Source organism: Schistocerca americana, chromosome 4, assembly GCF_021461395.2.
Source record: "Schistocerca americana isolate TAMUIC-IGC-003095 chromosome 4, iqSchAmer2.1, whole genome shotgun sequence".
Taxonomy (NCBI): domain Eukaryota; kingdom Metazoa; phylum Arthropoda; class Insecta; order Orthoptera; family Acrididae; genus Schistocerca; species Schistocerca americana.
In genome coordinates this window covers 367,407,187-367,479,275 of record NC_060122.1, presented here as the reverse complement: position 1 = coordinate 367,479,275, position 72,089 = coordinate 367,407,187, and positions in this window count along the sequence as shown.

Genomic DNA, 72,089 nt, shown 5'->3' with positions numbered 1-72,089 from the left:
TTTAATAGATTCTAATAATTCTCTACGAACAGTTTCTGTTTGCATAGAAAATTCGTCTCGTAACTTATCGTTATTTTTCTCTATTTCATTGACAACTAAGACATTGACATTATCTAGTCTCTTGGTTAAGTCAGTAATATCATTTCGCATGCGAGCTTTTTCCTCACACGATTCCTGGACATATTCTTCTAACTATTTACAATTATCATCAATCTTATTACTAAGTCCTACTAGTTATTCCTGCATTTCAACTTTAGAAGCCTCTATTTTATCACTTAATTCTCGACTGGTTTCATTAAGATGTTCCTGTAACCTGTCTGTAGATTTTGTTAGCTCTCCTTTAAGTTCCTCTTTTAATCTAGCCGTAGATTCTTCGTTGGATTGTTTTAATTCATGTTTTAGTTCCTCTTTAATCTAGCAGTAGATTCTTCGTTAGACTGTTTTAATTCCTGTTTTAGTTCCTCTGTTAATCTAGCAGTAGATTCTTCTTTAGATTGTTCTAATTAAGCTAAAAAATCCCCGTTACATTGTTTTAATTTAGCGATCGCCCTAAAAAGGGATCTCATGCTCCAATCGGACACAGGTTGCTCATCGTCTGACATTTCACTTCCCGACATTATTGTAAGATATTAACTAGTTACACACGCAGACTTGTAATCAAGAATCCTATTAAAAGCACACTCCCTATGTAAAACACTCCACTTCCAACTTAAAACAGACTCACCGGACACTAATATTGTAGTTTGTAGTTCTCGGTGATCAGTGTGCTGCTATGGGCTGCAGAAGTAACAGCTGTCGATGCAGCCGTTGAGATGCTGCGATCCCGCTTCCGCAACCGGCAGGACGCTGAGTCGAACACCGGAGACGTCACTGGCTGCAACCACGCCCGGCCGCACCGTAGACCGGCGAAGCCCTCAGCAACACCTCTAATACCAGCCGGAGGAACGCCCCCCAGCTGACGTTGGGCCTGTTAGTTTAGGGAGAAAAATGTTGTCGGGGTTTGCAGCGTTCAGCTGCAGCCCAACAGATGCGCCTTCACGTGGAATAACTGCGTGATCGTACTGCATGGCTCTGCTCCGTCAGATGCCCACAACCGCGAAGTCGCCGCTGGCTGGTGAAGGCTCCACGAAGACTCGCGTTGACTTCCGAAGGACTCTTGATGTTTTGTTTCGTACCTGTGTGTCTTAGTTGCACACAAGTCCTGTTTAGAAGGTCGCCACGGTGTAGTGTAACGACGTAAGTTTTGTATAAATGATTTTCTTTTGACATATGACCATGTGCAGACTTCGTCACCAACGTCAGTTACAAAACACTTCAATTATTTAAACTCTTTTTAAAGTTGTCGCTGAATGGTTCTTGAACGAAACTGTAATTAAAACATCGTCATTTGAGTCTAATGCGCAGAATTACGTCACTCAGTCCAATTGGTTTGCGCAAACTTTTTTCAATTTAGATGTCGTTTGTTTCTTCTCAGAAATTATATTAATGCAAGTTATCTGCTTTAATAAATATTGAAACCACATTGAATAAACTTTCAAGATTCAAACTCGCGATGAACGTTGTCAAAAATTAATAATCTTGTCAAATAAATTAGTAATACTTCTTCCTTAACATAAATCTTCATAAATAAATTCTCGGAACACGTATTTAAACTTTTGTAGTATACACTAGTTTAGGGTCTAGTGCAGCAGGGGATACAACCCGTCGGCTTTGAACAATGACGTCATTCCTTAGTCATAGATCGTAATGTCTTCACTTCGAGGCATAGATAATAAAGCAGTTCTGTGTTCTAATAAGCACTATCATTAAAATAATTAAAATAATTGAATGTAAATCTAAAAGCGATCGCTTGATATTGGGTGCATCATTAAACGTGTGACTTAATTAACTTAATTATTTGTTTTTTATTCGGCCGCTACTTAATATTTTTCGTAATGATATTAAGGTGATGTGGATTATTAATTTTTTGTTATAGAAAATTTGTAGTGTCTTATTTTCGTTTATAGGAATGGATTTGTCTACCGCTATGAATATGGACGATTTAAGGGAAGTTATGGGCCAAGATATGTTGACCACAATTTGCTTTTGCTTTTGCTGTTATGTTTCAGTTTCGTTTCTTTACTGATTGCCTAATGAAGTAGTATCAGTTTATTCTATCTCGTGAGATTTTTTTTAAAAAAGAGCCAAAAAACTCTTATTACGTACTGAAGGGAGCTAGAACACTAAGAAGAATCGCTTCTCGGCTTTTGACAAGATATTGCTTAATAAAGTAGGATCAGTTTATTCTATCTCGTGAGATTTTTTTTTTAAAGACAAAAAACTCTTATTACGTACTGAAGGGAGCTAGAACACTAAGAAGAATCGCTTCTCGGCTTTTGACAAGATATTGCTTAATAAAGTAGGATCAGTTTATTCTATCTAGTGAGATTTTTTTTTTTAAGTCAAAAAACACTTATTACGTACTGAAGGGAGCTAGAACATTAACAACAATCGCTTCTCGGCTTTTGACAAGATATTGCTTAATAAAGTAGGATCAGTTTATTCTATCTCGTGAGATTTTTTTTTTAAAAAGTCAAAAAACACTTATGCTTTTGACAAGATCAATGTTTATCTCTCTCGCACTCCTTTGTTTCTCAACATTCTCCTCAGCTCTTTCATCTCTGTAATACATGCTTTCTGCCGACTTGTGACGTCATTGTTCAAAGCCGACGGGTTGTATCCTCTGCTGCACTAGTCCCCTAGTTTATTATCATCCTATATACTACATATAGACGTGAACCTGAGCCTTGACAAGATAGGAGTGAACATTTACAACATGATTAAACTTTCTATGACGTCATTGTTGTAGAAACATTACAAATTCTTATTTTTTCAGTTTTTAGAAGCACGACGCAAAAACTCGGTTTCGGATCTTCTGTTGCTCTTTGGCTGTCGAGCCGTGACGTATAGTGGCCAGCAATTTTCTCTCTGGTCCCGGGAGTGAAGATGCTGTCTCCGTTCGTTGCGCCGCCCTCTCCGTACATGAAACATAAAAATAAATACAAAATTTAGATAAATCACAACCACAACAAATATTACAAAATACATAAACAAAACACTAAATTAAACTTATATTCACCAGCAAACTGGGCTGACACTGGTGGATGGGTGACGCTTCAATTTCGCGTCCCACTACAGTGTCCAACAGTATATACCGGGTGATCAAAAAGTCGGTATAAATTTGAAAACTTAATAAAACACGGAATAATGTAGATAGACAGGTAAAAATTGACACACATGCTTGTAATGATGTGGGGTTTTATTAGAACATAAAAAGTATTGCTAGACGCGTGAAAGATCTCTTGCGCGTGTCGTTTGGTGATGATCGTGTGCTCAGCCGCCACTTTCTTCATGCTTGGCCTCCCAGGTCCCCAGACCTCAGTCTTTGCGATTATTGGCTTTGGGGTTACCTGAAGTCGCAAGTGTATCATCATCGACCGACATCTCTAGGGATGCTGAAAGACAACATCCGACGCCAGTGCCTCACCATAACTTCGGACATACTTAACAGTGCTCTCCACAACATCATTCTTCGACTACAGCTATTGTTGAGGTATGATGGTGGACATATTGAGCATTTCCTGTAAAGAAGATCATCTTTGCTTTGTCTTACTTTGTTACGCTAATTATTGCTATTCTGATCAGATGAGGCGCCATCTGTCGGACATTTTTTGAACTTTTGTATTTTTTTGGTTTTAATAAAACCCCATGTCATTCCAAGCATGTGTGCCAATTTGTACCTCTCTATCTACATTATTCCGTGATTTATTCAGATTTCAAATTTATACTGACTTTTCGATCACAAGGTATATCAACACCTTTATTTGAGTGACGCATGGTTTCCATAAATTTCTCAAGGGCAATTGTATTGTTTTCAAACACTGTTAATACACGATGGGCAGGCACCTCTACAAACATCTGACCTAACTAAGAAACAGATACGTGCTATCCACAACTACAGAATTATTAATTATTATCATGTAAAGATCATCCAGCTTGCAAAGGGAATGGTTCAAATGGCTCCGAGGACTATTGGACTTAACATCAGAGGTCATGAGTCCCCTAGAACTTAGAACTACTTAAACCTAACTAACCTAAGGACATCACACACATCCATGCCGGAGGCAGGATTCGAACCTGCGACCGCAGCGGTCGCGCGGTTCCAGACAGAAGTGCCTAGAACCGCTCGGCCACACCGTCCGGCACAAAGAGAATGGTGGCACAGTGTGGCTTGGTATTATTATAATATTTTCTGTTGATCTTTGGCTGCAATTCCAGTCGTATCCCAGCAGTGCCCACTGTAATATAATGCTAGTGAATTTCCACGATATTTTCCTAAATCTAATATCGACTGCAATGACTCGATCCATTTCTAGTTGATTGTTCCAGGAGGAAGGCCATTTCCTCAGCTTCTCCTTACCTTCCCTGATCTTTCCCCCATATTTTCATCTATTGTCAATTAATATGTTTTAGTTCTGATGGCACATCAGAAACACTACAAACTAATACATGGAAGAAACTAATAATGCAATCAAATGTATTGCCGCCTTACGCTTTGTAGAAAACATCTCCAAAAATAAATACCAAACCTAGTTTGGACACGTAAAGTCAAAGTAGCGTTCGCTGCAGTTAACCAATTACAATAGGAATTAGTACACTTTACTCTATAAATAAGATTAATTCTCTGATTCAGGAATATGCAACATAACACGTTAAGTTGCTCAAGTACCTGCACAGGACAGCGCTTTCAGTCTAGACACAATGAACACATCGTCTGCTACACACATACTCAGTTCACGAAGCAGTTGAAGCAAAATGTATAAAGGACACTCTACACCCATTCAAAAAGATAGAAGCACTTAAGATAAACCATCACTCCGAGACGTCATATACATTTGATGCTAATAAGGAGGGTGTAAATTTTTTAACATAACAAAAACTTAGACTTTGTGCACAATGGATGGCGGTATCTGTAAGAAAAAACTAAAAATTACAATGCTCTAGCATTAACTTGTAAAAAATCACAAGATTTGAATTTCCTTATTTCCGATTTAAGTAAAATCCTAAGAAGTGCTCTGCAGCGCAACAGAAATACAAAAGCACACACGCAGGCATAACAAAAAACACCAAAATGAATAGTTACCTGTGATAATGGAATTAAATTCCTGAAACGTGTTGTGCTGTAAACCATAAAAAAGATCAAATGTGTCTGTATTTTAATATTACATTTTTAATAACACATCTACAGTTTTCTAAAAACATCCATTAAATTGAAAGAAATTAGGTCCTTAAAGTTCGCTGCATTATGATGAAACACAGAATGTTAGTAGTCACTGCAGTACAAAACCCATTCCCATATCCAGGTCGTAAGTCTTGTCTTTGAACAGAAGTCATTTAGGGACACGGTGTATATACTTGGAAGAGCCTGAAAATTGAAAGTAATAAGATAATAAAATGTAAGTGTAGGTGTTGCCAGTTACACCCACTATCATTATAATAACTAATGTAATTCATTTCCATCCTTAACTAATTTCCATAACCCCTTTACTGAATAAACTATTTTGTGAATAAATTGGAAAGAGGGTAGAAGTACCAATTTGCCCGAATGTGACACGAGTGGCACACGAAGTATTGTGTTCGGTGCTCATATTTACCTTCCTCATGGAAGATGATAACGTAAACGCTGTTTGGTGAGCTGTGAAATTTATGATACAATAATGGATTTAGTACCTTAAGTGAACAAGTATTACTGTCTGTTTCCAATGCATCTAGCTTCTTTACGTAAGCATCTCATTTGCTCCCTTTTTCCAAAGATGGTTGTAAATCATGGAAGGTAAGCTACAAGATGATTCCTAGCTGAATGTTCTCGAAGCTAAGTTTCTAATGACTATACTTTAATATTACAAGTTAAGGAACTGGCGTAAACTAAGGAAAATATATCATAGAAATTCTTAAATCTGTGGGAGTTAAGAACACTAGCAGCTAGATAACAACTTAGATTTGGAAATTCTGTGCATATTTTTAGTAGAATCAAGGGGAGAAAAATGGTCAGAGTAGCCATTAAAAGGCATTCTTGTATGACATTATCCTAAGAAGTTCTGACTAGGGATATCATGTCTTAATACAAGTTACAGACTATGTTACGATAGAAGAGCAACGTTTTAGAAAACGAGATAAGATGTATTTGCTCCTATCCCACATGTACCTTTACAAAGATCGCACACATCGATGGCATGACAGACGTATGCTTCTGTGAGAGTCTATGACGTTTGGAGTCATTTGATGTAAGCTGACACCGGTTGAGAGGCTTAAAATGGGAACTATTTGTGCCAAAGTAGCTGACTACCAATTCAGTTGCCCAACGGGGTTGATGATTCCGTATTTAGCCGGGTTAATGTTAGCGAGAAGCCTGTAGATAAGACAGGTGAACTAATTACGTTTATTAAGCAGCGCTGCCGAGTCCGTCGGGTAATTAATTAGTTGCAGCTTCTGTGACGTGAGCCAGAGGTGGGACATCCACTACAGGTCACGAATGGGCCTGTCACAGAGCTTCCAGGCAGCCTAATAAAAAACAGCTTCTCTTTCAAGGCACCACCATCCGGGCACTTCGCTGCATGTTCTCGACGGGTCTGTAATTAATGTGAAAACTTTCTGCGCAACAAAGTACTTTGTTAAAATGCTCGGGAAAGTTTCCTTACATGGAATTCATGGACTGCCGCAGTTCCGTTGTCGTTTTGTACAGTAACGAAGGAAATAATGTGTCGTCTTGACTGTCGCAATAACAATTCACCTTCCTGGCAAAAAAAAATCCTGCTCGTTGCATCGTCTCGCAGGGTCTGTATTTTTATTTTTTTCAATTTTTCTCTGTGAATAATTCATGACAGATGAATTAAGTCTATAGAATACCTTCAGATAAATTACCGACGCAAAACTAACGTCAAATCTGCTGTCTTCTCACCAAAGCTACGTTTTTTCGACAATGACGTTACATGAGATGAATGTACTTCGAAAAGCTGCCTTGACAGTGAACCATAAAGTTATCTTCCTGTTTAATCTATCTTTTCACCAAATTTGATCGTCTGACGAAGTCAGTTTTGCATTTAGTATTGTCACGAGAGGCTTCCTAGCCCTCCTCAGCTCATTATTCAGAGCGAGAGTGACTCTCAATCAGGATCAATTTATCAATCCAAGTTGTATCAGCGGAATTGAATAAACCATGAATTCATCATCCAACTGGTGGTCTTCCACCATGCAAGGTGTTACTGTGGTTAAGACAATACACTCACAGCAGACAGGACTATGGCTCTTATCATAAAGGTTTTCCATGCTTTATCTTTTACCTTGAAAAGGACATGGCTGGCATCCACCTCCCCCCCCCCCCCCCCCTCCCCCGATTTTTCAGTTGGAAATCGTGCTCTATCCCTGATGATCTAAACGAAAACGCGACATAAAACACTAATTTTCCAAATCTCTTGTCCGTTGATTTACTCAACAATAATGCCTTCAATATCATCAAACCCTCTTTACAACTCTGCATTAATTAACTGTTCTACATAAAGTTTTTTCACAGGTATTGTCAACAGATATACAAGACAATAATTAGTACAATAAACAACCATATGTGTAAGATACAACATATATCCGCGTTAGGTGTCAGTTTGATACTAAAACCTCCTTTTGACGTCGTTGGTCTAAACCTTCACACACGAAACGATGCAAAATCTGATTGTTCCACACAATGACTCTTATTAAGTAAGAGATAAGGGTAATGGCGAGCAGTAATCTCTGAAAATAAGGTACATATATATGATGTGTACTGTCTGTCTTGCGGATCTGTGTACGTATATTGAAAACAAAAAGAAAAAGAAAAATTGCACAAGGAAGGAGCTATATTGGTTACATATTGATATTGATACACATTATCGACGGAATATGCAAAACAGTAAACATCAGTGGCCGATGGATGAATGTTTGAAGCTGCAGCGCCGTTTCACAGCGCAACTGGCAAGGATAGTGAACTGGGAACATGTAGATAGTGGGACTTAGATTTTTGTGAATTTCATTCCTTGTACTCAGTTGCACAGTAGTTATGCCTCGTAGACAGGCGTGTGAACAATACACGCAGATGTCAGCCTTTCAGAGAGATCGTGTAGTTGAACTCAAAGAAGCCAGTTGCAGTATCGGCGAACAGCTCGCCATTTGAATGGGGGTGACGCCACTGTTTGACGATGTTAGCAGGAATGGGTACCACGGCCAAACACAGAACCGAGAAAGAAGCTGTCGACGTAGAGAGACGACAGAACATGAGAACCAAACAATCGTCAGAGAGGCACCCAGAGCCCTGGATTCACCCACCACCTATCCTAATTGCAATTGGTGCTTCAATGAACACATGGCCCATTAATAAGCATCTCAGAGAAGGGGGCTGAGCTCATAGACCCTGATTTCTGTACACCAACAAGCCTGTTTACAGTGGTGTCTGCCTCGAATTTCATTGACTGACGTACAATTGTCTTCAGTGATTCGAATTGAGACCCTGCGACCCTACGACGTCTGGAGACGCCCCAGACAGTAGCGGAGAGTAGTAAGGAGTTGGGGTTATGAGGACGCTTTTGATATCAAATTCATATGTAAATTAATTAAATTGATCATTTAACTACACCTGCCTCAGCCCACACCCACCCACACCCGACCACCCTCGCCCCCAACCATGCCCTCCCCTGCCCCCAGATGACATCACGTGTCTTCTCAGCTTCATGTGTGCACAAGCCTCTCCTCCCCCTCCCTCCCCCACCCTCTCACCACAACCTACCCTATTGGAGGGAATTTCCAATTTTGGCGGGAATTTAGAATTCTGGTTGCAATTTTTTGCCCTAAGGTTGCACTCACATCACATCCCACCCTGCCACCCGGGAATCGACAGGAAATTAAAATTGGCGGTATCCTCTCTGGGACTCGAACTCTGTTTCTCCTGGGCAGAAATCCCAAGTGTACCCCCCCTAACACAACTAAATCTCCAGAGGTGCTTGGAATTGACGGGAAATCAAAACTGGTAGTACCCTTTCCTGGACTCTAACCCTGATTCTACTGAATGGGAAGTGCAAGTACACCCCCAACACATGGAAACTGTTCAGATGCGTGAGAGGAAGGTTATGTTAATGTACTTAATTTATTTTGGTCAGAAAACTGATGCAAATATCAATCCTAATTACGTAATTAGTCACGAAGGTCGGGCCTAATTACGGAGCTATACGCATAGCGCTACACAAGGACCGCATAAAATCGCAATACAGCTCAGAAATGATGATACCATACAACTGGTGTTATGCTGCTAGGAAAAAATTTCGCAATACCATTCGAAGGTAGCGACAGACATGCTCAGATCTTACCCTACACCTACAAGCTGTCAGAGGAAAAGGCAGAAGTGTAAGCTACTACCTTTATCCTTGGTTGGAAATGCGTTCAACTGAAGAGATGGTGGTGATGGACAGAGAGGAGCTGAAGAAGAGTATTACCTGCAAGCATCTATCGCTGTTTGACTACAAAGTTCACTACAGATGTCTGCTCAAAAACCATCCTGAAGCCCAATACACGCTACCACAACTGAAGGAAAAGAAATGCGTAACATTTCTAATTACACTACGAAATTGTCGTGACAAACCCAGCAACTTCAATGAACAGGTCATGTACTGGGGAAAATCGTTGTCCTGAAAGACTGCACAGGACGTGCGTTGTCCTCGATTGGCGTCAACAAACTGCCGGAAATCGAGGCCCCATTCCTCTCTCGCTTCACCTCTCCCTTCCTCCATCCACCTACGGAAGGGGGGGGGGGATATACGCGCTCCTTCAAATCGCCAGCTGCTCCGCTGACCACCTTGTGGCATTGGCAGGCCGCTGTCCACCCTTTGCTGCAGCCGTCTGCGGCCCCTCCCCATACTCCACTTTCCACCATCTGGCTGCCGCCTTAAGGCGGTGGTCCTAGACAACACAAAAGGGAATTTAAGTAGCATAACCCCACCCATCCGTAGAATGGTCCAAATCAGCACTCGGCTATCCACCATCTGGCCGCCACCTAAGGCGACGCTCCTATGCCAACACAGTAGCGTGTATAGTCAACTAAACAATAGGAGATAAAAGGACGGCCTCCTCAAGTGCAACTTATTCATCTATAATATACTGGCAGAGCGCCCACACGCCACTCTTGCTCCCCCCGTCCCCCTGTAGATGGAGAGCGGCTGTGGCCGGCGACCACCACAGCAGACATCGCCTTCCACCCCTCGCCCACAGCAGCCTGCTGTTCGGTGATGGAGAACAATTGTACTTAATGTCAACGCATCTATGATCAAGAATCTATTGATGAAAGCAAAATACTTGCGACCACAATAAGTGTCCTCTTTCCACAGAAATAGGTAAAGTCCATTTTCTTTTAGTTGTATGAGCAAAATAGGTATAGTTTTTATATTCGACCGCAGTCGCATCGCATTATTTTGTGACGTCCAGTGAAGTGTACCACCACCGATCCCAAATTATCAGCAGAGACATGCCCACTCTGCGTAAAATCAGAAAAAAACATCTTCGACTATTTTGATGCGAGAACTACTGATCACTGCAGCATGTCCTCATTATTTCGTATCCATCATCAGAGTAAAGGAAAAGTGAGAATTTTAACTCCAAAGGAAGAAAATCTATGTTCACTAATGTCTTCCTGCTTGTTGAACAAATTACGCGACCTGAGAGTATTTCTCACACTCAGCGTATGTAAATAAATTGTCATGCACGTGTGTATTACCAACATTTCTGACAATCCTTCACGCCATTGGCATACATGTGGAAAAAAAACCACTTTCATTTTAGGTTTTACAGTAAGAAGCTATAATTCAAGAGGACGTAGCTGTTTTCTATGCTATGCCAGGGTTCCTTTTACCAGTGTGATGCTATATCATACTAGCATTTACAAAACAAATTGTGAGAGCCTGTCTCACCCTGTGTAGGTGGGAGACTGAAATTTCGTTAAAAGATACGGCCAACACGAAAAAAAAAGAAACACTTGTCAATAATCATTCCACTGTGTCCTAGCCATCTCTTCCACCCACCAGGCGGCACGTAATTGATATCAGTTTGATAGGCTAATTACTTAAATTGATCATGAGAGACGCTCTGAAAGGCGAATAATTTTTATATTTTTCAGCAGTCGAATTACACTCACCAGCTAGGACAACTGGAAATACATAGAGGAAACACGATGCTCCTTTCGAGGAACACTATTGAGAAATCTACCTTCTAGGGATCCCATACATCAAGAGCTCCAGCGCTATTTTTAGACGGTCCCTCTGCATCCTGTAACTGCTCCTAAGTCTCTGACCCTCCCTCCCTCCAGTTTAGTCCATGTGGTCGTCCCAGTTTAAGTCTGACCTGTTGGGAAGTCGAAGGTCACTGTATCTAAGACTTTCTGCATCCTGTGGGGAAACAGGACGAGCAGAGCTACGGCGACAGGAGCGTGTTTTGACCACTCAGTGGAAATCGGAAAATGGTATGTTCAAATGTATGTGAAATCTGGCTAGACGTAGACCTCTACATTCCAAATTTCGTCTAGCAACAGTGTGAACCGAGGATGTAACTGCTGTCTCGCACTCATCCGTGAGCAAAGGATATCTCAGGATACGTGAATTTCGAGATTAGAACCGGATTTCGGTGTACAGTAGATATGAAACTGTTGAGATGAGATAACAGACGGTTAAGAACAAGGAACGGGTGGTTTTTATGTGTGATGGAGTTCCAGGCGGACAGAGTTTGCTGCGTTTTACATAAATCAACTGCACTATCACTACAAAAGTATTGTGCTAGTGACAGGGGTCATTACCAAGTAGGGACTGGTAAGAGAGAACATAAGCACATGCTCTCCTAAGGCTACAATGTTCTGCACTTAAGGCACCCTATAATTGTAGATCATTGCTGTCTCCGACCTATTAGTCATATGGAATGCAGCACTGTCATTATCCCAATGTAAGAAACTTATTTCCAGCGAATGACATACATTCTACTTGCAGGTTTCTCTACAATAAACTATGACGATAAACTGCCATAGAAAAGTTACTTCCATAAAACATACATTCCTTGTGATACACGTACAATATAGCTTTCCAGAGGTGTATATCTCCCCACTATTCACATTCAATGATGATTCGGGAATTATACTATGCTTGCACCAGACCTATATGAAATGATCTTTAATGACGGAGAATGTCTCTTGCAAGGCAAGAGACAAACGCGTAGCAGCGGTGTTTTACATGTGAAATTGCACACCATGCCACCACTAACTCCGTGAACACGACATCTGTCAAGCAGATGTGTATGTGGGGATTTTAGTACATCACAAACACCTGTCACTAACTTAGAATCACCATAGTTATGAAACTGAAGACTCGACTTTATGCCCAAGATGCGTCAGGGGGGGAGACCCACCAGGATAGCCAGGAGCACTAATGTGCTGCTTCCTGGACTTGGGTAGGCGGGTCGTCACCGGATAGTGTGGATTAACGATGAGGTCCGATATGCTGGCCAGCCAGGATGTGGTTTTTAGGTGGTTTTCTACATCCCACTAGGTGAATATCAGGCTAGTCCCCATGTTCGGCCTTAGTTACACGACTCACAGACGTATGAACATGTTTGCACTATTTTATGGCTTACACTAGAGACAGACAGCTGGGATACGCCACATCCCAGGGCGTTTGGGGTGGCGGCAGGAAGGGCATTCGCCCACTATCTGAAACTAACACTGCCAAATCCGTCATAACAAGGCCGAACCTGCATTGGCGCCAGACAAGGCCCAAAGAAAGAATGAAAGAAAAAAGTGCTGCCGGGGATGGAATGCCTCGCATAAATCTTCATTCATCTAGAGGAATGTTTCGAACCAGGATGGAAATCCTCTGATGCCTGAGAGGTTTTCCATTAAAGATCGCAAGTAGACAGTGCTTTAAGTCCTACACAGAACATGCAGTTGTACGCGATTCAAACACAGATTATTTCATACAACTGATTCAAATCGACAAAACAACAGCAAAAATGGTCAAATGACCAACAGCCACATGTGCCCTCTCTCTCTAGAATGCATCGTCAGTCTACCATTAAATCTGACCTCATTTCAACTCCATCTCGCCCTATCACTCCATTCACTCTCTTTCATCATTTAATGCATATGTAAGTAAGTTCAAAGGCAGATGGTTTTCTTTTTTCCAGGAAAGCATCAAAGACAGCAGTCAACTTTCATGTGTCACTATTACCTCAATAGACGTACAATATAATGCTGCGTCGATGAAGAATAAAGGATTGTATCCCCAGTTCATTCTCATTCCATGTTCCAAAATTTCTTGTAAGTGTAGTACGGCTGCCAACACCTAGCACGGTCAGTGGGGCAGCTGATCGTTTGAAGGAATATGTGTCCCCCCCATAGCTGGATGGGGGAGGAGGGGGTGGGGGGAGGGAGGAAGGGGCCTTGATTTTCGGCAGTTTGTGGACGCCTATTAAGGAGAACGCACTTTCAACTACCACCTCCTCTGCAGTCTTCTAGGACGACGATTTCCTCCGGTACATGTGATGCATTATGACCTGTTCATTGCGAGTGCTGGTTTTTTCACGACAATTTCGTAGTGTAATTATAAATGTTACGCATTTCTTTTCCATCGGTTGTGGTAGTATTTATTGACTTCGATTGTCTGGGCTGCTGGATGGATTTTGAGCAGACATCTGTATGAACTCTGACGTCAAACAGCGATGGATACTGAATGCTTACAGGTAATACACTTTTTGAACACCTCTGTGTCCAACACCAGCATCTCTTTAGTAGAATGTATGTCCCACCAAAAAGAATAAAGGCTGTACCTTAAGCCCCGCCTTTTTCCCTACCAGCTTGCTGGTGTAGGGTAAAGTTGGAGCATGTCTGTTGCTACTTTCGAGTGGTATTGCCAAATTTTTTCCTAGCAGGATAACACCAGCTGTATGGTATCATCATTTTTGAGCTGTATTGCGCTTTTATGCCGTCCTTGTGTAGCGCTATGCATATAGCTCCGTAATTAGGCCCGACCTTCGTGAGTAATTACGTAATTAGGATCGATATTTGTGTCACTTTCCTGACCACAATAGATAAAGTAAATTAAACTAACCTTCCTCTCCAGCATCTGGACAGTTTTTATGTGTTGGGGATGCACTTGCGATTTCCATCCAGTAGAATCAGGCTTCGAGTTCCAGAAGGGGAAAGCCATTTTTAATTTCCCATCAGTTCCAAGTGCCTCTGGTGGTTTAATAGTGTTAGGGGGTTCAATTGGGCTTTCCATTCAGGAGCACCAGGATTCGAGCACCAGTAAATGTACTACAAATTTTAATTTCCCGTCCGTTCCAAGTCCCTCTGGTGGTTTTATTGTGTTATGGTGGTACACTTCGGCTTTCCACCCAGAAGGACCAGTGTTCCAGTCCTAGGAAAGATACTGCCAATTTTAATTTCCTGCCAATTCGCGGTTGGGTGTTGGGTTGGATGTCAGGACACACCTGGGACAAAGAAATTTCTGCCAAAACCCAAAATTCTCACCAAAATACGAAATTCCCATTAATAGAGTAGGTTGTGGTGAGGGGTAGTTGGGGAGGAGGGTCTTGGGCACACGTGCGACTGAGAAATCATGTGACATCATCTGAGGGTTGTGGGTGGGTGTATTGGAGGGAGGGGTGTTAGGCGGATGTGGGTGCATGTGTGTGGGGACAGAGGTGATTATTTGATCAATTTAAATAATTTGCATATCAATTTGATATCAAAAGTGTCATTGTAACTTCAACTCCCCACTACTGCAGAGTTCCAACCTGATTGTCGCCCGCCATATGGCCCGAATACATGGAGTGGTAATGTGTGGTACCCCCGTTGAACGGCATCCGTGGCACCATTACACCACAACGGTATGTCGACGATATTCTATGAAACGATTTGTTGTCCTTTCTAACAAGTCATCCTGGGCCTACATTTCAGCAAGATAACGTCCGGCCGCACGCGACGTGGCAAGAGTTTCTACTGCTTGTCTTCGTGCTTGCAAAATCTCACCTTGGCATGCCAGGCCGCTGCATCTCTCCCCACATGAGAACATTTGTAGCATTATGAGCAGGGCCGTCCAAGCAGCTCACAATTCTGACAATCCTACTCCCCAGTCGGTCAGAATGTGACATGATATCCCTCACAATTGCCTGCAGCACTTCTGTTAGTGAATGCGAAGCCGAATAACTGCTTGCGTAAAAAAGATAGTTGGATCAACGCGTTATTTGCTAGCTGAATTTGGAAGCTAATCCTCCTGAATAAATCATCCCATTTTATGAAATTATAGTCACTTGTTTGTCTGCTCATGTACATGGCATGTATCGATTTCTGTCCCATTCGGATAGTTCCTTCGAGGTGTGTCGTTTTCTTTTTTTTCTTTCAGTATACAAATATGAACCATTGATATCACAGTGATCGTTATTTGTCGGTGACGAGATAAAACATCATGGCACTTGAAGCGCGCAATTTGAGTCAGGATTGTACCATATGGTGATTTCAATCGCCATAAAATATAATGAGATTTATGATTGTTTTCCTTCACCAAAAGTAAGGTTGAGGCATTGCCAGTCACGTATACCAACACTTATTGTATATATGTATACGCCTATACCTAAGTAGAGTGCTAAAGCGTATACCCGCGAAAGACTAAGGTACTGTATTGGAGTCCAAGTTCAGCAGACAGTTTTAATCCGACACAAAATTTCAAAGTAGACATCCTGTTGAAAACATTTCTAACATTTTTGATCTGCCGCGAAGAAATTACTCATTGCGTAATTGTTCTAATCAAACGATAATCATTTCGAGATACTGGAAGAAAGCAGATAGCAGCTTTCTCTCTTTCGACGCAACTCCTTTCTTCAGCCCCGTTTTTCTACCATAGTTGTACGCAGTGGTTGTCAGTCGTTATACTCGTAGATGACAATGTGTTTGCACAAATTTCACAGTTATTGCTATATACTGTAGCACAAGGGGCAGAGCTCTTCTCTTGGCGTGACTTGAAGACAACCTTAAGATACGATTATTCGAAATTCTAGACACTCAGGGAATTCTACGAACAGCATGCTTCTTTTTCATACCATTAATAACTAATACATAGCCCAAACCTGTTATTCTTTAAAACTAATTTAAATATAACGAAAACCTGTATGGGTATATAATGAGGGTCGCTGGAAACAGAAGTGGCGTTATTACGATGTAGCTGTATGGGTTTCGATAGAACAGTCTTTTCCAGTAAATGGAGAAACGTAATAAAAGAAAGCGCGCCAAAAATAGACTTACAAGATAAATAAACGCTGTATACAAAATACAGAACCATTTGATCAGTCATAGCCTATGATTACTTCATACTTTATAAAGCAGATCTGAAGATGGTCATTACAGACTGAAAGCGTTAGCCTAATGACAAGAGAAAAAAAAATTGTGGCCATAGACGTGAAGTAAAGGAAATTTATTCTACATTCGGGTCACTATTCAATTTGCGACCATGTCGCAGCTTGTGAAAATAAAAAAAAAGAATGGTACTAATGGCTCTGAGCACTATGGAACTTAACATCTGAGATCATCAGTCCCCTAGAACGTAGAACTACTTAAACCTAACTAACCTAAGGACACCACACAGATCCATGCCCGAGGCAGGATTCGAACCTGCGACCGTAGCTGTCACGCGGTTCCAGTCTGAAGCGACTAGAACCGCTCGGCCACACCGACCGACTGTGAAAGTTACTTTATACTACGTCTGGCACCGTTACACACACTAAGTTATTATTGGTAGACTGCCGAGAGCTAACTATTAAATGGGAAAGTGATGCAGGGAATGTAACGTTGTAGACGTCAGGAAAATCATCATAAATTACCATTATTTATCTTTATGTAGATTATTAGTTTATTGACCTCGTATTTCATTTACTGTAACATAATATTCTCCATTTTCTTTACGTGGGTAACTTAAAGTGGTTACCCATAGCGAACCGGTATAGCCACATACTTGTTAGGTGTAGCTTGAGTATAATGAAGTTTGTTGTTCAACAATTACGATCGCCGTAGCTATACACCAAACATGGTAGACTAAAGCCAGTTGCTGAGTCACCTTATCTCACATGTCGTCAACCGGCCACAGGTCTGATAAGCAATCACAAGAATAAGGAATGATTTTCTGCTGTATTGCAACAAATGCTTTTAAATGTAGGCAATATCTAGTGTGGAGTATTGCTCCGTTTACAGCTGTATCGTCTTCCGTCTCCCTTGCGGTATCAACTTCTTATGGGCTATCACTTTTCCCGCATCAAACCCCAAATTAACAGATTGTAACCGAATTACCCATACATGGATATACTTTTGTATTCTGAGGTGTTTCGAACAGTTACACGATAATAACACTGAATGAAGCCGTGTGATGTTTGACGTTTTCACTTTTCCCAGAGAACACGATTTTCGGGTTTGCAACCGGACTACGTCGGCATATTTCCACGATACTTCGGCTGACGGCCATTCAACAATACACTTACAGGTTGCTGAACGAACTGCGACTTCAATCCCGAAGCCTCAGGGAACAACACAGCATTGTTTAACACGTGGAGTGCCACGTCTATACATGATGTTAAATTGAGACACAGAGGTGTCACCTAATGGTATGCCATTCTCTACGCACATGTGCTCTTTGCATTCTGAGATATGACTAGTTTGGTTTAATCCACTCAGGCAAAGGAATGATTACATTAGCCAACAGTGAAAACAAAACAGGGATGAAATAAATGTTTGTTAGTTGCATCGACTACACTGCTGACGAAAACGACTATGAAAATCTCGACTTAACTCTCGTTTACACATTCAAAGGGAGGTGCATTTAAAATTACATTGTATTACCATTCATTTTCAATCCCTTCCTATATAGGCTGACGATAGAATGACGAAGTTTCTGGCAACAATAGCTGTGTGTATTTTGTCAGTATTTTTAGCTAGGGTTCAGAGCAACAGGAGAAAGGGAAGAGGAAGGGAGGGGCGGAGTATGTTTCATTTAAGCGTAGTTTGTCTGTTAGAAGCTGTGTTCTGTTAGTGTGCTGTTAAAACGTGTAAATTTAGTTTACTTAGTATGTATGATCATTGCAGCTCCTGTGATATAATATGCATCGCAAGTGTGTGAACAGTGCTGAAAACTCTTGCCACATTCGCGGATAGGCTGTACTGAAATCGCAGAGGAGGCCAATAACGCCATATATTACAAAAGCATGCCGATGCACTTTGACTGTGTTATTGTGGGCCAGGACAAGCCCTTAGCTTCTCGTGCATATTGCATATCTTTTGTCTCGAGTATTCATTTGTGGTTGAATCGTAAAAGAACTCCCATGGGCTTTGCTATACTCATGACCTGTCGATAACCACCTGTGAATGACTGTTATGTTAGTGAATTTTATCCATAATGGATGCTGTTGAACTCCGTGACTGTTCCTTTATAGGGGTAAAAAAATCTACACCCTGTTATTTTTCTACCTGAACTCTATTAACACATCTAATTTTCAAGAAGAAAAAAATCTCCCTTAACGCATACTGACATATCGTCGACCATAGACCAAGTGCTTTACGGGGACGGTCTGCCTGTTCCTATCTCAGTGCGTTGTGAAAGGGACGAGGGCAGTAGCAAACCTAGTGCTGCACCATCATCTTCAAAAACCAATTCTACGAAAGATCTGATTTTGTTTGTAATGATGAGTGCACAGAGATTCATAAAATAACCCACTGTGTACTTAATGATGTCGTGATGTCGTGACCGTTGGCGTCAAGACTACAACTGTAAAATTGTCTTGATGTGACGGGAAATCTGACAGCTTTCCGTAACCAATATATGTTATTCTTTCCATTTACCGAAAGTGAAAAGAACTTTTTATTTGGGATTGATGTGCAGGGACTAATGGCAGCTATTGACATTACTATAAAGGTGATCAGTGCAGGTTGTTAATCGACTCCTCCAACGTAGGTCTCAAGCGTGTGCTACTGCATAATGGCAAAGTGTTAACCATAGATTCCTGTTGGATGTGCACCTTATATGGAAGAAACAAACGATAAGTTTAAATGCTAGATTTCCGGGGATCTGAAAGTCATAGGCATACTACTTGGGCTGCAGCACAGATTCAACACCTCTGTTCCTTCCTGTGCCTCTGGGATAGCATTACATTACAGAAGACCTGATCTAAGCGTCAATCATTTAAACTAGGATCTCTTACGTTAATCACGAAGCACAAGTCGAATACAACAACACAATTCTCGCTGCTCTTCACATAAACTGTGCTTAATGAAAAACTTCGTTAAGGCCATGGACAAAACGTTTCTCTATTAGAGCGCGAGATTTTCACGTCTTAGTGAGGCGAAAATGAAAGAGATAATTTTAGTGGGTCCTCAGAAATGCGAACTGTACAAAAATGAGTATTTCCACACCAGCATGGAATGTGATGAAAAATTAGCTTCGAATGCCTTTGTTCAAGTTTCAACAAACTTTGTAGGAAATAAAAGCAGAAAACTATAAAGTTCTTATGGTAAATCGTCTACACTTCCTCAACAGACAGGGCTGCCACACGTCCTTAAAGTTGCATTCCCTAGGTTCCCATTTGGACTTCTTCCCTGACAGCTTTGGCGCTATAACCGACGTGCACGGACAACGCTTCCGCCAACAAATTTTGGACATGGAAATAAGATACCAGGGAAGTGGAGTGCATCAATTTTAGCCGATTACTGTTGACATTTGTCAGGTAATCACCAGCAGCAGACTACAAACGCCAGCCAAATCAATTGCATGTTCGGCGACCTTCGCCCGACGGTAAACATCAAGGCAAATGCGTGCACAATCTTACATAGGCCATAACGTGGAATTATCATAGCTTTATAATTCGATTAACATTTCAGTAACATTTTAAGTAATCTTTGAGAATATTTCTCGTGGAGAAGCATGGTTATTTAGTACTTTAAATCGAACACGAACGGTTTCGACCGCAAAAAATGTTTGTTTTTGTAGTTACACATTTCGGTCAGTTTTTAACCATCTTAAGACCTGGTAAAGCAATGAGCAGTGGACGTTCACCATCAGCGCCTACCGTCACGGTATGAGGTCTGACAATGATCAAAAACTGACCGATACAAGTAACAACGAAAATAAAGTTTTTTTGCGGTCGAGACTGTTTGTGTTCATTTTATAGCACTAACATTTTCATTTCAGATTCTCTGTTTTCATGCCAGTTACACCAAAATTAGAATTTTGTTGGCTAGTGTAACCAATAAATGTCTTCCCTGTAGGCATTTTTCAGTACACACAGCGTAGATGTTTTGTGTATTTCTTTCAAATACGGTTAGTATAGCTGTCATCAACCTCAAGACAGTTATGAGAATCACAGTGCTTTACTTGACATGGTCATGTCGGAGTTTTTATGCCGTTGCCATCCTCCGATCTTAGAACTGATTTATCGAGCTAGCTATACGGGGATATAAATTATATCGTGATTACGAACGACGGTGTACTCGACATGTTCGACATCAACGAATATTACCAAAAGCGAAAGAATTGATAAGTGACAGGTAAAAATCATAGGATTTATCAGGATAAGAATAGTTAAATGTTGACTTTTTTACGTTTGAGTAAAAAGCAACATTCACAATACAATGTGTTTAGCTTATACTTAATACAAAATATTGCAGAGTGAACTAGAATAACAACCAATTAGGAGTACCGATTTTGACTGAATAGTCGTCTTGAGTGGTTTTATGAAGGTGTTACACTTAGATATTTTAATGAATAGTAAATTCCTGTTAGCTGCTTAGAGTTTGTAACATTTATATCGATTAAAAGTAGGTTTGTATTATGTAACTAAGTATTTACAGTTATGGAGTGTGTATTCTTCGTAATTTAAAGTCCTTGACTTGTGGCAGGAAATTAGTTTTTTGTAACGTATATATGAAAAAAGCAAAATGATTTGTTAAAACGATATATTATTATAATATGTGTTTGTTCGTAAAAAGAAAATGTTCATGCTTAGGAAACTTGTATGTGGTTATACACAAAAGATGCAGGGAAGACCCTCCGCATCAGAAGTGACGTGGCGTGGTGTAAAAGGTAGTTTTGGCGGAAGAACTAAGCGGCTCCTTGATGTAAACGGTACGCAGTATGTGGCTACCCGTATCACGGTAAACTTCGAAGGTGCTAAGAGAGGCAATTGGAGCTGCTTTACAAAGGATTTTCCTCAGATATGGATCTGGCTATTATTTTATATTCTCGGCAAAAAGGAATGGCTATAATATGGTGAAAATCCGACGCCAAGAATAGAGTTTATAGAGCATTTGAACATCAATAGCCGTGAGTACAGTTAGCCACCATGTCACTTGCCACCAATCTTCGCCACTGCTTCACAAACTTCATACATTCAGTGACGTACATGGGCAGGGGCCAGTTAATTTGTGTGTAGTTTGAATACGAATCACAAAAACAAATTTGTATCCAGAACCATATTTTGTATCCTGATCACGAACCTATGCAGGGTCATCACCTGAGTGCTACTAAAACCGAGTATCCTGATTTAAATGAACAATTTTCGCATTAAAGTGTTTAAAAACTATTTTTAGTTTAACGTAAAGGAAGTAGTTAAAGTTAGATAGGGTTTTCCTGAAGTACCATTAGTTTACTACAATGTATAGTTTTGTAGGAATACAGTGCAAGATTGTGTAAATATTATTGTCTAAAATACCTGCTTCACAGGTGATAAAAAAGCAAATAAGTTAAGCTCATTTTTAAAAATAGTGTGGTTTTGGTTTCTATCATGAATGGTTCCTTATTTCTGAAGTTAATTAAGCCCAGTGTTGTATTTTATTGTCATGCAAAGTAAGTTATGAACTACTCCAAGTGAATTGAATGATTGGCTTTGTTTGAATTAGTCTTTTCTACTGGAATAATCATCGAGCTTGACAAGTGAAACTATACTAGCTTATGGGTCCGGTCCTCATCATATTCTCCGCTTAGCAGAAATAAAATTGAACTATTACTGCTGCTAAGGAAAACTGATGTATGTAGAGGAATTTAAACAGTGTGTTTATGATAGTATTTATCTCTATTAGTTTTGTTTTTTTCATGTCCGTGAAGATAGAAGCCCTTCATGTCCAAATTTAATTGTACAATTCATGCAGTAACATACATGCAGCATCTGATTAAGTCATGATCTTGAGCGATGCTGTTATTAATATGAGCCTGGTGCAAATTTGCTTTCTGTAATTACTAGTATGTGCGTTATTGGTAACTGCTGCTACACACAGTTCAGAGTGCACTGTGTCAGTTTTTATCCTGTGTGCTATTAAAAGGGAAATATTAATGAAAGTATCTTCAATAACCAATATTCAATTTTCTTACACACATATGTCCCAATTATGTGCCTAAATGGGCTGGCGACTATTAATTTTTTCATTCACTTTTAATTTTACCACTTTCTTAAACTCCCAATGTTAAAGCATGTTTAGTTTTTTCTCTTAATTTCACTATATTCAAAATTATAGTTCGATGCCTTTGTTCATTAGACATACGCGCGTTCAAAATTCGAAATCTTTCAGAGGGTAACATTAGCTTGTTTAATAGTGAACTAGTGTTTTTTTCTGTTCTTTCACGCTGCCAGCTTATTTCGGCGTTAATTTCATTTTCTAGTACAAACTACAATCAATATACGTTCTATAGTCGTGGTCAATTAGATGGTACTTTACACTGCAAATGTGTAAAGATGTACTTACGTTACGTTATTCGCAACGTATAAACATTTTGTATCTGTGTCTGGTCGCAAATTTTTTGTTGTCTTACGCTATTGACTTACTTACTTGTCTTAATTCCTTTGGCCCCTATGGAGGCATAGGGCTTCCAGGAGAACTCGCCATCCTTCTCTGTCTTTGCCCATTTGCGTCAATTCTGCGCAGGTCTTGCTAACTCTTTTTGCTTCCCCTTCCACTGTCCTCTTCCATGTGCCCCTATGTCTTCCTCTCTTCCTTGTTCCCTGCGGATTCCATTGCATTTTTTCTCGATAGCTCCATCTCGTTTTCTCACGGTGTGCCCCAGCCAGCCCCATTTTCTCTCTCGTATCTAGTCTTCTATAGGTATCTGGTTTGTTATTCGTCAGAGTTTCTGATTACATACTTTTTCTGGCCACCACATATTCATGATGCGTCGAAGACATCTATTAATAATGCTTCGTAACTGGGATGTTATCTTTTTTTCCATTTTCCAGCTTTTACTGGAGTACAGAAGGACAGCCTTCTCATTTGAATTAAAAATACGGATTTCTGTTTTGTGCGTGATATTTCTATTTTTCTATATTGGTTACAATTGTATAAAGGCAGCATTTGCCTTTTTAATGCCGTTTATCACGTCGTCTCCAACTCCACCATCTTCCGTCAATATACTACCCAGATAGAGAAACGAGTTGACAGTCTCCACCCGCTGCTCCCATATTAACAGTGGCACCTCCTTGTTCCCCGAATTTACTCTCATTTCCTTTGTTTTTCCTGTATTAATCTTGAGACCAACAGTCTCTGCTTCTTCTTTCAGCAAGTTTAATTTAGCTTGCATATCAGTTAGCCTTTGAGCTAATAAAACTATGTCGTCTGCAAAATCCAAATCCTCCAGACGTTCATGGTTCCCCCACTGGATTCCTTGTCTCCTGCTTGCTGTGACTCTTCTCATAACTCCTAGAACAAGTAGAAAAAGTGTTTGTGTTAAAATGCAACCCTGCCGGACTCCAGTTGTTACTTTTATGGGCTCTCTCATATTTCCCTTGTGGAGTACGCAAGATGTGTATCCATCTTTCATGATGTTTTAGGTCTTCTGTGGTATGCCACACTTCTACAACACTTGCCAGAGCACTTTATGTTTCACGGAATCGAAGGCCTTTTGAAAATTAGTGAACGCCAGGTACATGGTCGCTTGGAATTCTTGTTTTGCTCTAAAATGATCCTAAGAGTGTTAATAAGAACAACACAACTGCGGTGTACCCTAAAACCGAATATCTTGTGGGTTGCCTTTTATGCGTAGGTAAATGACCATTTCTTCTAAAATATTCGTGCTGAATCCTTTAGGAATTTTATGTCGTATCTGGATTGTTGTGTTGATGTTTTCTATCTCATGTTTGCGCATTTTTAGATGCAGAAAGCAAGTCGATTGGTTAGTGCAGGCATGTCTTGTGTGTTTTCTACATAACGTGTACAAGTTAAATCCCATTTGCCCTATGGAATATTTTTCACATATACACGGTTCATTTTATATGTTCCAGAATATGGGTACACTCATATTACGGCTTTTACTGAACCGACTTTTGTGCTTAAGATGTAGCACGTTTTGAAAGTTTTATGGAAGTTCTTTTTTTATGTGGCATTTAGTTTACTTGAGATACTGCTCATGTAAGTGGCATGTATGTATGTTTCTCTTCCATGGTTGAATTTATATTAAGAGCGTTATTTTTTTTTTGTTCTTAGCTTTCTGCTTAAGTTTGATTTTTGCTGTTTAATCGTTACACTATGCCTGGATCGAAATAATTTTCTCGGGTGTGTATTCTAGTGCTTTTATTTCATAGTGTATGTCTTCTGGTTCGAGAGGTGGATGTATAATTCTGACAGATCTTGCGAAAAATACGTAATTAGTAACATTGTAGGACAACAAGAAAATTATTATCACAATACAAATGCCAAATAGTAATTCCTTTTTAGAAGCACAAGTAAATCTTCGTAATAAGCTAGAAAAATAGAACCACCTGTCAAGTCTTACCAAAAACACACAATTGGTCAGAATAGAAGACAAGAAATATCTGCGACCAGACACTGATACAATATGTACATACATTATGAACAACTCAACATAAGTATATCTTTATACATATACAGTGTATACGTATAATGATTGTAGGTCTAACATGTGTGAGACTGGTTCTCATCTATTTCCTACTACAGTTGTGTAAGAACACACTCTGAGTGCTTAGGAATCTGGTGTTGAACCTATAGCCTGCAAGGTAGGAAGATACCATCTCTTGCGTGGAGAGTTCAGAAGAGTGGATCAGTACAGACAGTGATGTAATCAGACATTGATCTCAGCGTTGGATCCACTACACTCCCTGTAAAGGCAACTTTATCTCTAACAGAAATTAGGGTATGGGTTCAGGCGTAACTATATGTCAGCAAAAATGTAAATATTAAATCTCCATTATAAGGTTTATTTTTACTCTAAGTATGACTTCATAACATAGCAATGTTAGCAAAATTATGTAGGGGATAGCAAAATATTGATATTGGGTGTTCAGAGCTGTGGAGTGAAATTCCTAACTATTATAAGGTTCTTTAATGGTAAGATGGTTGATGACCATGTCTGACGGTTGATAACATACAAACAAATTAAATACAATGGGGGCCAGAGAAATCAGTTAAATTAAAAATGCGCAATGGAAATATCCAGATTTGAATGGGGGTCGGTAGAGAGCAAGCAAAAAGAAGTACACAAAACAATTCAACAAATTCATACTACAAAGCTGTCTACAGTGGCTCATCAATAAGTTTCATTAGATCGGATTTCTCCAGTTTCAGCTTCAATTAAGCCCAACAGTCGTGAATATGTTTAACTAAAGGTCATGGCTGAATGTACAAAATTAGGACAGATAGAGACGACCACAACCGACCCGCCAGGATAGCCGAGAGCGCCGGCACGGCAGCTCAGCGTGTTCGGTCAGAGGGTTAGCTGCCCTTCTGTAATAAAAAAACTGAGTTAATGGATCAACAACGAACTGAAACGGGCGTCTTTTGACGTCCGCCCAGAGCAGATACAACGAACGAAATCGAACAAAATGAGACAGAAAAAAAGAGCGCTAAGGCGCTGCTTCCTGGACTCGAGTAGGCGCGACGGGCCCCGGATCGAATCCGCCCAGTGGATTAACGACGACGGCTGGTGTGCCGGCCAGCCTGGATATGGTTTTTAGGCGGTTTTCCACATCCTGCTAGGTGAATACCGGGCTGGTTCCCATGTTCCGCCTCAGTTACACGACTCGCAGACATTTGAATCACATTCACACTATTTCACTATTTACACTAGACGCAGACAGCTGGGGTACACTAATTCCGTCCTGGGGGGTTAGAGATGGCGGCCACCCCTAAAAATTAACCATGCCAAATCCTTCCTTAACCTTGCTGACTCTGCGCACAATGCGGGATAAAGGCTGTAGCAAAAAGAAAGAGACGGCCGCAGTTCTGAGTGTCAACTGAATATCAGTTGCTGGAGTAGCGCAGGTGCGCGTGTTTACCTTTGGTCGGCGGCAGCAGTGGCTGCTGTCGGCGTGACCTGTGCACTTGAGAATCAGTCCTAAACCTGTCTCGAACGTTAAGCACCAGTAAGATACATTTCCTACATCTTTGTTGAAGCCGAGTCTCCTAGTTATTCCCTAGCTAATTGGCATGGTATATGCTAGCTGGCTGGAACAGCACATACATCTATGTCCTCGAATCGCTCACAAGCGTTAATTGTCAATGCTTGGCGCAATTCTATGTATTGGAAGATTTTGCAGTTTAACTCCTTGCGAGTTAAGACAACCTGTGAACAAGTGTTCACATAATGACTCTCGCAGTCGCCTCACTGCGGCATGGGTCACCTTGCTGAAACACTTGACGATTTACTGCAAGAGAAGAGGCAAATTACTTTGTCTGAAATTTGCCTGCATCAAACGGGTAGCCAAGCGTTTTCTTCCTGTCCAATCAGAGTGTTGGTACTTGTTATAACTCAATCAACTAGAGTTTTTGAAGCCTATAACAGGCGTCGTTTCTTTCACTGGGCATAGTTTAACATCTGCTATGTAATAAACAGCTTTTTCTTTCACGCAGGTTTTAACACAGGTGGCTACAGTGAGTCACCCATGTTTTCAGTTGGATTTCTCAGGAAGTCTATCTTCCATCTCTGGCCATGTTTCTGTAGAAAGGCTTTCCGAAGGGTCGTCGTTAAAAGCAAGGCAAAGTCTGCTTTTGCTGGTAGCCAACGCAGTAGCTCCGGATTATCATTGTGTACACTAGATGTCCTGCTGTGAGGTTTCAACTGAAGACGGGTTGGTCATGCCATCATAAAATTCTCCTTCCCTTAGGAACTGCATCTCACAGCTCGAGTCTGGGAAATTACTTAGTACACGGAGTGGTCGCACGGTTAGAGGCGCCTTGTCACGGATTGCGCGGCCCCTCCCGCCGAAGGTTCGAGTCCTCCCTTGGGCATGGGTGTCTGTGTTGTTCTTAACATAAGTTAGTTTAAGACGTGTGTAAGTCTAGGGACCGGTGACCTCAGCAGTTTGGTCTCTTTGGAATACACACATATTTGAACATTTTGAAATTATTTGCATGCATTTACTGTGCTAGTGTTTGTGGTTTATATTCACGAGATGTTGGTTTGTTTGTTTGATCAGCATATCGATAAAATTCGTACACTTTCCCATAATTTTGTTATGTGACATGTCGATTTAACTGGGATTGTTTCAGGAATTCAATGTAAGGAGTGTTATTTATTTGACATCTTACATAGGTTGTACTAGGAAATGGCAAAATGCCGAAATATACATATAGTGCTGCAGGCTCTACAGAATGGAAATGTCACATTCATATACATAAGACAAGAGTGACCTGATAAAATATACAAATTTTAAAACACAATGCCAATTCAAAAGTTTTGTCGTATAGCAGTGTCAACTGTGACTGATATCATGTATAGTGAATCCTTTCTTCTACAAAGCAACTGATTATGGCGCTACAAACGAATGACGGCGCTGCTCTCTCTTTTCAAAATGAGGTTAGGAAACCTTTCTTATGATAAATAGTTCGTGGGCAATAATATGAACATTTGAACACAACTGTCCTGCTGATGAATTCCTCTGTTTTCTTTGTCTCTATATCAGTTGCGACATGAGTACTATACAATACAATTGTTAGATACTTAACAAGCTGAAAAATGCTCCAATTTGGACACAAAAAGGCGAAGATAGTCCTCTTTAAAAGACTGTGACAGATAAGTTGGGAACTTCTTGTCTCAATCCGCATTCCGTCGTTCTCACGAAAAATTTTAGCATGCAAACATATTTGTGCTCTTCTAATACAGATTATTATAAATCCTTTTACCCAGCTTATCTTTTTAGCTAAACTTTCATGCTGAGCACCTGCATCTCATTGCCACTGTCTGTATACCAGTATGTCTCTCTCCAACTAGTTCCTTTTTCTCCCATTCATTCGCAGTATATCACACTGCCACAGCCTCCTCTCTCGCTTATGTCGACTCCTTCTCTTTTTTCCCCTGCCACCATCTCAACTATTCCTCAGCAGCTCAAAACTCTGAGAGTTCAACTTAATTTTTCCACTATACCAAGCGTTCAAAATTTCGGTCCAGAATGCTCCCTCCCCTAAAACTTGATGTTCAAGTTTGCTGTTTAAGGAGGATGGGTAGGGGGGGAGGGCGGGCGATCCAGGCGCTCAAGACTATGTATGGTGACCACTCATCTCTCTTTCTCATTTACATTGTCTCCTCTCTTTCCCTTTTACTGCAGCTGTTCTTATTGAGCATCAACATCCTCTCTCTCTCTCTGGCTCCAACTGTAATTGTCTTCATCCAATTCTCTTTCGTTGTTGCTTTTTCTGTCTCACCATCACTGATCACTGTCTCCTATCTCTCTCTCTCTCTCTCTCTCTCTCTCTCTCTCTCTCTCTCTCTCTCTCTCTGCCACTAGCACTGTGACCCCTTTCTTTCATTTGGACTGTCTCTTTGCTAGCCTCTTTCAGCACAAAGAAGTGCGTTTTTGTTCGTACACCATAATTTTGGTCAGGAAGGCTGAATGATTGGGAGCCAGACCCCCACATTCCTGTCGGCCTTTTAAAGAAGAATGTATCATTTATTCTTGTTATGTCACAAAGAATGGTAAGGTGACCATTTCAGATTTTAATCATATATGTTACCTCAATATCTACATTTCTTAATAGTAAAACTGAAAACTTAGCACAGGATTAAAGTACAGTCTTATCTTGTGCACTGTAATTCTTTAGTGCTACTATTAAATATAAATAATAATGAATATAATTATTACCTTCACTTACAGAAGATTCAGTCTCAAAGAAACGTCGAATATGATGAGTTTCAAAATTCTGGGAGGGAGTGGGGGTATGTAGACAGTTCTCTTTTAGTTTGATTTTGTACTGAAATGCTTACATACCTGATAGCAGTCTTAAGTGCAAGTAAGATTAACTTAGTTCATTCATTGGCAAGCAAAAAATAGAAATGCTACTTACATATTTAATCCACATTCACCATTACAGGTAATTGATAAATATGTACTACGTATATTTCCTGCAAAATTGTGCCTAAAATATTTGTGGTTTGATTGTAGATTAGAACTGTAAAAAGGTGAGAGCTGAAAAAAGTTATTATCATTTTTTAGCGTGTATGTTGTATTTCGCTGTTAAATATCTTTTCAATGCAAAGAGTTACAAGAGACAGCTTGCATCCACAAATGTGATGCTATATTCTCTTTTTGTTACTGTAAATTAAAAAGGCACTTTAGTAACACACACGAAAAGATTCAGGCAGTAATCAGAGACATTAATAGGTTTTCACTTGTTACCGGTATATAGAGATATTAAAATTTTGCAAAGAACAGTTTCATAAATAGATTCCAATATAAATAAGTAAATTGTATTTTAAAAGTCGTACACGTTACATGTAACTTTGGTCTTGACATCTTGTTCCAAAAACGAAATGATTTTATTTAAAGGTGAGATACATAGTTTATTCGTAGCACTTGTTGTCAAGTTTATAAAAACGTACGGTGAGAGGTTGTATTGCTGGACACCTATAACGTTGAAGAAGCGGACCCAAACAGCATCTTCTCTACTGGACCGTAAATGGAACTGTGACTCAGAGCGTGGAATAGAGTTAATTTGTTTCTTCACGGATGATAAAATAATATGAAGGTTTGTTGGAACACAGGTACAGTCCAATGAGGACAATTCCAGGAACAATACAGCACCATGCATTTTTATTCATTGCTGCTAATACATTTCTAATGAGGAGACGTTCAACATATACTATAATCGCACATGAAAATGTAGTGGGAGCAGTTGTAAGTCAGGCAGTGGCTGTCAGATATGACGAAAACTGGTACATTGGACACATTTAACAACTAAGAATTTAAAAATGTTGAAATTAACTGCATGGGTCCCAATGGTTCACAATTATTTTCATGACCCAGTAACAAAGGTCACCTTCTCCAATGTAAAATTTAAAGGGGATGTACCATCGTTACAAACTCACAGGGTGCTGTTGTAAGAAGTTGAAAATACGAGCTTTTAAAAAATTGCTGTCTCTCACTTTTAAGAGGATAAATGTCATTGTTGAATCAAGATGTCAAGCAAAATATTCGTATCCCGTATGGAATACTTTTAAAATACAATTTTTGTCTTTATATTTGAATTTGCTTATGAAATCGTTCTCTGCAGAATTTTTATACCTGTAAAAACTTATCAATTTCTCTCATTACCGCTTGCAGCTTTTCTTTGTCACATTGAAGTTGCCTTTTTAATTCACAGTAATGGAATAAGGATATATCATCACATATGTACAACCAAACCTTGTCTTGTAATTCTTTACACTGAAAACATATTTTCAGCTAAATCCAATATATACACTAAGTAAAAGATTGGTAACTGTTTCAAGCTCCTGCTTGTTTATGGTTCCGACCCATAGTTCACTCACAGATATTTTAGGAGCTATTTTTCAGGGGATACACATGGTTTCTATTTACAAATTCCCCATACAGGTGAATGTGAATACTATGTGAGTCATTTTTATTTTGTTCATTGCCAATGAATAAAGTATGTTAGGATATGTCCCTTTCCACTTGAGATTGCTACCAGATTTGTAAACATTTCAGCAATAACTAGCTGAGATCCAGGAATGCAATCTTTATTTACCGCTAGGTCTATAGAATTCCAGCGCACAAGCCGAAGTTGCATTGTTTCCCTGTGCAAAGATATGATTCCACAAAAATCATAAATTTAAAGCACTGCATGGAAAATTTTCGTTTTCCAAAATTTTGCATAAAAAATCTGAATGACGTATCTTACTTTGTGGTCTACATACTACACGCTTAAAAGCAGAGATCTCTAAGTCTGCTTGTTACCGAGTAGCAGGTCTCTGAAAATATATAAACTATTGCCTGAATAATGACCAGCCACACACCCCTATTCATTCAGACCTAAATTCATTAAAAATAGAGTTAGAAAATGCTGTTTGGTAGTTTTACTATTAAGACTTGTAGTTTAGCATGAACCAAATATGACTAAGTTCCGAAATGGTCACCTTAGGATTCACCAATATATCTCTGAGTTCACTGAAATTACCCATATTCACCCTCTTTGGACTCTGGCAGGAGCATTTTTCAGCTAGTTCGTTTCCTTCCTTGCTAAAACAGGACGCTAGCTGGCGCCAGACTTATCTTCTCTAGAGGATCTCCTGGCCTTGCGCACATGGAAGCAAGACTGTCAGATAATGGCTCCTGCAGGAGCTGCATGACCAGAAATATCGGACCTAGCCTCCGAATTTTGCAACTAAATATTGAAGGACTAAGCAGATCCAAATGCGAAACTCTGTCTCGAGTTCTCCGTGAGAGGAACATTGATGTTGTTGCTATACAAGAGACTCGTGTAACTAGTGTGGCCGATCTTACGGCAAGAGGCAGAATACCAGAATACGAGATACTAGGTGCGACATACCATCAGTCACACGGCTGTGCTGCTTATATACGCGGCAACATTGAAAATGCCCAAGTATTGCACTCTGGGATTGACAGTGGAATCCACACTGTCACTATAAAAGAGGAAGAAGTTTCAATAACTAATGTTTACAAACCTCCATTCGTCCAGTGGCCTCCAGAGATATTACACCCACTCCCCCATTCAGCTCTGTACTTGAGAGATTTCAATAGTCACCATACAATGTGGAAATACAACATCGGTGACCATAATGGCGTTGCACTTGCAGACTGGATGGAAGAAAACAGCTTAAGTCTCATATTCGATGCAAAGGATAAGGAAACTTTCAGATCAGCAGCATGGGGTAGAGACTCAAATTCACATCTGTGTTTCTCCAGCCAGAACCACAGTGGCCAACCAATTAGCATAACCAGAACGATCCTACTAGATTTCCCACGCAGTCAACGTCGTCCAGTCATATATGAAATAGGCATACAAATCCCGGTGATCCGATCTATACCAAGACCTAGAAGGGATTTCCAAAAGACAAACTGGGAACTGTTCTCCCAAGAACTTGACAAGGTCGTAAGATGGATCCCAGCAACACCTAAAAATTACAACAGATTTGTAGGTGCAGTGATTGCAACATCGAAAAAGTGTATCCCACGTGGGTACCGCAAGGAATACATTCCGGGCTGGAAGAAAGATTGTGAGAAACCTTTTGAAACATACGTAAAACATGGTGATACAGACGTAGCCGATGAACTACTACAGACACTGGATGAGGCTCGAAGAAATAGGTGGAGTAAGCAACTGCTGAAATGGATTTTAAGAAGTCAAGCAGAAAACCTTGGAGCTTACTAAAGAAGTTGGGGGGAAATAAACCAACAATCAAAGTAGCTCGTACAGTGTTACCAGACCAGACAGCAAGTTGAATTGTATCACTATCTAGAGCACCACGAGACAAACACCACACACAAAAAGTAAAAATGGAATACAGAAACGTACAGTGAACAACACCTCAAGAAACTGAGTAGTCTTGGAGTTTCACAATTGAAGAACTAGGAGCTGCTCTCAGTGATGTTAAAACGGGTAAGGCGCCTGGTTATGATGCAATGCACCCTGAATTCTTGACTCGATGTGGGAAGGAAACAAAGAAATGGGTGGCCAAGTTTGACTCATGCATACTAACAACGGGTTGCCAGGTAATTTTAAAATTACTAAAATAATTACTGTGCTGAAACCAAATAAACCATCAGATAAAGCCGAAAGTTACCGCCCTATCGCTCTTCTCAGCCGCTGCTACAAACTTCTGGAACGGCTACTCCTCAACAGACTGGGCCCAGGAATCCTAGAAGTCATCCCACCAGAGCAGGCAGATTTCAGGCCCAATAGGAGCAGCACAGACCAGGTTCTAATGACATATATTGAAGCAGGTTTTCAAAAACAAAGAAAGACTGCGGTAGCTTTCATAGCCCTAACAGCTGCCTATGGCAGTGTATGGAAGGAAGGACTTCTACACAAACTGATAAAAGTAATCCCCTGCCGTATGACACTGAGACTTATCAACGACATGCTTTCGGATAGATACTTCCAGGTGATAAAGGTAATGACATAAGCAAACAGAGGAAACTGAACAAAGGACCGCCTCAGGGATCAGTTTTAGCACCAATGCTCTTTCATCTTTACATCTCTGACCTGCCTAAAAACCATTTCAAGGAAGCCCTAGCTATCCAAAGCAAACAGTTTGAAGACACTGAAAACATCCTCACAACTGACATATACAAAATGCATTAGTATTTCACCAAATGGAGGATAATACCAAATCCCACCAAAACTGAAGTCAGCTGTTTTCAATTGAACAACAGAATGGCGGGATATGAGCTGAAGGTTCATATGAACAACAGTCAACTGCGATATCAGCCACATCCAAAGTACCTGGGGGTCACTCTAGATAGGACATTATCCTTCAAAAGATACCTGGAAAATGTATCCAATAAAATACGCTCACGGAACAGCCTCATTCAGAGGCCCTGCAGCACTAACTGGGGAGCCGCAGCAGACACACTACGAACCTCTGCACTTACCTTAGTGTACTCTGCACCTGAGTACTGTGCACCAGCGAGGTTAACCAGCAAGCATATAAACAAGGTGGACAACCAGCTCAACGCTGCTATGAGTACCATAACTGGTCGCATAAAGACTACCCCACTATATTGGCTTCCAACACTTAGTCATATAGCTCCACCCTCCCTGCGAAGATAGGAAGCTCTGATGAAGGAATACATAAAAATAATGAATAATCCCCTACTTCCTATCCATGAAGATGTCCCAACTTTGGAAAAAAACACGACTCCGCTCCAGAAATCCCCCTTTAAGACTGGCCCAACAATTGTCAACTGCCATCTTCAGCATGGATACTAAATGGCACGAGAGCTGGAGTGATAGTGTCTCCCCTGACAACTGTGAACTTATCTGTCCATCAGAGAAACCTAAGGGCTTTGAACTTCCACGACAGCTATGGAAAAGCCTAAACAGAATCCGAATAGGACATGGACTATGTGCACACAATCTACACAAGTGGGGAAAGCTCCCCAGCCCTAGCTGTGACTGTGGAGCACCTAATCAAACAATACAGCACATCGCCCAGGACTGTGAATTAAGAGCCTACCAGGGTAGTCGGGCTGATTTCTTCAACGCCACACCGCCCTGCCTCGAAAGGATAGCCAATTTGGACGTCAGAAGTTGAAGACTTGGGTAACGCGAAATATCTGCTGTGATGTTACTTTTTATTGTTCTTATGTATTATATTTTATCTTAATATGTGTCATTCACTTACGTATTTTATAGTGTATTTTATCATATAATACCATAATGTAATAAGTGTAAACCTTGTGTGTAGCGCCATACGCTAAATACATAAATACAGGACGCTCTGCTTCTATAAAAGAATAGCTTAGGTCAGTAAAGATTTTATAGTTTATTTGCATGCTTCGACACATTTATATGCTCTGGTACATACGCGTATAAACAACGAACATGTCCTTTAATTACAAGGTTCACACAAAATCTGTTACTTTACATTTTTTTGCAGATACTTTATTCATCGAGAGCTGTTTATCAAAAACGCGCGGCTCATAATTTGTTTCTTGAAAGAGTAAAAATGACATCAGAAATTATTTTTTTCACATTTTCAGTTTTTACACTTTTAATGAATGTTTTTCAGTCACTTTGAGTTGTTTTCAGGCATTTGAGATCCTTTTTGGCCCATTTTCTGTCACTGCTGTACCACTTAAGGTATTTATCGTACTTATGAAGTAACTAATATGCATTGACAGCGCCTCTTAAGGCTTACCTCAGAAATCTTAAGATTACCCAAGAAACCTTGCCTTGTGTTCATTGCGTTAGTTCAGATCCGATATTACGTGCAAATATTACGTGCGTGAGTAGGATAACGTAGAACCTCTGGATCTCAGTAATGAATAATGGTATCGAAAAAAGTGTCAATGTTCCCCGATAACATAACCTTAAGAACATACGGTAAAAATTCCAACGTTTTGTCGTAAATGAAATTTAGAGAAATTGCCATCCAAGCAACTGGTACTATTTTTACGCAAAAATTACGGTTTTTCTGTGCTCTGTCAGGAAGGACGATGAAAAAATGTTGCGTTTATAAGCTACCTTAGTTCCATCCTAGACCACACCCTGTATAAAGAACCAACTACATTGCTCAAATTGCCTGGGCTGAGGGAAATGCGTTATGTTTAAATTTTGGTCTTCTTCCGGTAAATATACAAACTGTCGTTAGGCCGACACCTGGCCTAAACACTTGCCCCGTTTTCCCTGAGACCAATGGAATCCGAGATACGACCTCTGAAAAATCGCGTATTTGCGAGCTGCCTTTTGGACTCATGTTGTTACCTATTGGTTGAGACAGTGTCCTTTAGAACTACCTACTGGTAATTTCTTAGCCCTTACTGAGCTATTATTAGGTTTAGCCCCCTGTCGACTTTTTCATTCAATAAAGTCGTTCAAAGGGTAACTGAGCCCCCTTAACTGTACTTAAATTGACTCTAGAAATTAGACAAATTGGTTGTATAATACGGAACTCCGTTTACAAGTGCAGAAGCACGTATCATTGCCACTGAGGCCACACACATTAGGGTTACTGCAGTAATATATATTATTCTGCGAAGTACACTTTACCACACACAGGGCCGTTTGAAAAGTACAGTAAACGATATATGTCGGTTTCTAGGTGCCACACATTTTCGCGAACAGCGCTCACCAGTCCTGGGCCCTGTATCACTTCAGGCAGGTATACACAGCCGATGATACAGAGACAGGCTTTAATTACACACCAAAGCTTCAGTTCTCCTGATATCTGCTCACACTTACCATAATTGTAAAGGATTGAAGGAGTTCAGAGCATATTGCGACTTTCCTGGCTAGTATCAGGTCATGTGAGTCAGGAATTGTAAAGGTGAGCGATGTTAAAGACGCCCATAGTCAATTATATAGCTGTCTTATCTAAAAATTTATTTCTACGGATTTATCGTTGTCTTTCAGAAAGCAGGCTTCCGAATACGATAAGCATGACAATGTTTAGAGCAAAATATTAGATATAAATTGAACTACCACAACATTTTGACCACCTACCTAAAAGCCTTTGGCGAGGAGTCGAGACATGGAAGCAACGGAGCCTCGGCAGGTCGTTGCAGAAAATTGGCACCACATCTACGCACAGAAGTCACCTGAATCCCTTAAATTCCGGGACGGGGGAGATGAGTTCTGACGCCACGTAATGTGTTTGATCACGATCAGATCTGGTGAGTTGGGGAGCATGAATATCAATTGGAACTTGCCACAGTGTTCCCCAAACCACTCCATCACACTCCAGGCCTTGTCACATGGCGCAATATGTTATTGAAAAATACCATCACTGTCGGGGAATGTGATCAACAAGGGGTGTGTGTGATCCGCTACCATTGTCAATACTACCTTGCCCGTTATAGTGCCTTGCACGAGCTCCACTGAACCCATGGATGCCGAAGTGAATGTTGCTCACGGCACAATGGAGCCGCTGCACACTTGTCTCTGTCCTACAGCACAGGTGTCAACGAGTTGTTCTCTTGGAAAACGACGTATTGGCGCCCTCCCATCGGCATGATGAAGAAGTATCGGAATTCATCAGACCATGCAACGCTCTCCCATGCACCAACGTCCAGTGGAGATGGTCACGTGCCCATATCAGTCATATCTGACGATGTCGTGCTGTTAACACTGGCACTAGAATGAGTCGTCGGCTGTGAAGGCCCATCTTTAGGAGTGTTTGTAGTGTTGGCAGAAGAGCCAACACTGTGTTTCTAGAGGAGGCCGAAATGCACGCGTTTAATTACACGCTGACTGGCGTGAGGTCTGGAACAGGACAATATCTTGAGAATTGTAAATAAAGTACTTAGATGATGTAATACTTAACTTTAATCCACAATTGTAGAACATCTCTCGTTACGGTACATGCTTCATAATATTAATTATCAATTGAATACGGCGCCTTGCTAGGTCGTAGCAAATGTAGCTGAAGGCTATGCTAACTATCGTCTCGGCAAATGAGAGCGTAGTTGTCAGTGAACCTTTGCTATGAACGTCGGCTGTACAACTGGGGCGAGTGCTAGTACGTCTCTCTAGACCTGCCGTGTGGTGGCGCTCGGTCTGCGATCACTGACAGTGCCGACACGCGGGTCCGACGTATACTAATGGACCGCGGCCGATTTAGAGGCTACCACCTAGCAAGTGTGGTGTTTGGCGGTGACACCACAGTGTTCGGTACACTGTGGATCAGAATGGCGTGTACTCTTACCAGCATTAAATTCTAATCTTATTTCTGCCGCAGTTCGCCGCCTGTTCTGTTTTACTAGTCTGCCTAACCTACGACGTCCGACATCTACAATGAAGGGTGCCCGCAAACCCCACGACGTCTGGACGTGGTTTCACCTCGGTTTCGCCTCGTGTTGAAGGCACTCGTCACAGCACTGCTCGAACACCCGGCGAGACGTGCTGTTTTCGAAATGCTCGTGCAGTGTGTCTGGGCCATCGCAACCTGCACTCGGTCACATAGATCGTGCGCCTTCCTCATTCAGCATACGGACAACACGCTCACTGATACCACATGCACCGTGCATGCGTCTTACTGGCATTCAGGCCTCGTCAAATGACGGTGCTGTCGCCTGAACGGGTTTATATCTATATTAGATCTGTGGTCATAATATTCTGTCTGATCAGTAGGTTAATTTTCCACTGAAAATCACCTTACATAGAGCCTGACGAAACGTTCTTCTGTAAAGAAAAGAAAACGGCTCACAATAATAATATAATATTACTAGCTATATTTAAATGACCAGTTTCGTGAATTGCAACATTCTTTCGGTGAAAGCAAATAGAAATCAACGAGAAATAGATGAGGATGCCACTAGCTAACATCTGTCATATCGTTTTAAGGATCATCATTTTTCCGAAATGCACACATTACAAATCAACTGGTATGCATTCAAATGTAGACAGTTGGCATGGGCCCCACAATTACATATCGGTATCGCTGATTGGCTGGAGCTCGATGCATTGTGCAGTAAATAAATTCATCTTCTGCATGGTATATCCCAGTATGACCAAAACTTAGACGTTTGTTTGTGCAGCCATCATTTATGATTATCAGTTGTCTCCGTATTATAATTTCCACGTGATGGTCGAAAAGGCAATTTTACGGAGAAGGCAACTGAATACAGCACTAATTGTGAAGGTTGTTTGTTCCAGAAAATTTCGGGAGAACTGCCGGATGTCTGTGACGTGTTGGTACGATACTTCGGCGTAGAGTATTCTGGCCATCTTCATTTGAATACTGACGAGCAATACACTGAGGCCCTCTGATTAAGACTTCGCTGGCACATGCATGGTGTCCTAGCTGACATTGCGCATGCGCTTCTGCTGTAAGCCTGTACGCTGCTAAGCACGCGCCCGCATCTCGTGGTCGTGCGGTAGCGTTCTCGCTTCCCACGCCCGGGTTCCCGGGTTCGATTACCGGCGGGATCAGGGATTTTCTCTGCCTCGTGATGGCTGGGTGTTGTGTGCTGTCCTTAGGTTTGTTAGGTTTAAATAGTTCTAAGTTCTAGGGGACTGATGACCATAGATGTTAAGTCCCATAGCGCTCAGAGCCATTTGAACCATTTTTTTTTTTGCTAAGCGCTCTCTCCGTGCCGAAATCTCTCCTCTTCGATATCATAACGATTGTGATCGCATTGTAAGATCACAGTACGTCGCCGATTACGCAGAGCAAGAAATTTTCTGCAATAGGATGCCGTGCAGAATTTAAATGAAAACCGCAGTCTCGATCCATAAGGGGTTCAGACAGTCGTATTTCCACTGATTGACTGATAGCTGAGCACCAAAGCTTTGTCGTATGGACCACAACTTTCGTTTCATTATATTTCATCGCATGGTCTGTGGAAATACAGCGTTCAGTGATAGCAGACTTATTTGCTTGGAGAAGGAGGGTATGGCGCTGATGTTATACAATATAATGCGGTCCTGCACAGTGCACATCGTTTGCCCTGTGTAAGATTTCCCGCATTCACACGGATTCCTGTAAACACCCACTTCGTGCATCTCTCACTCGCTTTGAACACATCCCAAAAGCTCTTATATTCTGGAAGGAGGTTGAAAGATTGCCTTAACTTTATGTTAGAAACATTTCCAATATGTAGTAGAAGGGAAGTCATTTGAAGGCCTCATCCTCTTCCTTATTCTGCCGTTTGTTGGTCTGTAGGGCCCTCTGTACTTGTTGAGACGAATATCTGTTCTTCAGGAACATAGGTTTCAGGTAGTCCATTACCGTTTGCGATCAGGCTATCGATATCTGAGATGGTTAGGGCTCGGTAGATCAAGGAATTTAGAAGGCCATCGTTTGTGCAGGATAATGGCCACTAGTAGATTGTAAATATATGTCAGTGTGAGAGACCTTAGAAACAATGACTGCCTAAATGTTGCATCGCTCTTACGATGCACCAAGACGTCTAAAAACGGCAAGCAAACATCTTTCCTCAAATCCGAAGAATATTTAATTGTTTCATTTATGGAGGTCAGATGTTTAAGGAACTCTCGGAGGCTGTCCAAGCCATGAGGCTAAATTATAAATGCGTCATCAACGTATTCCCGAACTACTGTTGGTTTTAAAATAGCTGCGGATGAGTGCTCGCTCCTCAGATTCCTCAAAATGGTTCAAATGGCTCTGAGCACTATGGGACTTAGCAGCTGATGTCATCAGGCCCCTACTCTTAGAACTACTTAAACCTAACTAACCAAAGGACATCACACACATCCATGCCCGGGGCATGTTTCGAACCTTCGACCATAGTAGCAGCGCGGTTCCGGACTGAAGCACCTAGAACCGCTCGGTCACAGCGGCCGGCTCAAATTCTTCCACAAAAAGATTGTCCACCAGGGAAGACAAAGGACGCCCCATGGTAACCCGGTCAGATTGTTCAGAAAGCTCGTTGTTGAATAAAAAGTACGTCGAACAGAGAACATGCTCAAACAGCTCTGTATTGTCATCCTCAAACCTACTACCAATGAGATGTGTCGAGTCCACCAAGGGTACTTGTGTAAAAAGCGAAACGATGTCAAAATTGCAGCTGCTGCTTCTCAGGTTGAATCGTTGGGATCCGCTTATGTGATGTGGACACTTGCCTACAATAGGTTTGAGAAAAGACGCCTGCCAAATCATAGGTGGTTGCTCCAGTATTACCACTATAGGACGTAAAGGTACATCTTCTTTATGAATCTTGTGCAGTCCATTCAGTCTGTATGGAACTCACCCTTAATGACGTCTTTAGGAAAAGAACTGTTAGACAGATGTTCAGCTCTCTTTCGAATCACTCGGTTAGTAGGATCCTTGTCGATCTTGCGATACGTTGAGTCAAACAATGAAACATTTATCTCATTAATATAGTTGTTCCGTGACTTGAGGACGGTAGTATTACCTCCATCCGACTTGAGTACTACTGTATACACGACTGCTCGTAGCTAACGGAGTGCTACTCTCTTCATAGGCGAGATGTGGCTCTTCGGTGGAGTGGTACATAACAGGACTCCCGACGAATTTAGTGTGCTGCATCGGCAGTAATACTTCGCACAACCTCTTCGATGAAATTGATAGAATCAGCTAGCGGAGGTAAAATCGCTGTAGGAACAAAATTAAGATATCTTGCAACACTTACACATTCGCGCCATCTATAGATTTCCCCGTTCGGAGAGCGCACGAAGCAACACACTGGCTAACAGCAGAGCAGCATAAGCTCAGGTAACGCATGCAAAATGCCAAGCATGTCATCGCGCATGTATCAGCGATATGCTTAATAATGGAGCTCAGGGTACTGCTAGTTAGTTCTCACCTGAAAATGCCCAGAAGATTCTGCTCCGAAATATCGCACCAGGAAGTTGTAGACATCCAGCAGTTCTCCCGAAATTTTATAGAACAATATGTTCACCGGCATAGTTTTACATTTCATATGAGGCTTGATGATTTCGAAGGAGCTCAACGTGAAAAATCATGTTTTTCTGTAAGCGTCATCCCTCTCGTTAGCGGCGTTAGATACAGGAGTTATATAAAAGTATGGAAATACAGAGAGAAATGCGCGACTGAACATAAGTGCAACGCTAACGAAACCTGCCGGATGCGCTGTTGTATTGGACCACAAACGGCACCTGTGCAGTGTGCCCAAGACGTTGCGTGTCAGTGTTATGTGAACTTGTGAGTGTATTACGTCGAAGCTAAGTGAATTTGAATGCGGTAAATTGCTGGTGCTCTTGCGGTGCGTACTCCCGTGATCAAGGGTACCTTATCGAAGATTTATACCGAATACAAGAAAAGCGGAAAGCATCTACTCGTAAAGTACAACGCGGATGGGGAAGTGTGCATTGAATGCTCGTTACTGGCGGTCATTGTAGAGGAAGGAGACCAGAAATAAGCGGACGACCGCAGCAACATTCACTGCAGAACTGAATGTCGCCCTCGCTCTAAGACCATTCATTAGTAATGTGAATGCTGTCAAGAAGAAAACATGCTGCCGAATCTACAAAACCTGTAGTACGAACAGCGGATGGATGCGAATTGGTATGCGTGGAGGTTATACTTAACAGCCGAACTAAGTTAATAGGTGGCTCCTTCTACCGACCCCCAGACTCCGATGATATAGTTCCTGAACAGTTCAGAGAAAATTTGAGTCTCGTAACAAATAAATACCCCACTCATACGGTTATAGTTGGTGGGGACTTCAACCTTCCCTCGATATGTTGGCAAAAATACTTGTTCAAAACCGGTGGTAGGCAGAAATTATCTTCTGAGCTTGTCCTAAATGCTTTCTCCGAAAATTATTTCGAGCAGTTATTACACAAACCCCCTCGGATTGTAAATGGTTGCGGAAACACACATGACCTCTTAGCCACAAACAATCCAGAGCTAATAGGGAGGATCATGACTGTTACAGGGATTAGTGATCACTAGGTAGTTGTAGCTAGGCTCAATACCGTTTCTTCCAAATCCACCAGAAACAAACGCAAAATAATTTTATTTAAAAAAGCGGATAAAGAGTCACTAGAAGCCTTCCTAAGAGACAATCTCCATTCCTTCCGAAGTGACTATGCAAATGTAGACGAGATGTGGCCCAAATTCTAAGATATAGTAGCAACAGCAATTGAGAGATTCATACCTCATAAATTGGTAAGAGATGGAACTGATCCCCCATGGTACACAAAACAGGTCCGAACGCTGTTGCAGAGGCAACGGAAAAAGCATGCGAAGTTCAGAAGAACTCGAAATCGCGAAGATTGGCTAAAATTTAAAGACGCGCGAAATTTGGCACAGACTTCAATGCGAGTTGCCTTTAATAGGTTCCACAACGAGACATTGTCTCGAAATTTGGTAGAAAATCCAAAGAAATTCTGGTCGTATGTAAAGTACACAAGCGGCAAGACGCAGTCAATGCCTTCGCTGTGCAATGCCGATGGTACTGTTAGCGACGACTGTGCCGCTAAAGCGCAGTTATTGAACGCAGCTTCCCTTCACCAGGGAAGACGAATGGAATATTCCAGAAATTGAAACACGAACAGCTGCTAGCATGAGTTACTTAGAAGTAGATACCCTAGGGGTTGCGAAGTAACTCATATCGCTTGATATGGGTAAGTCTTAAGGTCCAGATTTTATACCGATTAGGTTCCTTTCAGATTACGCTGATGCAGTAACTCCCTACTTAGCAATCATATACAACCGCTCGCTCACCGACAGATATGTACCTACAGACTGGAAAATTGCGCAGGTCGCACCAGTGTCTAAGAAGGGTAGTTGGAGTAATCCATCGAACTACAGGTCATTGACGTCGGTTTGCAGTAGGGTTTTGGAGCATATACTGTATTCAAACATTATGAATCATCTCGAAGGGATCGATCTATTGATACGTAATCAGCATGGTTTCAGAAAACATCGTTCTTGTGCAACGCAGCTAGCTCTTTATTCGCACGAAGTAATGGCCACTATCGACAGGGGATCTCATGTTGATTCCGTATTTCTAGATTTCCGCAAAGCTTTTGACACCGTTCCTCACAAGCGACTTCTAATCAAGCTGCGGGCCTGTGGGATATCGTCTCAGTTGTGCGACTGGATTCGTGATTTCCTGTTAGGAAGGTCGCAGTTCGTAGTAATAGACGGCAAATCATCGAGTAAAACTGAAGTGATATCAGGTGTTCCCCAGGGAAGCGTCCTGGGACCTCTGCTGTTCCTGATCTATATAAATGACCTGGGTGACAATCTGAGCAGTTCTCTTAGGTTGTTCGCAGATGATGCTGTAATTTACCGTCTAGTAAGGTCATCCGAAGACCAGTATCAGTTGCAAAGCGATTTAGAAAAGATTGCTGTATGGTGTGGCAGGTGGCAGTTGACGCTAAACAACTAGAAGTGTGAGATGATCCACATGAGTTCCAAAAGAAATCCGTTGGAATTCGATTACTCGATAAATAGTACAATTCTCAAGGCTGTCCATTCAACTAAGTACCCGGGTGTTAAATTACGAACAACTTCAGTTGGAAAGACCACATAGATAATATTGTGGGGTAGGCGAGCCAAAGGTTGCGTTTCATTGACAGGACACTTAGAAGATGCAATAAGTCTACTAAAGAGACAGCTTACACTACACTCGTTCGTCCTCTGTTAGAATATTGCTGCGCGGTGTGGGATCCTTTCAGGTGGGATTGACGGAGGACATCGAAAGGGTGCAAAAAAGAGCAGCTCGTTTTGTATTATCACGTAATAGGGGAGAGTGTGTGACAGATATGATATTCGAGTTGGGATGGAAGTCATTAAAGCAAAGACGTTTTTCGTCGCGGCGAGATCTATTTACGAAATGTCAGTCACCAACTTTCTCTTCCGAATGCGAAAATGTTTTGTTGAGCCCAACCGACATAGGTAGGAATGATCATCAAAGTAAAATAAGAGAAATCATAGCTCGAACAGAAAGGTTTAGGTGTTCGTTTTCCCGCGCGCTGTTCGGGAGTGGAATGGTAGAGAGATAGTATGATTGTGGTTCGATGAACCCTCTTCCAAGTACTTAAATGTGAATTGCAGAGTAATTATGTAGATGTAGATGTTTCCTAGTTTTGGCTGAATCTACGCTCTAAGAGTGAAACATGGTAGGCAGTGGGCAGACGAGGGTGGGGGGGGGAGGGATCTTATGGTGGGGTAGTTGATTATTTGGGCAGCCACATCGTCGTATTTCATGCGCACCACGGTTACGCTGCAAGGTCGCTTCATAACTCCAAGGATTGTGTGACCAGTGGGTCTGATCAGGTCCGCCCCGCGGAACAATGTCTGTTCCCCAATGCTGACGCTGCTTTCCAAAACGACAGATTGTGTCATCCTGGACTGGGTTTGTGAGCACGAGGATAAGTTTTCGCATCTACCCTGTCCACTTCAGGCACCTTATTTTAATATTAATGAAACACGTGGAAATGATACGAGAGACTCTTAAACATGCTTCCCGTTTCCATAGCAATATTTTTGGCTTAGCTATCCTTGATCGTGGTGCAGGTTTGTAAACCATCGCCTCCCACATCGTCCTACCTCCCTCCCTTGTTTCTACACGGTATTCCCCCGTCCGTTTCCGGAAACAACTACGTCTGCGAGAGTTGGTGCGAAGCCACACAGGAAGGCCTCCGGAGGCCGGGATAACTGCAGTTGGCTGTCCAGGACAATGCGGCTGCTGGCAACTTTAGCGCCGCCCTAACGCCGACCTCAAACAGACCGCCGCCCTTTGTTCCGCTGTGTGTCCCTTCTTACCCTCAGCCTCACACCTTCTACGCCTCACGAACGCCTCTACTCTTTTGTTTATCTTTCCTTGACTTACACGAGTCCTGTGCGGAGACTTCTACTTTCCTTTAATTTCATCTAGTTTGATTGCAGAACACGGCACCTGCTTTCGTACATTTCACTCTAGCCACAACTTTTTCTGAAATGATTTTACTGTACCATTACTATTTTCGGGCCTGAGCCCATCGTCAGATGGTAGCGTTGGAATCTTTGCAAGTTTTACATTTGTGTCCTGAAATGCAAAAAAAAGGTACTTTTTTTAAAAAAGGTTCTACATCTGCTCACTTAATTCCTGAAACGCCCTCCTTTACATATTACTGTCAGAGGTGTGATTTTCTTTTACTGTTCACAGTGATCAATGAACAAAAACTACAAGGCTGATAAATTTGTTTACATTGTTTGCTGATTTGATGTAGCAAAGAACATGGTATGTATACTGATGTGGTACGCTTCTGGAGTTACTTCAAAGATACTTATACATAGTGTAACACAAAAATTATAGAACGCATAATAAACACCCTTTTGTTGCAAGAAAGTAACAGAAAAATCAGTCATCCTGACAGTGATGACAGCTACTGACAACAAAATTTACATTATTGACGGTTTGATTAACTAGAATGTTAGGTAAATACTAATGCTCATCATAAAGAAAGGACTCAAGGACAGAATACCATATGATGCGAAACAGAAACTTCAAAGAAAGAAGGTTAAAGCCCAGACCATAAATTGACCAAAGATAACACTTATCCAAGAAGAGAGTTGTAGCCGCATCGAGCTGTGAGTTCGCTGTAACTACAATGTAACTCGGCAATGAAGATGTTAACTTCCTTCTCTTCTCTCTTGTACTCTTGCAATAGCAGTACGCATGTTAAGAGCTACTAGATTGTTTTAAAACCGATCTGAAGTTTAAATGTTTTACGGTTGGAATGTTAGTCAAAATATGGACTGAAGTAAAATCAACTTTACCGTTAAGACAGATAACGGCATAGTTGATATATGTGACAGATTAGATTAGATTAGATTAGATTAATACTAGTTCCTTGGATCATGAATACGATATTTCGTAATGATGTGGAACGAGTCGAATTTTCCAATACATGACATAATTAGGTTAATTTAACAACATACTTAAGTTAATATAACAACTTTATTTTTTAGTGTTTTTTATTTTTATTTTTTTATTTTTTTAATTTTTTTTCCTTAATTTATATCTAAAAATTCCTCTATGGAGTAGAAGGAGTTGTCATTCAGAAATTCTTTTAATTTCTTCTTAAATACTTGTTGGTTATCTGTCAGACTTTTGATACTGTTTGGTAAGTGACCAAAGACTTTGGTGCCAGTATAATTCACCCCTTTCTGTGCCAAAATTAGATTTAATCTTGAATAGTGAAGATCGTCCTTTCTCCTAGTATTGTAGTTATGCACACTGCTATTACTTTTGAATTGGGTTTGGTTGTTAATAACAAATTTCATAAGAGAGTACATATATTGAGAAGCTACTGTGAATATCCCTAGATCCTTAAATAAATGTCTGCAGGATGATCTTGGGTGGACTCCAGCTATTATTCTGATTACACGCTTCTGTGCAACAAATACTTTATTCCTCAGTGATGAATTACCCCAAAATATGATGCCATATGAAAGCAATGAGTGAAAATAGGCGTAGTAAGCTAATTTACTAAGATGTTTATCACCAAAATTTGCAATGACCCTTACTGCATAAGTAGCTGAACTCAAACGTTTCAGCAGATCATCAATGTGTTTCTTCCAATTTAATCTCTCATCAATGGACACACCTAAAAATTTGGAATATTCTACCTCAGCTATATGCTTCTGATTAAGGTCTATATTTATTAATGGCATCATACCATTCACTGTACGGAACTGTATGTACTGTGTCTTATCAAAATTCAGTGAGAGTCCGTTTACAAGGAACCACTTAGTAATTTTCTGAAAGACAGTATTGACAATTTCATCAGTTAATTCTTGTTTCTCAGGTGTGATTACTATACTTGTATCATCAGCAAAGAGAACTAACTTTGCCTTTTCATGAATATAGAATGGCAAGTCATTAACATATAATAAGAACAACAAAGGACCCAAGACTGACCCTTGTGGAACCCCATTCTTGATAGTTCCCCAGTTTGAGGAATGTGCTGATCTTTGCATGTTACGAGAACTACTTATTTCAACTTTCTGCACTCTTCCAGTTAGGTACGAATTAAACCATTTGTGCACTGTCCCACTCATGCCACAATACTTGAGCTTGTCTAGCAGAATTTCATGATTTACACAATCAAAACCCTTTGAGAGATCACAAAAAATCCCAATGGGAGGTGTTCGGTTATTCAGATCACTCAAAATTTGACTGGTGAAAGCATATATGGCATTTTCTGTTGAAAATCCTTTCTGGAAACCAAACTGACATTTTGTTAGTACTTCATTTTTACAGATATGTGAAGCTACTCTTGAATACATTACTTTCTCAAAAATTTTGGATAAAGCTGTTAGAAGGGAGATTGGACGGTAATTGTTGACATCAGATCTATCCCCCTTTTTATGCAAAGGTATAACAATAGCATATTTCAGTCTATCAGGGAAAATGCCCTGTTCCAGAGAGCTATTACACAGGTGGCTGAGAATTTTACTTATCTGTTGAGAACAAGCTTTTAGTATTTTGCTGGAAATGCCATCAATTCCATGTGAGTTTTTGCTTTTAAGCAAGTTTATTATTTTCCTAATTTCAGAGGGAGAAGTGGGTGAGATTTCAATTGTATCAAGTTGCATAGGTATGGCCTCTTCCATTAACAGCCTAGCAACTTCTAATGAACACCTGGATCCTACTATATCCACAACATTTAGAAAATGATTATTAAAAATATTTTCAACTTCTGACTTTTTGTTCGTAAAGTTTTCATTCAATTTGATGGTAATACTGTCTTCCTCTGCTCTTGGTTGACCTGTTTCTCTTTTAATAATATTCCAAATTGTTTTAATTTTATTACCAGAGTTGCTGATTTCAGACATGATACACATACTCCTGGATTTTTTAATAACTTTTCTTAATATAACACAGTAGTTTTTATAATTTTTGATAGTTTCTGGGTCACTACTCTTTCTTGCTGTCAGATACATTTCCCTTTTCCAGTTACAAGATATTTTTATACCCTTAGTAACCCATGGTTTGTTACAAGGTTTCTTACGAGTATATTTAACTATTTTCTTGGGGAAGCAGTTTTCAAATGCATTTACAAAAATGTCATGAAATAAATTATATTTTAAATTGGCATCAGGTTCACGGTACACCTCATCCCAGTCTAACTGCTGTAGGCTTTCCCTGAAATTTGCAATTGTTAAATCGTTGACTGAACTTACTACTTTGGAGGACTGTTTAGTATTGCTGAATGGAGCTATGTCATATATTGTAACTAGCTGTGCACCATGATCAGAAAGACCATTCTCAACAGGCAGAGCATTTATCTGGTTAAACTTATCTTGGTCTATAAAGAAGTTATCTATCAGTGAGCTGCTATCCTTTACCACCCGAGTAGGAAAATCAATAAAGGGTGTTAAATTGAAAGAACCGAGTAATACTTCAAGGTCATTTTTCCTATTACCCTCTTTCAGAGAATCTACATTGAAGTCCCCACAAATAATAATTTGCTTCCCCCTGTCTGACAGATAGCACAACAAGGAGTCCAAATTTTTCAGAAATAGATGAAAATTTCCTGATGGGGACCTATATACAGTTACAATTATAAATGTGCCTTTATTTAATTTAAGCTCACAGGCACATGCTTCTATATGTTTCTCTACACAAAACTTTTTTGTTTCTATACTTTTTGCACAATGATAACTTTTCACATATATGGCAACTCCTCCTTTCTCCATATTTTCTCTCATTACATGTGCAGAGAGCTTATAACCACTTGCATTTACCTTATCCATATCAGTAACAATGTGATGCTCAGACAGGCATAGTATATCTATTTCATTCTCAGCTTCTAAATCTTCTAAACAAACCAGAAGCTCATCTACTTTATTCTTTAAACTCCCAATATTTTGATGAAATATACTTACATTATTTTTAATTATACTTTTATGAGAACCTTTCCTTATTCTAACATTTGCAGTACTCTCCTGTCTGAGTTTCTCATTGTGCTTAGGCCTAGTTCCTATACCAGTGGTCAAATGGTGTTCAGAGAGGCAGATTATGTCAACTGGGTTGGGTGACTTTCATTCATCAATGGAATTACCTAGGACTGAGATACAACTTGGTGGAGATAAAATTTCTGGTGATTGGTGAAAATTTATAATTGATAGCTGTGATTGGTGATCCAATGTGCTAGAATTGTGCTGTTTAATTTCTTTCCTAAACTGAAGATTTGTTTCAATCCTGACCTCTCGTAGAACTTGACATCTTTCTGTCTTACCTATCCTAAAAATGGTGCTGCTCCAACACCTGTAACCACTGGTATTTTATCATTCATGGCAGTGCCTCCCCCCCTTAAATTTCCTGCTATTACCCCAGCCAGTTTCCCCTTCCCTTTCCTGTTGAGATGTAGGCCGTGCCTGGTATAGTCCCACCTACTGAGGTAATCAACAGGAACCACACCAGTATGAGCCCCCGCACCCAATCCAAGCAGCCGTTCCAACTTCAAATTAACTCTCCCAACAGAAGAGTTCAAATGAGGCCGGTCATGGCGTCTCAGGACAGATACAAATTCAACATTGGTGTGTCTCGATGCTGACGCAATCTTTACCAGGTCACACTCTATACTGTACCCAGGATCTCTGTCGATGCTGTTCCCTGGCCCTCCCACAATAACCACGGTGTCTTCCCTGGTAAATCCTTTACAGAGTGAACCTAAATCCTCTGTCACCTGATCCAGACTAGCACTTGGTTTGAAAAAATTTGTGACCTGGTATTCTGGTCCTAATTCCTCCTGCAGAAGTTGGCCTACACCTCTGGCATGAGAACTGCCTAACAACAAAACTTTCTTCCTTTTCGATGACTTTCCTACATTCTTTTTCAATTTCCTATTGAAAGTTTGTTGTGTCCTGTCTACACCTGCCTCTGCTTGAGGCTCATCAGTTTCTAACTGAAGCAACAGGTCAGACTTAGTTCTAGGCCTATTCCTTCTGCTACCTGTTGCCACTTCCCACCTCTCTTTGCCCTTCTCCCTCCTTAACCTGTCCAGATCTTCCCTAGCCTGATCTAGCTCAGCCTGAAGGGCAGCAATTTTCCCCTCCTGTTCCACTATCTTCCTATCTCTGCTGCAAATCCTACATAACCACTGATGAGCCTGATCCACTTTCCCAACACCCACGCCACTGCAGTCCCCCCCGTGAAAAAAAACTACTGCATCCATCACACCAAACCCCGGAACTAACAATTCTGCGGCAAGTCAGGCACTTCTCACTCATGGCAAAAATAATACTTTAGCTAGAATAAATCAATTAAATTACCGAAAATCAAAAAAGACTTTACAAGAATTAAGCCTATTCACAAATGTATATTAGCAAGTTTCTGATTTAAAATTCCGCTGTTTTTCTGAGATCTGTATTAAAACAACGAAGGTATACGCTATTTATTATATATTTCACTCGATGGAATGAAAAAAAGGACAATTAAACGAGATACTTTAACTTTGATTCTCCAAAAACGTTACGAGAATTAGGCCTATAAACAAATGTATATAGGCAAGTTTCTGATATAAAGTTACGCTGTTTTTCTGAAATCTGTATTAAAACAATGAAGTTATACGCTATTTACGGTAGTTTACTTATTTGTTACCGAGAAACTAGTTAAATTACCGTGAAACAAGAAACAAACACGTTTACAAAATTTAAGCCTAAGTCGTGTGATTGCTGATTAGTGATGGGACTTAGCCTTCGTGATACTTAATAGTCATGAACATCAAAGGACACAGAAAGAGACTGATCGGTGACATAAACTCAATTATTAGACTTCAGTAGGCAACAGATAAACGCAATCACAAAGAACTTACAATAGTGCCGTGTTATCAGAAGCTATCGTCAAAGTCAGAATTGCTGATGATAACAGACGCAATTCTCTGAATGAAAAATCGGTGTGTGTGCTCGTGTAGGGACAAATAATTACGAAGAAAGTAAACTTTAATTCAACTTTAATTCTTCGTGTTGCATACATCACTTAATGGACATTTAAAGTGTATTTGTTGAATTAACTGATTCTTACGATGACATAAAACTGAAAAGTGATTTAGTGACAGTTTAACTGTAAACAGCAATAAGTTTACACCGAAATACGACGCATTCCGAACATTGCTCAAGGGTATGTTATCTCTGGAACTACGTTGTGTAGTTGTTGAATACGCGACGTAGCTACGCCTTGACGACGGAATAATAATTAACAACTCAACATCTTCCCAAAAATCATTATGTGACATCGGCTTGGGAGATGGAGAAATGGTTCAAAACGTTGTATTTTCCACGTTTGAATACCCAATCTCAAACCGGGCAGAAGAACTACAGTCAGCAAGTTGACGTAAACTGAAAAGTCTTTCGCGAACACCCAAAGGACTTTTGGTTATCATTTCAGAAGGGAGTTATCGCGTTATCGAGTGGCGCACTCGCTACATTTACTAGTGGAGAAGATCGATAGACATCGAACACCATTGCTTCAATTATAAGCAAGGGTGGCGCACACACTCCGGCATGCTGCTCCATCGAGACGTTGAAATGAGTTTTGAGAGACAGTATCTGAAAAGTAACCAAACCACGCGATGAGTTTGTTTTTATAATAGTTAAAGATTGGCGTTGCCGTGATCGACGGACGCCGTTCCACGTCATCTCGACTCGGACAACCATCGCCATCGAGCCGAGACAAAACGAGACGTCCCAATAGTATAAATAATTTTATACAGTTAGACATTTAATTATTTAGGTTTCACAGAGACTCGTAATGGCCAATGAATTACCTTCTCTCGGTCAATTAATTATTATATCTATCATTTCAAATTATAGGAGTTGTAGAAAATTTTGAAGGTGCATATGGTTTCTTAACTCGAGTTGATCATTTAATACAGAGTCCGGTTTGTTATGAATCTGATTGTACCATTGTAATTCCTCTTACAAATTCATCTGTACTCATTTCTCAGCAAAACCGAACATCTCTTAAGTTTTCTTCGGTGGTTGTCGCTGTGTTTCCGTGTTGGAAAATTTATTTATTTAGGTTGTTGAGCCTGACAGCATCCATATGTTCACGTAGTAGTACACTAAAATTGCTACCAATTTGGCCAACGTAAAATTTGGGGCACTCGCAACACTTTAGCTCACAAATGTCAGACCCGTTGTATAGTTCAGATTTTAAATGTAAGCTGTGAACAATTTTGTGTTTCAATTTACTATTTATTTGCGGGGAAACTACTTTTTATATTTTTGGTACGGATTAAGATTGCACTCTGACTGCAATACCATGAATGGTATGCAGAAAAATCTCACAGAGTTTTGGAGACCTGTTTGTGCTAACGTTCCCTGTGTTTTGGACTTAGGGCTATATTTGTTACTGTTATTGTTTTTAATTTTCTTGCGAAGTTTAGTGATTCTGTCAGAGCTGTAACCATTGTTAAGGTTCAAAATGGCTCTGAGCACTATGGGACTTCACATCTGAGGTCATCAGTCCCCTAGGACTTAGAACTACTTAAACCTAACTAACCTAAGGACATCACACACATCCATGCCCGTGGCAGGAATCGAACCTGCGACCGTAGCGGTCGAACGGTTCCAGACTGAAGTGCCTAGAACCACTCGGCCACACTGGCCGGCCCATTGTTAAGGGCTATTAGTGTAACTGACAGTAATAAAATTTTTCATTGACCATTACCAGCACCTTTCAGACGTAAATAATTGATCGTCTAACTGTATAAAACTGTCTGTACTATGTAGAAGTGTATTTGAAATAACTCCAGAAACGTGGAAAAGCTGTATACATATCACATTCTTTGACATGTTAAATCAGAAGCCGTTGTTATCAAATGTATCCATCATCTTGTATTTAGTTCAATTCATTCATCAGGATGAAATGCAAAAGAAAATCATATAATTTTCTTGTAATGAGTAACGAAGGCTTTTCAGGAGGGAGGTACAATGTGTATAACATATTGAAACCTCCCCTTAGAGAAATTAATGAATTACTGTGCTGATAAACCTCTTACGCTATTTGATTTTCAAACAGCTGAGCAGAACTGAATGTACTCAGACATTTCTCTCTTTACTTATTCTGATCAATACTAAACTGACAAACAATAAATTTAGCGCAACGCAATCTGACTTTCAAAAGCCCCTACAAAAGAATGGCCCTGACTAACAATAACGAATCAGTTACCTCACAAAAATCATCGCTACTCGAACTACTGCAATACAGCAAGCGCCAATACTGCCAGCTAAATAAAAGATTCTAACTACTGAAGGCACTAACTACTGATAGCCATAGTTAGCAAATGAAAGAATTTCATAGTCTTACAAATTTACTCTTTCCGATGGACACACGTCCGGATCATCCGCTCTCAAAACTCCGCAATCTCTCCCCCCACACCCACCACTGCTGGCGGCTCACCTCCAACTGCGCAACCTTACGCGCTGTTCACATCCAGCTGCCCAACACTGCAATAGGGAATATTCCAACAATGCCAACCAGCCACAGGCAGCACACAGCACAGCCAGTGATTTTCATACAGAGCGCTACGTGACGTTACCAACATAAAAACCTAAACAGCCTACTTACAATATACACTGAATCGCCAAAGAAACTAGTATACGCAAGAATATTCAAATAAACAGTTATGTAAACATGCAGAATACGGCACTGCTGTCGGCAACGCGTGTATAAGGCAAAAACTCTCTGGAGCAGTGTTAGATCGGTTACTGCTGCTACAATGACAGGATGTCAAGATGTGAGTTTCAACTTGGTGTTATAGTCGGCGCACGAGCGATGGGACACAGCGCGAGGTGGCGATGTAGTGGGGATTTTCCCGTACGATAATTTCACGAGTGTACTGTGAAATTCAGCAACCCGCGAAAACATCAAAACTCGGACATCGCTGCGGCCGCCTAAGATCCTGCAAGAAGGGGACAAGCGACGACTGAAGAGAATCGTTCAACGTGACAGAACAGCAAGACTTCCGCAAATTGCTGCAGATTTCCATGCTGGGCTATCAACAAGTGTCAGCGTGCGAACCACTGAACGAAAAATCATCGATATGGACTTTCGGAGACGAAGGCCCATTCGTATACCCTTGTAAATGTACAACGCAAAGCTATAGGCCTCGCCTGAGCCCATCAACATTAACATTGGACTGTTGATGTCTGGAAACATTTTGCCTGGTCGGACGAGTTGGATGGACGTGTACGACTATGGGGACAACCTCATGAATCCATGGACGCTGCTTGTAAGCAGGGGACTGTTCAAGTTGGTGGAGACTCTGTAATGGTGTCGGGCTTGTGCATTTGGAGTGATATGGGAGGACTGACACCTAGTTAGGACTCTGACAGGTACCACGTATGTAAGCACCCTGTCTGATCACCTGCATACATTCATGTCCAGTGTACATTCCGACAAAGTTCGGCAATTGCAGCAAGACAATGCGACACCCTTCATGTCCAGAATTGCGAAAGAGCGGCTCCAGGAACACTCTGTTTAAACACTTCCGCTGCCCACCAAACTCCCCAGACATGAACATTATTGGGCATAACTCGTATGCCCTGCAAAGTGCTGTTCAGAAGAGATCTACACCCCTTCTTACGAATTTACGGACAGCCGTGCTGGATTCATGGTGTCAATTCCCTCCAGCGCTGCTCCAGACAGTAGTTGAATCCATGCCACGTCGTGTTGCGGCACTTCTGCGTGCTCGCGGGGGTCCTACACGATATTAAAGGCAGGTTTACCAGTTTCTTTGACTCTTCACTGTATATCTGCCACATGTGATTTGCAGAGTAAACATGTAGCTTAGATGAACTATGTAATTACAGAAACATTGTTATATTTTAGGACACAAATGTAAAATTTGCAGAGAAGTCAACGATACCATCTAACGATGGGCTCACGCCCGAAATTGGTAATGGTACAATAACATTATCAAAAAATTAAAAAAAGAACTAATCTTGTTGTTCGTTGCAATAACTCCTACGGTGGAACAATGTAAGTTAACGCAGATGAGGAGGAAAAACAAATCCGTAGAGTTCGCATACAGCATTAGTGGTGCGCTGCGTCACACAGTCACGTCAGTTACATATCCAGGCGTAACGTTTGCAAAGCGGTATGAAATGCAACGAGCATTTAAGGACTGTAGTAGGGAATTCGAACGATTGACTTCTGTTTATTGGAAGAATTTTACGAAAGTGTGACCCACCTATAAAAGAAGCTGCTTATAGGACATTAGTTCCATCCATACTTAAGTACTGCTCGAGTATTTGGAACCGCACCAGGTCGTATTGCAGGAAGACATCGAAGCGGTTCAAAGGCACTCAACTCAAAGAAGTGAAATAGCACACTTGCAACGTCGCAACAATGAACCAAATCAGTATCCTTTCCTTGATAATTCGCATAAAATTTCAAATCCTTGTAATCAGTGTTCAACGACTGAAAGATGTACAGCCATATTATGCTATCATATGAGAGCTTTGGACCATTACCGAGTCCTTGTCAGCTAGACATGCAGGTTCCGACCGCATATCCAGTAAGAATTCAGTCACTTTATATCCTGGGACTGCTGAAGATGTGTACTGCAGTAATTTCTAGTGGTATTAACCATGTCCACGCGAAGCATTTCGGGAATTGCACCCCTCTCCTATTCTCCCAGGTTTATTGAGATATTTAGCTGCACCAAAATGCTGCGAGAAACTTCACCCTAACAACCGTAATATAGATACCTGTCCACTGCGTGGGCATATGTGTACAGGAATTTCAATTGAAGACTGCTTCAAGTTTTTGAATAGGTTTGTAATCCTTTGGATGCATCTGGAACAAAGTTAATCTGAAAGCTGTGCACCCTAATATTTGCACTCATTCTCCTCGTATTCTGTAACATTTGGGTTCACCGGTGTGGCAGGAATTCTCTTTTTACACACCGTGTAAAGCAGTGGCGCGTAATTAAATAACGTCTGACAAAAAGCACTTTCGGTTGTGCAATTAACTTTATTATCCAGTTAGCTGCGGTAAACTCTTTTTAACTTGCTTTTATTCTCCAAAGCAGCAGCACCTCTTAGCCTACGTACTTCTTCAGTAATATTTCTCTTTTTCTAACAACGTTACCTCACGTTAATACGAAGAGTTTTACTTACTTTTTCATTAAGAGCGCTACAAAAGCAGAGAACGACGCAGCTGATCAGGGCCAAAAGGAAAATAACGAAGGGAAACAGAAATGAGAGACTTTTGAAGCCGGAATATTTGGATAACGGTATTGTTACCTTCTGTGAAAAGGCTATGAGCACCACGTCATCGCAGTAAAAAAGTGGGTTGTTCGGAACCAGTGTAACAGATGAGTAATAGCAGTTTTAGCAGTTGCATTTATCCACAGATCTCTTTTACAATGTTATTGGACAAGTGTTGGTATTACTATTTAAGAACAAAAAATAAAGTAATTCACGTAATTTTAAAGACCTACAGCTTTGGAATGATAAGAATGGCACAGGTTGTCTGCCGTGCCCTTATAGTACGTATCATCCCTGCATTTCTTGCAATAATTCGGGACCACCAAAAGAACCTAAATCATGGTGGCTGGATGAGGACTGGTGGCAGCACCCTCCAGAATCCAAGGCCACTCAATGTAAATCAGTATTACCTGATTTGTTTTACTTCTAGTGTACAATACCGTTTTGTAAATTAGTTAATTAATTATGATAAAAGACTAATAATACACTGCTCATCCATTCGACAATCTCAGTCACTAACTATCACATACACCCATTGTTTCATAACACTACAAACACTGTCAGCTGATGTTAGGAGCAATTTGTGTGCAGAACTTCCCAAATGCTAGTCTGAAAAACTAACTCAGCATACCTCTACAACGTGTGACATGATGAGCTCAGAAAGATGATAAGGTGTTAGTATTCACTGCTTACCTTTTGTAGTAAGTATTTCACAGAAAAGGAAACGATAGAGCTTCATTATGGTTGTTATTATTTGTGTTGCATTTTTATCAAACGCTTACTCTGAGTTATCTAAGTAATCCTTCAATATCTATAGCATACTTAGACGATCTGGTGCTTTTTCACAGCTTTTTAAATAAGTTTGTTTTAGCGATTTCGTAATGCCCTTTGGTAATTTATGTACAGTTTTATTCCTTCGTAGAATGTGATGTTCTGAGTTTTACGTTTCTTCTTTCTTGGCAAATATAATTCCAGTCTCGATCTAGTTTCACTGTAAAGAGCAGAGCTGTTTGTGCTGCAATTACAAAAGTTAATTTCTGATTTATGCAAATACTTTTTAAATGTATTTGAAAGTTGCAGTGAACATACACACTGTTTTGAACAGATTTTTACAGTGAGCTCGAATAGCATTTTTTCTTATTATTCTTAGGGACCTTTACCGCCGGTTGAAAGCTGTGATTATGTTATGTGCAGTTGACCCTCAGAAAACAGTTCCATAGCTGAGAATTGAGTATACATATGACACTGGCTGCTTCACACCGATGACAAAACTCTGCGTTTACAAAAAAAAGTGTGTTGACTTCTTTACTTGAGATTTTATCTAGAACTTATGTTAATTTACTGAACAAAGTGCCCACACTACCACCGGAAGATCAGCACACACACACACACACACACTCACACACACACACACTCACACACACACACACACACACACACACACACACACACAATATGATTAATTTCCTGCTGTTATCAAGCTGTGTAGATTCAGTAGATGATATTTCAAAGTATTTTTCTTCACTTACTGTACTTGTGTAATGGCTTGATTTGTGCAGTACTCCTTCTCTGACCCTCCGCTCTTTCAAGCAGTCCTACAATAAGAGTATGTCCATTCATACAATGAGGTTGGATTTCTGTGTCTCTACACAAGTGCTCAGTGACACAAACTCCTGTGCAGTTCAAGTATCTGAGCTTATCTTTAAATTGCTGTATTTTATTTTTTATTGATTGCAAGTTTTAGTGAAGGATTGTTATGTCTATAAAATGTTCCATGCTGCTTTTTCCAATTTTTTCTTTATGATGAGTAGTATGTACATCATATGTTGTGTTAGAAACTGTCTTGTAAGTAAAAGTTACAAATTTTTTTTAATACTCTTTAGGCAGGGCTATCTGTTTTCTGGACTTATTCTACCTGTGACGACAGGTTATTATAACACAAACCAAAGATACGCTTGTGTGATCTTATGTTATTTACACATTACTTCTCTGTTTCGTTACTGGAAGAATAACTTGTACTAACGACACCCATCTTTTCATTACTCAGTTCATTGAATTTCATTTCAAATACTTTTTTTCCATTATCTTGATAGGAAACAGATAATCACGTAAAATTTTTGTAACCAACGCAAATGTGCCAACTGAATTTATTTTCTTTTATATTTTAAAATTCATTGTAGCGTTACAAGCTAACGAGTGGATACAGTCATTGATCTTCCATTTTCCTGAAGATATGAAGTCATCAGCTGATATACTATCGCTGCATAGATTAATTACTAACTCTCTTAATTTTGAAGTCATTTGATGAACGTGCCATTTTGGTTCATACTGCCAATCAATTTGAAGCTATGAATGTATAGTTTATATTTTGCTTTTTGCTGTCCATGATTAACGGCACTGAATTTGGAATTTTGTTAGATTTTGCCAGTTAAAGTGGAGCACTAAGTGATAACGTTCCAAGATTGTGTAGGTTGTAGGTACACAACTATCTTATTGTCACGGCATGTTGTCTGATCGCTCGAAATAAATAAACATAATCAAATATGACTTTTTAAAATTAATTTCAAAATAAAGGTAATAAACACTCTACGTAACAATAGCAGGACTGTTGAATTAGATGGCCCTGCCATGTCAGGGCTTATGGGAAAACGTCTTTTACATACGCTCTTCCTTTGCCCTCCGCCCCGCCCTCCCCAAATCTATTGCGTTAATAGGCACTGTAGCAACAGATCACCATATAGGAAAGATCTGTTGGAGCTTGCAAGCAGCATTTACTATACTGCTGGCCATTAAATTGCTGTACCACGAAGATGACGTGCTACAGACGCGAAATTTGACTGCCAGGAAGAAGATGCTGTGATATGCAAATGATTAGCTTTTCAGAGCATTCAGACAAGGTTGGCGCCGTTGGCCAGAGGTGGTTATTGTGGGTACTGATTTCTCAGGATCTATGCACCAGAATTGCGTGAAGCCGGCCGAAGTGGCCGTGCGGTTCTGGGCGCTGCAGTCCGGAACCGCGAGACCGCTACGGTCGCAGGTTCGAATCCTGTCTCGGGGATGGATGTGTGTGATGTCCTTAGGTTGGTTACGTTTAAGTAGTTCTAAGTTCTAGGGTACTGATGACCTCACATGTTAAGTCCCATAGTGCTCAGAGCCATTTGAACCACAACGCTACAAAACGTGGCCTGTTTGGGCTGAGTGTCATGTTTGCAAACAAACTTGTTCCACTCCCACAAGGTATTGGCCGTTGACGACAGTCTTCATAGGGTCCACAAAGGCAGCGGGAGGGGTCAAGAGGGAGCAAATGCCTAACCGGCCCCCCTCCCCCCACACACCACAAAACAAAGACACTAGACTCTGGAGAAAAAAGTTAATATAATTTACATAATCCTCGTACACCTCGTGATGTGATTTACTGCGATTCTAATAAATTCCTCCTCTATCCACTTGCAGAATTCGGCCCATGGGGCTTATCACAGTGAGACAGCGCTCATTTATATAAAATAAGCTACCTTAGTCCTCGCCTCCTCACTCCGTGGACAAATTCCTGCCGGCGCCCATGCCTTAATTACGCTAAGCTCTCAAGCTAGCAGTAAATACTAATTGAGTTTGTTTCTCTGGCGGAGATAGGCGTACAATTAACAGTGATACGGAGGTAGGTTTATCGATGATCAGTTGGCCTACGTACAACCGGTGTACGGATGAACTGGTTAAAGTGGAGGAGCGGCACAACCACTCCTTACCAGGCTGTTCCCACGGCGACAGCAACCACGTTACAATACTTTTGCGCATGCGGGCTCTTGGGTTGCTCTGTATTTTGTGTTTCATGTTATCGTGACTGCACGTAGCAGATCTTATCACTGTTTCCAAAAACAGTAACTGTAACGAAAAATGGTTCAAATGGCTCGGAGCACTATTGGACTTAACAGCTGAGGTCATCAGTCTCCTAGGACTTAGAACAACTTAAACGTAACTATCCTAAGGACATCACACACATCCATGCCCGAGGCAGGATTTGAACCTGTGACCGTAGCGGTCGTGCGGTTCCAGACTTAAGCGCCTAGAACCGCTAGGTCACAACGGCCGGCCAAATGTAACGAACCCAAAAATCATAATTACTTTGTGATTCTGCAAATAGCAACCGGATATCACGGGTCCCTTGCGCCATAAAACATTCCTTGACCACCTGCAAAATTTTGTCTGTGACTTCAGTTTGACCCTGTATATCACCTACCTATGGACGCCTCGCAAATATCCTCTTCTGCGAGAGTCGTCCTTTCAGCCGACCAGAAAGCCAGTTTATATGAAATGAACTCTCATTATAGGTATCGGTTGGTATGGCGGCACGTTCAAGACATTTGCTTTCGGAAAGGTAAGATTCGGTGCATTATCTTAGAAAGGAATATTTCCGATTATAGTAAACCTGTAAACCCACGATTCATTAAAGAATCGAACTCCCATCTGTACAACAGCTTCAGACATCTGGTTACTTTACAGTTGAGGTAATATCCTCAGTCTTTAGCAAAAATTTGAAATGATGCCCAACGTTTATTGGAAGTCGCGAGGTCCTCTCATTATCAAAAATGGCCTGGAGACTTTGAGATCCATTTTAAACAAAACTAGTTTTTCACTTATCTCAATGGAATATGAAGAACATCGCACCTAATCTTCATCCTTGATGACGCCCAATGCTACTTCGTCTGCGTTAGTTATTCTGTTTCGTGTGTTCAGAAGGTTCGGACATGCGTAAGACTGTTTCTGGTGTTCTTCAGAGCCGGACGTGTATCTCTGTTTCAGAAGAACATGTCGTACTCTATATCGAAAGTTGTCAGAAAATTTACCGTATTATTTAGAAAGCTATATCGAGTGTTGTAGAAGATAGTGTAGAAAGTGATATTTGGAAACATAAACAAACAAGATACATTAATGAGAGGTGTCCAAAAAATGGCTCTGAGCACTATGGGACTTAACTTCTGAGGTCATCAGTCCCCTAAAACTTAGAACTACTTAAACGTAACCATCCTAAGGACATCACACACAACAACGCCCGAGGCAGGGTTCGAACCTGCTACCGCAGCGGTCGTGCGGTTCCGGGCTGTAGCGCCAAGAACCGCGCAGCCACTCCGGCCGGCTGAGAGGTGTCGCGTACCATCATTGTCAGTACTACAGATCTTGCCCTCTTTAGATGCAGAGACTAAACTGGGTAAGTCGCATCCCATAAAAACCACAATTACAGGTTGAAGTTCGAGATGACAGCATAGCAGCCTCGACCGAAGAAGATCCCACGACTGACGAGCCGTCTTTTGCGTTGGGGATACGACTGTAGAAAACTACATATTGGTGTAAAGGACGTTTAGGAACTGACCTCTCCAGCTTCCAGGTCTGACTTGCGAAATGGACACGTTATAATTTTTAATGTCTCAGCACTTACTTGTGAGTTGACGGCAACAGTTTTGAAATAGTCTTGGTTACGGTTGAGCCCTGCCGTGAGGATCTATAGCTTGCGCCACGCTCTTGGGTTCCACAAATTTCACTCCCGAGAGCGTCCGCTGCTTAGCGTCACAGGAGCGGGAGAGGCTGTCAGGCAGGAGTAGTACGTGTTGATTTTAACAGGTCAGTCCCCGCCTCTAGCAGCCGAGGCAGGTGGTCTCTCGTCGGAGAAGACGAACACGCAGCCCGAGTTGGTGTTGAAGCTGGCTGATCACACGGACACCCTCAGTACATCATATCGACGGCGCCCCGCCAGCCAAGAAGTGGGCGGGGGATCGTGTGGGCAGCATCTCACGGAAGAGGAAGTGGAAGTGCGGTCGCAACACCTACGCGAGTCTGCAACAACCGGCAAGGCTCCTGGCAGAAGCCTACACCCGATGAGCACGGTTTTTAACGGATTGAAAACAGTGGTTACTCGGCTGTATTATGCGAACTAGAATGAAATAATCACACCTCGACATCTAGCATTTTGTGTGACTTGATGCCTATTAACATTTAGAATTACTTTGTGTTTTATCAACAATATTTCAGTTGCGGCTCTAAGTGATGTTTGGTTAAACCAATGTAAATTTGAAATGTTCAAAGATTCAATATCTTAATCAGCGGTACAGCTCAATCTATCTTGTAGTGTATATTTACTCATGAGTTTTAACCTTGTTTCTATATTTAATAGTAAGCCTTTGTAGATTACTTAAACTGTGCTGTTACTGTGTGCCAAATGTTAACTGTACTTTTTCATGTAGTTCTACTTCCGTGCCGAGAACAGTTTGCGTCTGATTAAAAATTTGTTTTACTGATATTACCGATAAGCATATTGTGTCTACATTAAGAAATTGTTGTTTATTTCGAACTGCCTACGATATTACCGAAATGGCACTGTTCATTCATTGAATTCAAGGGGTGGGGCTTTACCGTGAAAATGAGCATCCGATTGTAATTTGGATTCCATTATACAGTTTTATGTCGACGAAAGGGTGTCCATGTCATTCTGTAACACCACTTTAATGCTAAGTATTTTATGGAGCTAACATTCGATCTGCTGAAAACTCATTTACCTTTAAATTGTTTGGTTCATTAACCCGTGAATTTGCATTTGTTATATGAGTTTTAAGATACCTTATGTATGTATTCCGTTTACTGTCCGGTGCCTGTGTTCCCCGACCAGTGTGCGCTGTGGCGCGTCCACGCTGGTCGCTCACGCCGTGGCTTAAATCCTGTCTCTTGACATGTTACTTGGGAGCGGGCCTGTTACTGAACCAGCTGGCCTTTTTAATTGCACAGTAAACCTATTACTTTGTTTGTCAAATTAACGCAGCACTGCGAGACGTAATAAACTGTGTTATTGCCACAGATGGAGTCCCGTTTCTCATAGCCCGGTAGATCTTCTGACAAGGCAATCACTGACGCCTGGTGATGAGTCAACCGTCAGTAACTTCACTGCTCCTATTAATTTATTGTACCAGCAATGAATAACAAACAAGACGTTCTAGGTTATGTGGAGCACATAGTGATGACAAGCTGAATTAGAAAAATCATCTAACAGACCTTTCATACCGTGTACAGACAGCTAATTTGCCGTAACATGAATTTCCAACTTGAGGAATTTGGAATTCTCTATGTTAAAATCTTTTTTCATATATTGCGTCAGTAATGTCATTATCCGATATTATGTCAAAGCAAGCACTCACTTAGGCAAAAATCGGCACTACTGTCCACTGAACCTAACTTGGCAGGGAAAGGAATGAAATATACAATGCGAAATTTTTTCACACGCAGGAATAAAATATGTAGTAAAGAGCAGACGAATTTTAAAATTAATGCTATTTTTTTATCTTGAAAACTAGTTCTATATCGTAAAGGAGTTATTGGGGGGAAATTATCTGTTAATTATAAAATTCTCAATGGTCGTCATATAGCTCCATCAATATTTTTGAAACTACACGTTATCGTTTGTTGTCTATGGAACACGTATCTAATTACTAAGCATTTAGTGCAGCTTTATCACACATCACACAGTACTATTTAAAAGGCTACACGTGTCGGCATAGAGGCGAAGTTGCTTCAAACGAAAAACCTTTATATATATATATATATATATATATATAAAGAAACCTACGTTGAATTAACCAAGAAAAACGAACGAACTTAAGCAACATATTAACATTCCAGTACGCCCCTGCAACACTACCATTGGCCAACGAGGCTCTCAAGCGGACTGTAAGCGAGAAACACTCCTATGACTACAGCATGTTTAACTTATGTCTTGAAAAGAATACATTCACACAAAGCCCTTGTGCACGTACCAGTAAGCAAGTAGTTGTATAAGCTACTAGCTTACAAGAAATCTGAACTTGTTGCAACGATCAGCATAGAAAATGTGTTGTAAAACGAAAATGAGATTGCGAAAAGAGCAGTATTTAACAACAGTAACTTTGAGGAGTTGTTAAGCACTGCTGGTTGAGTGCTTTCCCAGAAATAATCTGTTTCCTTACATCTCATGATGGAGTTGGCAGAGTTGCACTTGAATGTATTCAGGTCCATTGATCGACAGTACTTTGTTAATATTTAAGACGACATCATCAGGAATTAATTAATTAAGAAAATTCGAAGTCACTTTACGAATGGCTGCCATACCTAATATGGCTCAAAAATTTTTCAAATGGTTCTAAGCACTATGGGACTAAAAATATGAGGTCATCAGTCCCCTAGACCTAGAACTACTTAAACCTAACTAACTTAAGGACATCACACATATCCATGCCTGAGGCAGTATTGGAACCTGCGACCGTAGCAGCAGCGAGGTTCCGGACGGAAACGCCTAGAACCGCTCGGCTACAGCGGCTGGCGCTAATGTGGTACCAGTTAAATTTACGTCATACAGTATATAGCACACCAGCGTACTGTAGAGTCCGTAAGTTTGGATGTAAGTCAACTTACTCGTACAATTCCATCTTGAACTTGTAAACTCGACTGGGGACGAGATTTAGGTCAGCGGGAGAATTTCGGTCGTTCTCTTACGATCTGCTTGGTTATCTTGTATCTGATGGTTAGTGACCTGCCCGAGAGTTCACAAAACCGGCTTCAATTTGATGTTATTGCAGTTCTTTCGCTGAGAGATGTAAATATATGTTCCTGTTACACAAGTTTGCTGGGTAAATAAAGTGCAAAATGACTACTCAACTTTTATTAACAAAGTATTACAACATTCTGAGACTCTAAATTACGTAACTTCATGCCACTAAACAGGCTCCTTCGCCAACTACATTACTCAGAAGTTTACATTAAATACAACAGTAGCCGCCTTATCTCCCCCTCAGTTGTAGGTAGCCAAATACATACCGTCCTTCTTGGTCAGCCACTAAAATATTACACACAGCGTAGTAATTCCTCGTCTGTAAAAGAGGTGGCATTGAAATTTGGCCAAGGCATAAGCTTAAAATCCCAATCCCTCGCATTTTCTCAGGTTTTAATAAACACAATATTTTGATAAGTCCCTTCCAGCTCAGAGATAAAACTTAAACAACCAGGCATGCGAACATGTTTAAAACACTTTTCGAACAAAACAACCTAACGTGAGTGGCATTAAATGCGCTTTCAAAACCGAGAAAACTAGATTAACTCAGTTAATTAACAACAACAAATACTTTACAATAAATGCTTAAAATAAGTGCTTAAAGTAAATGCTCATAAGAGGTGTAGTAACATTTCCTACCCGCCTCTGCGATCGAAAGTCGTAAATAAGTTTAACGTAGAAGCTACCAGGGTGAGATGTCGGCTGTTTATGGCATTGATTGCCCACTATATCGAGGTGAAATATAATTTCCAATCTGCCCACACGTCCCCGACAAATCAGCCAAGTATAAAAATCAGCTGGCATGGCAATACTCTCAGGTTTTATGTACTGTCACTCTCACAGATTAACTTCCCAACAGTCAAACCACCAATGCCAAACACTACAACAATCTTCTGGACCAGATGGGAAAAGCTGCGATTAAGAAACGCCGCGGGATGCTCTAGACGCTTTTGTCTTCTATCTGACAATGCACCGGCTCATTCATCTCAAGTCGCAGTTGATAAAACGAGGGTACGTGGTTTTCAGGTCTTGCAGCATATGCCTCATTCTCCCAATCTCGTGTCAAGTGATTTTTCTTGTTCCCAGAAATGAACAATCCGTTTCATGGACAACACAGATGACATCATTAAAGAGTGATTCAGGGAATATCTCCAGACTTCTAGAGTCTAAGCATTCGTAGGGTCAAGAACCACCGGGAAAAACTAGAAACAAGTACTGTGACAAAGTACAGAAGATTTAACAACAAAAAATCAGTGCAAACTCGACATCACATTGTATTACGGGTTATGATTAGATCTTCACGATACTACCTCATAAAGCTTACACGAAAAAGTAAATACAATTACGGTGGTAAGTTGGTGAAATTCATTTAAACCAGTATCACTGAATGAACAGGAAGAAACAGCTCTGTGCAAGGAACAAAATTCTTGTGGCTAATGAAATCACGCCCCCTCCGCACCAGTATGAGAAATATCTCGTTCTGCGTGTATAGTGAAGTTACTCGTATTTCACGAAATACTGACAGAATATGCTCACTCGATTCCAGCAAAAAGATGCGTAACATTATTGCTTCAGTATTTGCGAGCAGGGTGAAAATTAATACATTTATGAGAATCCTCGGGGTGGAATAATTCTGTGTTTGTGCTGGCGCCACGGGAGCAGCGAGCAGCGCTGTGGCTAATTCAATTATTCCGCTAGAAGTCTAATGTGATTTGGGATTTTGTCTCCGAAGTGCCACGCAGCAAACCTTAACTGTCTGCATCGCGGAATTCTCGAGAGCCGACTTCAAACTACAGTGATATTTTACGGGGTTCATCCCAGAACACTCGCCGCTGCAGGCGATGACTTGCCTCCTGGAGACTGGTTGGGAACCATTGTTTCCCATACCCCGTGACTGAACGTGCGGAGTGTTCACCATAGGGAAAGTTTCTCTTTCCTCTTCTACGTATTTATTTTCCTCCCTATATATTTCATGGCGTTCTTCTTGTTAGTAATTTGAAATAAACACAAAATTTATTGAAATCACAAAATATCTGTTGCTGTTTCCACCATGTACGTGAAGGATTCCATTACCTTTAAAGTCATTATAGGAAGGCCATAACGAAAGAACGAAACGTGTTTACCAAAACTTTAATAGAATAGTGGAATTGTCTCTATGTGGAAATCAGCTGACATACCAATTCAAATGCGTCAGATGTGGGTTACATTCTTGGTCTAACATACGTTTTATGCTTTTACAAAGCCCTTGTAACTGCTCTCTTAATTAATTAGATCAGGATTAGCCAAAGGACATCTGTGTGTTTAAGATGTACTGCGGACGGTTACATATTCTGTCCAGAACACCGTAGGTTGATTTACTCATATCTGAAAAGATCTGGTGCGAATCAGATTCGACACAAAAGCCGACTCTGTGACGAAATTAATATCCGAAAAGCCGTTAGCTTATATTTTCAGCACACACACACACACACACACACACACACACACACACACACATACACAGACACAAAGATATTGTTATTTCTGGATAACTGATCGAATTATTAATATTTACAGTTTCGGTATTTTTAAAGAAGTCTGTAAATATTATTATGTCTGAAATAAAATAATGTTGATATAATGAAGTAGCATATTTTTAAAGTAACAATTATAGTAGTTGCTTTAAGCTGAAATATTTCAACCTAATTAGGAGAGTTTGCTGTAATAACAATTATGATATAATTCTCATTATATGCTAACGATATTCGATACCTTGATAATATGAGCTATCCAAACAGACAGATTCACTGATCGTACAACAAAATACAGATTATAACTTGAATGTATATGAAGTAGCTAATGACTACACTTTTTATCGAAACGAAAACACAGAATATAGCACGACTAAATTTAAGCTTTTAGTGGAGACTTTGCAGACGCCGAATCTTTGAATCGAACAATATTTGGATGTATGTCTGAAGACTGATATCATCTGGGTTTATATTTCAAAAGCGTTGAATACTGGTTGCGGTTGTCAAACCAATCGACAGCCGGTAACATTTGAAACAGGTTTCACATCTCGTTCTTTGTGTGGAAACACTGTGATTAAATGTTGAGTAAGGGTCTTAGATACTGAAACACATGAGAGAATGTTTATTCTGTAGTGATGTAGCTCCAATAACGCGTGGCAGGGCAGCTATTATTTTCGCACCATTACTTATCTGGAAATATTTCCAGTGGCTGGTGTCTCACAGTTGCAGATACTTGTCGGAAATTATGTTGTGCCACATTCAGTTGATATTTACACTTTTATTACTGCTATCACTTTCTATTATAATAGCCATCATCAGACACAGGAAGTTTTCAACTACAGCTTCTGTTTGAATGCATACATGACGTTTCTTCACACACGTTAGGGATCAATGCATAAAATATAAATATCGTTCGGACGATCATATAATTTTATAGTCATACTGGGTCATGGGATTAATCTTTCTTGAAATCGGAAAAAGTAAAAGAATGGAATACAGGAAGAAATGGATATTGTCATTCATAATACAGACTTTTGAGGTTATGTTCTCAGTGAGATAACTGAATATAAAAACTCAAAATTCTTCAGTAGCCTTAAGCCAGTTCTAACACCATCGATGTCTGGGAATCTGAAACAAATAACTTTCACCTTCAGTATTGCAAATGGTGCTGTAAAGAAGCAATAGTGGATACTATCCACACACAGCAAGACCACCGTATTGTATTGAGTGAATACTGTCTACATGTATGCAGAAACGTTTGTGTAGTGAATAATATCCAAGTCAGTGTCAGATTAAATAATGCAGTAATGCTATGTTATACAATAGCTCTGCCAGTTTACCAGCTATGGGACCTCAAATTATTAATAGATTATTGCGCCGTAGCAACTGATGCAAAGCTATCTGCATACATCACAGTCTGTTGGGTCTACGACCACAAACACGAGCCGTAGTTCTATGCCAGCGTAAGGCAACAGTGACATCGATTTCTAGCCATCCACTTTGCAATATATTAAATTAAACATACAAAAAATAAATGCGCCTCGTAGTAAAAATACAAAAAATCTACACTATGTGATCAAAAGTATCCGGACACCTCCAAAAAACATACGTTTTTCATATTAGGTGCATTGTGCTGCCACCTGTTACCAGGTACATCATATCAGCGACCACAGTAGTCATTAGACATCCTGAGTGAGTAGAATGGGGGCTCCGCGGAACTCACGGACTTCGAAAGTGGTCAGGTGACTGGGTGTCACTTGTGTCATACGTCTGTAAGCGAGATTTTCACACTCCTAAACATCTCTAGGTCCACTGTTTGTGACGTGACAGTGAAGTGGAAACTTGAATTGACATGTACAGTACAAACGCGTACAGACCGACCTCGTCTGTTGACTGACAGAGACCGCCGACAGTTGAAGAGGGTTGTAATGTGTTATAGGCAGACATCTATCCAAACCATCACACAGGAATTCCAAACTGCCTCAGGATCCACTGCAAGTACGATGACAGTTAGGCGGGAGGTGAAAAAACTTGGTTTTTATGGTAGAGCGGCTGCTCATAAGCCACTCATCACGCCGGTAAATGCCAAACGACGCCTCGCTTGGTGTAAGGGGCTTAAACATTGGACGATTGAACAGTGGAAAAACGTTGTATGGAGTAACGAATCACGATACACAATGTGGCGATCCGATGGCAGGGTGTGCGTATGGAGAATGCACAGTGAACGTCGTCTGCCAACGTGAGTAGTGTCGACAGTAAAATTCGGAGGTGGCGGTGTGGGCATGTTTTTCATCGAGGGGGCTTGCTCCCCTTGTTGTTTTGCGTGACACTATGACAGCACATTCCTACATTGATGTTTTAAGCACCTTCTTGCTTCCCACTGTTGAAGAGCAACTCAAGGATGGCGGTCGTATTTTTCAACACGATCGAGCACTTGCTCATAATCCACGGCCTGTGGCGGAGAGGTTACACGTCAATAACATCCCTGTAATGGACTGGCCTGCACAGAGTCCTGACCTGAATCCTATGGAACACCTCTGAGATGTTTTGGAACGCCGACTTCGTGCCAGGCCTCGCCGATTGACATTGATATCTCTCCACAGTGCAGCACTCCGTTAAGAACGGGCTGCCGTTCCCCAAGAAACCATCCAGTACCTGATTAAACGTATGCCTGCGAGAGTGGAAGCTAAGGCTAAGGGTAGGCCAACACCATATTGAATTCCAGTACTATGGATGGAGGTCGCCACGAACTTGTAAGTCATTTTTAGCCAGGTGTACGGATACTTTTGATCACATAGTGCAGTACTAAGCGTTGTGCTGAGCTCTCGCACTGTATCAAGAAAAGGAAGTTGACATGGTCCCAAAGGCATTGTCTGGGGTAGATTACCTGGAAGACATCAGACAACGCCCGAAGGCCAATACTTTGAATACGAGGAAGTTGTCAGGGGTACGGACAGGCATCGTTTCGCTAATAAAAGCTTTTTTTAACGTTTATAATTTTACAACTTTATCAACTTGATTTTAAGAAAATATGTTAACATTCGTTATCATGAACAACAAGACCCTCAACATAGTTTGTTAATGAAATAATCTGAAGTATTATTTTAACACATCAAAGAACAGCTCTCAGAAACAATTTACAATGCTTAAAACTCAAAATCCTTTTTTTAGCAAAGGAAAAAAATGGAAATTGCATAATGCAATGTTAAAAAAAGATTCTAACGGCACATGGCAATACCAAAATTTTCGTAGATATCACCTGTGATCCCTAACGACAGTAAAATATTGATCACAAAATTTTTAATTAAAACAATTTAAATGCCATAAATCTGGTTACTATGAACGTACACTGAAACCCCGTAGCGTCTACGATTCGCACCGTATCACAAAATACTTTCCTCCCTTTCAAACACTTTACACCATGTTATGCATACTACACCCAACGAATTATGACAGGGATAGATGTTACAATTAACCAGGTATGTAATCTTTTCTTTTCAAAATAAATAAGAAAACGCACAAATCAGCTCTTAATCTCAGTGGTTACATCCATTAAAAAATACAATACATATCTTTTGATTTCGTCGTGGTCAGGCGCTGTTGTGCACCGTGCTCTCCTCCAGGATCATATGCGGCACGGGAAAGATTTTCTACGACGAACAAAACCTTCAACAGGACGCAACCATCTTACATAAACTGCATACCGGGATTATACGTCGATGTGGATGCGGCTCGCAAACCTTAAAACGGGCGAGGGAGTAGAAGCGGTACTACTAAACACTTCGGCTATACCGCACCGCACCAAACAGCAATATGGTGGGGTAGGAAAGGGAGAAATCAACAACTGTTGCAAGGCTACCTCGGCAAGGCAGTAAGAAAATATCTGGGACTTTAAACTCTTGGGAGGGCCACACCAGACCACAGAATGACGTCCAAAGCTGAATTATAAAAATACTACCGGTGATTTCGATACGACAAATAGAAGCGTACAATACCATAAGAAGTGAACAGCAATTAACACGATTCATAAGCGTCCGACAGAAAAGCTCCACAGTCAAGCAATTAACACGATTCATAAGCGTCCGACTAAAAAGCTCCACAGTCAATCTTTCCCTTACTACAAACACTTTACAGTACCTCCAAAGTTCACTCATGGGCACTACCAGAGTGTCAAGGGCTCGTTATAGCTGTAGATAACAGAGTTTAACAAGCTGGGGCCGAGTTTGCGATTTTAATAAGACAACCAGTGATGTGGTCCTTCACTTTGTTTCACCTTCGATCCACAACAGTCATTTACCTTAAAGCAGGTAAACAGGCGACAATGCCGATATC